Here is a 70000-nt window from a genome sequence, read left to right on the forward strand (position 1 = left end):
AGCTGACTAATTACATAGAGTGGAAATGCCTGGTGAATTATCATGGGCCATGGCAGCACAACCACAGGGCCACGACCTGCCAGATTAATAATTAAAAGCAGCTGAATAGCCTCCCCTTTCTCCCTCCTCCTGTGGCTCTGATGGAGAACAATTAGAGCTGAGAGGGATCACTGATCTTTTCTGGTTCTGGGGTGGAGGTGAGCCATACCCTTCATTTGAGGAACAATTAAAACACTGGTTAAGGAACTGGGTTTGTGCAGCAGATGAATGAATGTCAACTGGCAGCTGTCCAATGAGAATTATGAGAAATTAGCAACACCGGAGCTGTCGGCGTGACACCGACACTCTGCTGGCACTTGGTTTATCAGAGTCATCCACATTCTTTTCTTTGAGGGATATTCATTTCCTAGATTAGAAATAATTCAGCCGTGTGTATTTCTTCATTGAGGAGAGAAACAATTTCAGCCGTTGGATTAGTTTGTATTATTATATTATTACCTGTAGCTGTAAATGAAAGCAGGAGAACAAACAGAAAGTCCCAGAATGTGGACACCAGTGACGGTAACGCACGAACAGCAAAGCACTGCAGGCCCTGACCTCATGAAGCTAGCTGCCGTAACAGCGTGTTATCAGAGCAGAGGTGGTTTCTTCAAAGTGAACTTTTGTCAGTTTGTCTGCAGTATTGTGCTACAATGTAGCAAATCATTTAAAAAATGAACTCTCTGCATTATGAGACTCAAAAATTCATTTTAAAGCCAAACAAACTAGTAATATTCTGTCAGTCGACATGACAATTCTGTCTAAAATGTAACCAAACATGCTACATGTTTAAGGTTACGCTGATTTGAACTAGTGTGCATATCCTTTGTAGTAAAAAATATTTTCTGTGTGCTTGGGCCATCTTCAGATAAAGACGATGGAGGACATGCTGGGGAGCAGCGAAACTCAGAGGGAGCTTATAGCATTGAGGCACTCACTGGAGCTCCTGGAGGAGGAGAAGAAGGAGTGCAGCAATAAATGCTCCAAGGCTGAACTGGAGCTCAAGGATCTGAGGTTTACAGGTGAGGTCGAACAATATTGGAAGGGGGCATTGTGGAGAATGGAAACAGCACTAACAGTGTGGAGAGCACGCTGTGTGTGCGGCTGTTTCAACAGAAGGACACAACCGATTTAAAGTGTGACCTTGAAATTCTCTCCGTGGCTTTTGCCAGCCTGGAAGATTATTAGTTGTTTACTATAATAGTTAAAAATTTCTGTCCTTGGTGATGTGTTGGCACTGTAACTGGATGTGATTGATGGGCCAGTTGAAGAGCTCCAGAAAAAGCTTCAGGCCGCTACCAACCCACCCCCAGCTCCAACACCTCCACCTCCACCTCCTCCACCTCCTCCAGCCCTGCCTTCAACCACGAACCCACTCAGGTTTGACCACACACAGTTTACTCTTTACATCATCAATGTGTGAAAGTGTTTGAGTGTGATGGAATAATTTTACAGTAAAATGACTATAAGGAAATAAATTGTTGACTGAGCTGATCACAGCAACCACACAGTGCAGGTAATCCACAGTGTAAAGACAGGAGTGGAGTTGTTGAACATGCTGCAAAGTGATTTTGAAGTGAAGTGAATAAGTTGGAGCACAAGCCAGACCAACCATGGGACCTTTCCTCTGCAATGTATGTGTTGGACTCTTGTAGGACCACAGCCAAGAGACATGAACGCCCTGTCCAGGATAGGAGCAGTGGAGGACACTAATGAGACCCTATTGGCCAGGCTAGGGCCAGACTTTACGTGTGTGGCCTAGGATGAAGGTTTCTTCAGTGAACAAGAGGGCTTATTTAAATTGGGGAACATTTTAAAGAGCAGAGTCCTGTTTGAAATCTTTGTGTGGTGTGTTGGGCACCACACATGGGCAATGACAGTAAAGCCTGGGGGGCTTTGGTTGAGAGGAGTAGCTGGCTTGTTGTCACCTAAGCGAGAAGTAGTGACTGAAAGAAGATCACAGACACAAACAGTCCAAACAAGCTTCCTCCAAATGACATGCTGGCCACTCCTTTGCATTGAAAGGAGCCGTTTCCAGTGATTCCTGCACACCTTCCTGGTGAGATGTTTCAAGCATCTCCAGCCGAGCTGACACTGAGGGGTAGTCCCACAGCACACTGGAGGGATTATAGCTCTCAGCTATCTCAGGGATGCTTTGTTTACCTTGATTTGAAATCAATACCACTGCGTTTAATATGACCGCTTCTTTCACTCAGTTTTAGATTTGAACACTACTCTCTCGCTAAAGTGAACTTTTTCTGGAAACGTTAGCAGCCTAAATAACAGCTAACTGAACAATGTGTTTGTGTCTTTCCATATAGCACACTGGTATCACTGATTCGAAGGAGAAGAGGCATCAGAACTGACATCCCGCTGGTGGAACAGGACTCTGCCAAGACACCAGGTACACAGATACTAACACTTGCTCTCTGATCCAGTCTGTGTGTTGCTCTCTCGTCTTACTTTCTCACTAACTTAATCGCAGCTTTATTGGTGGAATGCCAAAACTACACAGAACACACAGCCGGAGGATAAGAGAGACTGCGACGCAGACATAAATACACACAAGGGCAAATGAGCGAACAAAACCACAGCTGAACATAATCACACTAACTCGAAGCAGGGCTGAACATGGAACACACAGGACAAGAGACTGTCAAACTAAAACAGGAAGTACGAGGAACACACACACACTGATACGCACAAACCCAGGGAGCAGAGTGTGGCGAAATCGATCAATGCAGAGCAGTGTCACAAACCTCGGAGGCCCCAGAAAAGTGCAATCAAACGGTGAGGTTATTAACAGCCAGGAGAAAACATCAGCATATGTCCTCTGACCAAAATACATGTTGAGAACACTTATAAAGCAGTGAGGTACACGCCCCCCCCATGGCGTAAAAATAGGTTAAAGACGTCAGTTACAGTAAATGGTACATCTTAGATGGCTATAAACAGACATAGAACTTCTCTTTTCTATAACACCTTCCAAACAAGGCAATAACTTCAAGCCTTCAGGGTCTCTGAGGGCTGGTTGTCGACTCCGGTCATCTGTTACCAAGTAGAACAAAACACAACAGGTTGCATCAAGAAGCTGAATACATTTGGGCCTCTGCTCAGGCCTATTCCTAGATTATATGTATTATATGTACTGTAAGCATGTATGCAGTCATCCTTCTATGTTCTAGTTTCCCTCAGCATGGATCACCTGGACAGTCACGCCAGTGAAGCTTAAAACCTCTAATGAACCGAACATCAACTCAAATGGACATCTTCAATAAACAACTGTAATTCAGTATCAATACTGTGAGAAATATTATTAAGTGGAATGATGCTGTAAAGAATGTTATTAATGCAGTTATAATGATGCAGGTTATACGGCAGCAATAAAAGAATTTCTGTATCTCCACAAGAGGGAGGAGAGGGAGGGGCGAGAAGGTGAGGGGACGACAGAGCAACACACAGAGACATGACCGGAGACACAAACATGAAGACCAGACAGACCTAACCACAGGAACACTGATGGAAGGACACAGGGACGAAACAAAGACATGATCAGGACCAAATAACTGCCTAAACTATAAGTGCTGCAAAAACTCAAGCTTTAGCAAACTGAACTAGGAAACACAAGACACGCAGGGAACATAGTAATGAATAAACAAGACTCCAAAACACAAAACACTGGGTCAATAACCAAGTTACCCTCACACCCACTTTAGACCGGCCTAGTCACAGTCCTGACCTGTGTCCGATTGAGATGCTGTGGCATGACCTTAAAGGTGGTTCATGCTTATAAACCCTCCACTGTGGATGAATGACAACAAGTCTGCAAAGATGAGTGGCCCAAAAATCCTCCACTGTGCTGTGAAAGACTCAAAGGCTGCATTGCAGTTGTTGCTGCTGTGGCTGCGGTGGCCCAGCACGTTATTAGATTGAGGAGCGATCACTTTTTCCACACGGGGCCGTGGAGGTTTGGGTTTTTCCCTTTAATTATAAATATCTTCATTTAGAAACTACATTTTGTGTTTACTTGGCTAATATTTAATAATATGTTTTCACACCACTGTATATATGGCCAAAGACCTAGAAAGGCCTCGTTGGTTTGCTCTATATTTTGATGCATGTCAGTTAGAACGATTATTCTCTTTATCTCCTGATTGCCCCGATTTGGGAAAATCTCTTCTGTTTTTTGTGCGATGCATGTTCATTTTGTATTTCCTTCTGTTCGAGGCGCTTTGTTTCATGTATTTCAGTTTAGGAGTTTTGAATTCTGATTTTGCATTTCAGATATTTTCAATTTTAACCCTTTTTACCACACGTCACTCACACATTAGAAGAACAAACCAATATGCCAAATGGTCCATGAGAAATTCAAACTCAGAATCTTTTAGGTCAGGAAGTTGAATTCTTTAATTTGTGCAATGAAATTGAAAGCCTTGACTTGTTGGAGCAGGTAGGACATCTGTGTTGCCTGAATAGGCTTAAACTGTGCCCTCATTTTTTAAAATAGTTTTTGAATATGTACCGGCTGAATTGAGCACTACACGCAGGGAATTGCATACAAGGCTGAATAGGTGCAACCCAAGGATCTTCTACTCTGACACCTGAATAATAGTCTCTCTTTGAGTACTGGAGAAAAATATTTTACGATTACTTTAACACAAAATAGTCTTTGTGTGATTTTTAGAGACATCTTAAGTGACAATTGCTCCATTGTGTGTGCCACTGAATGTTTGATGTTAGAAAATTAAATATTCACATTGCTTTGAGAATGGACTCCTTTATTGTAGAATTACACTTTTTGTTGTCCTTTGTAAACGTGAGGATGAAAAATAGTTGAATAGTGTGTTTTTACACAGAGAGTCAAAATTGATTCCAGAGTAATTCTGGTACTCTTACACACTACTTTGAATACTTTGAAGTTAGCAGCCTCAGTACCAATTATTCATCATTAGCCAAATCAACCTCCACAATTCTCGGTCGTGTAGAACAGACTGATGTGTGTGCAAAACAAACAAAAAATCATCAATCACTCCCGTCTGGCTCTTTAGTGTTTTTTTAAACAACCTGAATTAACTTTATTTCAGTCGCAGAGCTAATTATGACTTTACACCACGCTAACATGCTTCTGAAAACCCCAAGTGTTGGTGGTGTTCCTAATCTACTGCTGTTGAATCACTAAATATGATTCAGTTCAGTTTTATTTATAAGGCACCAAATCACAACAACGGTTGCCTGAAGGTGCTTAATACTGCACCATCTATGCAAGTGTCGCCTCTGTCCTCAGGTCCTGCTCCAGGTTCAAGCTGTGTTGCATTTCTCCACAGCTGAGACATTATTAAAAAAACGTGTGTGTGTGTGTGTGTGTGTGTGTGTGTGTGTGTGTGTGTGTGTCGGTCACTCACTGCCAGAAGTGGATGTCAGGCAGCAGGCAGTGGAGGAAATGATGCAAAGGATTAAGAAAGGTGTTCAGCTTCGACCTGTCAACCAGTCACCCAACAGCAGCAGGAAACAGGTAACCTAACCCTGACGTGGTCCGTGATTTGCTGTTTTTGATTTTTAAAGCCAAAGTCAAATTTATTTATATAGCACATTTAGAACAACAATCGTTGACCAAGCTGCTGTACAATTAAGATAATTAATTAAAAGAAATAAAAACACAGGGAGACATGATAAGAGTTAAGAAAAAGAATCATAAAATTAGAAGATTTGAGTGAGAATAAGATGAATAAATACAAACTCATTCTGATTTAAAAGCCGAGGAAGAAAAGTGTGTTTTCAGACGGTTTGAAAGTGTCCCGTGTTGGGGAGGTCCTGATGTGAAGGGCCAGTTTGTTCCACAGCTGAGGAGCAGTCACAGCAAAGGCCTGATCTCCTCTGGGCTTTAATCGGGACCACCAGGAGCATTTGATCCGCAGACCTCAGTGACCTCGCAGGACTGGATCAGTTTAAAAGATCAGAAAGGTGTGAGGGTGCTAGTTTGTGGATGCTTTTAACCTCCATTTTCTTGGTATTGAATTCCAACAGTATTTGGTAATACTGCAGCGCTGTGTTGACGGTGTTTTTCAAAAATGAAACACTATGTTTCTTATCAGTTGTTGTGTTGACTGCAACCCTCCTATAAGTCATGATAATTATTAGCTCGTGCATGACTTTGTAACAAGGTCATTCCTGCTGTGAGATTCAGTTTTTCCTTCCATAGCATCAGATCAAAGTGTTGCCCTCAGATTTGTTTGCATACAGCGTGATCACATGATCCACTCTACTAGCAGAGCAGCCACAGACCTGCTAGAACTACTGTTTAAGATCAAAACAGAGACGTGAATGTAAAGGGGGTTACAAAAGATGTATAATAAACTTAATGTGGAGGTGACACTAAGGTCTGTTACATAGAAAAACGAAAAGGACCTACGAAGACTTGATGATGCTGCTGTTTCGTGATGGAGCCATGTCGAGGTTAATGCTGCATCGTTTGAGGAGTGTGTGAGTTCATAATGTCAGCAGCTGACACACAAATGTGACCTCACTGACAACTGGTCAACTTTTTATTTGGACAAATGAAAGAGTGGCTAAAGACAGACAGAGTATACAGGACGTGGAAGCATGAAAGGGGAGCGCGGCGGACGTACAGCTGGAAGGATGACGGACACGTGTGAATGTGGCTCATCGTTGCTAAAATTGCCAAACTGCAGCGCCGGCCGCAGACGTCCGCTGTTGTCAGACCTCGCTGAGTTTTTTGTACATTGAGCATATATTGTTCAGGGCTCTCCAACCCATCAGTGTGGGGAATTATCTAAGAGCTTGTTGTTTTGATAAAACATGACACATGGCAAAGACATCTTTTCGTCTGCTTGTTCCTCCGCCTCAACAGCTCAGCCAAATTAGATAGCATTAGGACCTGCTCTACAAGGTAATTATAAATAATGAGGATGGGAAAATTGACGTGACTCAGAATGATTGTGTGTTGACATATTTGCTTCTTGTAGAAAGCATACTTCCTTGTGCTTGCCTACAGTGTCTCGTCTCTGTGGTAAGAGGTGCAGTTTAGCCTCTAAGTGCTGAATGAGGAAAAATAAGTATAATGTGTCAGACTGCTGTTTATTTACCAAACCCATCTTTTTCCTCCTATTTTCCTTTTATCAGATGGAGAAGCTGCCCTCTAATTCTGCTATTCAGGAACTTAAAGGAATCATGGTAATGGGGCTTTAAAACAATCACACGTCCTCACAAGCCGTATTTTACTAGTTGAACTTTCGCTGTGTTTTCACATCTGAAATTACTTGTTTGTTTTTCATGTCATACAAAGTTGTGCTTGGAATACAATTTAACATGAAAATACACTAAAGTCAGAGATCAGAGTGGCAGTGCCACATTTAACGAGGCTACTCTCATGCTAAAAACACAACATGAAGACTTGAAGAAACCTTAATTATACTTCCACTGCAGTGTTAACAAGACGCAGATACGTGTTTGTGATGCAGCTGCTGCTTTTCTTTGTCCTGATCTGTGTTATTGTGGTTTGAACTGGCCAGGAGAATTTTAACAGAACTGTACAACAACCAAAGGCAGCGTCTCCGACAACAACCCGAGACGACGAGCTGCAGAGGATTCTGCTGAGGCGGCGGGACGCGCTGGACGCCTGACACAAAGGTGGGGCGCTGGACGTGATCGATACTGATAAGTCATTTATCTGGATGACTCGTCTCTCCACTCTTGTTTTGAGCTAAACGAGGACAATGGACTGACGTGTGGCTCCTCCAAGAACATCTCAGATTATCTCAGTCGAGTCTGATTGTTACCAGATTTAATTCAGCATACGTGTGTTTTTATCACAGTGTCACAGGGCTGAGAGTCGGTGTGCGGTACGTGTTAACTTCAAAATCTTTATCAGGCTGTGACAAACACAATCTGTGTTCATTGTCAGCTGTCGGTGGTAATCTACTGACACCTGTGGGCTAGCATATACTTCACAGAGGTCAGGAAAGAGAACGAGCCCATGCATGTCAACAGAGTGTGGCTGCAAAGACGCTCCAGTGATGATGATGATGCAGACATGCTGTGGTACACCTTCATGTTCGTCATACTGTCCCCCCATACATACACCTACAGTCTCGCTGGCTGATCTGAGGCCTGTCTGCAGGCACCTGTGATTTTTAGCGTTCAGCCGAGAAGCATTTATCTTTGCTTTAAGGTTACTGACAAAAGCAAGAGCAGGTGCTTCATTCACTTTAGCTTTCTGTTTCCTCCTGGGAACATTTTGGATCTGCTGGACCACACTGTGACAGCAGCTTGTCTTACTGAATACCACCGAGCGCTTTAATCCTCTCCACTGTGAACAGGAGAGGAATTTCTGGCTGAATTCATCTGTGCGGCTGGACTTCTCTGAGACGTCCAGTGTAGCTGTGATTACACAAGACTAACATTCAGCCACTAAAACTATTTTTCTGTTCAGAAACTGTAGTTTGGCACCTTAATAAAAGAAATGTTAAAGTATCAGTATTTTGAAAATGAATGGCTAGCTTCAAACATTTGTTTTTAGCACTAAGAATAAATGATCCTTTTGAATAAATAGCTTGCACATCACTGTTACCTGTTGCATAAACCTTATATTTGATAAGCAGCGTGGCACACGATGAAAGAGTGGATCCTTTGTTTCTTATCTAAATGATCCCACTGTGTGCTCACGCTGGCCCCACCCACAGATTCTCAGCCTTACCTGCTGTAGCCTGACAAAGGTGACACTGCTGATTGGTTTCATGCATGTGTGTGTGTGTGCAGGTCAGCGTCCTCGTGTCTCCCCACAGTGTGGCGCCGCCTGAGGATCCACGTGTACAGAGGATGTGGGTGACTGAAGACTAATATGGAGTGTTATTACCCAGCCTTTTACATCAGTGCACACTTACAATAACCTCTGACTGTATTGATGAGATTACAGTCAGATGGATTCTTGGTCACCGTCAGAGGGAAAGACACGTTCCTGCTGCTATGAAGAAGAGTCAGAAGTGTGTCAGTAACTCCCGCTGGACTGTTTGCTTCCAGTAAAATAAAGGCATGTATCGCACACCACCTGCAGTTCATTCAGCTCCTTTTGTAAAATACCACTTCATTGTTATGCACAGTGACACACAGTCGCCTCACAGCCTCGAGCTTCTGCTTTTCTCTGAATGGTTCCATGTAGCCCAGTGTTAAACTTGTAGCCTCCCAGTAAGCAATCACAGGCGGCCGTGATAGATTTAGTTTCAATGGTTCTCTTCACTTACACGTATTTTATCTGTTTTTCTGTGTGCACCCTCACTCGACTTGTTGACCCTTAAGATCAATTTATGGTCACTTTACTTCTTTAAAACACAACTCCAGAAATATATCTGACATCATTTGAAGAGTGTGTTTGATGTCCAGTTTGTACATGATGGCCTCCTTACAGTCATAAAGGAGGATGCAGCAGATTACGCAGGTGTGACTGTGACCAGCTGCAGTGTCTCTGATTGTCACACGGTGGAGTGAAAATGCTCAGTGCGAGCCTCACGACAGGATTACAGCAACCAAAGTGTCATATCAGTGGATGCAGCCATCGTTTACTTACAGTTTGCATTTTGGGGGGATTTTCTATAAAAACAACAATCGACAGCGGTTAAGGTCATCACTTATTGAACATAATTAGGGATCAGTTTGACTGAAAGTGTTTTACAATCAGATAAAAGATAAAAATGTGTTTTTCTTCACGAAGCAGCTTTTTAATGCTCTTAGGATTAATATTCACTGATTTCCCTTTAAACTGTATTTGATCTCTTATTGTACAAACCATGTATAAGGTCACATTTACCCCCCCCCCCCCCCCCCCCCCCCCAAACAAGTTAATGTGTTATAACCTGGTTTATTTAAATGCATGTTTTGCTGTTAAAAAAGCGAACCGCGGTTTACTTTGCAGCGCTTTCACAGCCGGAGACGCTCCAGAGGAGCGAGACAAGCCTGAGTCGTACCGCCAGCCTCTGTCCTTAGTCCTGAACTGTTACGTTATGATGGCACGCAGCAGTTATTTTCTCCTCACGACTCATTTAATTAAATGTTTTACAAAGCGTCTAAATAAAGCGTGTTGAACATGAGGTTCGTTTCAGTCTCAGCTGTGCTCTACCTGCAGCCTCTCTGCAACGCCACCATTGTTTTGGACTGGCTGTAGAGACAATGGTGGCGTTTTTAATCTGCACACTGTTGTATTTATTTTTACAAGATGGAAACCATCGACCTTTTCACAGAGTCCAGAAATGCTGAACTTTTCCCCACTGGCTGCTTTGTACCATGTCTAAAATCTCCAGCAGGGCCGGGCACAGATTGATTTGACCACATGGCCGAGCCGCTTCGGTGTTTTGTTTTCCCCAACACCTGCCCACATTTCCCACACACTTTCTTCACTGAGAGAGTGAAACATGAGAGCTGTGAACTATGGCTGGTGTCCATCACCTATTGTGTGCTGCTGTTCATTAACGCTTTAGGCTTCATTTAACACTGAGGTGCAATTTCCAGCCCCCGACACAGTGTACAGGAAATGTCACTGTGGATCAAAGTCTGTGTTCTAACCAAGTTCATCAGCAGCACTGCTTCAAAGGCTTCCCTTCGTTCTTTCATCAGTCTGCTGAAGCACATGTTGCAGAGGAAGTCCTGGTTAAGTTTATTTACCAGCACGTCGTTAGGAACAGGAAACAGTCGCTCAGCAGATTCGACAAACTAATCGTTGGTGTAGACAGCTGACAAAGCAGCGTGAGGATGTGTGGGATTATCTAGTTGGAGGTTAGAGTATCAGTGTGCAGTTGACCTGCTTGAGCGAGAGTAAATGAAAAAAAGAGATTTATGTCTCTACCTCCTCATACAGTGGGGCAAAAAAGTATTTAGTCAGCCACCGATTGTGCAAGTTCCCCCACTTAAAATGATGACAGAGGTCAGTAATTTGCACCAGAGGTACACTTCAACTGTGAGAGACAGAATGTGAAAAAAAAAATCCATGAATCCACATGGTAGGATTTGTAAAGAGTTTATTGGTAAATCAGGGTGGAAAATAAGTATTTGGTCACCTCAAACAAGGAAAATCTCTGGCTCTCACAGACCTGTAACGTCTTCTGTAAGAAGCTTTTCTGTCCCCCACTCGTTACCTGTATGAATGGCACCTGTTTGAACTCATCATCTGTATAAAAGACACCTGTCCACAGCCTCAAACAGTCAGACTCCAAACTCCGCCATGGCCGAGACCAAAGAGCTTTCGAAGGACACCAGGAAAAGTATTGTAGACCTGCACCAGACTGGGAAGAGTGAATCTACAATAGGCAAGCAGCTTGGTGTGAAAAAATCAACTGTGGGAGCAATCATCAGAAAATGGAAGACATACAAGACCACTGATAATCTCCCTCGATCTGGGGCTCCACGCAAGATCTCATCCCGTGGGGTCAAAATGATCATGAGAACGGTGAGCAAAGATCCCAGAACCACACGGGGGGACCTGGTGAATGACCTGCAGAGAGCTGGGACCAAAGTAACAAAGGTCACCATCAGTAACACACTACAACGGCAGGGAATCAAATCCCGCAGTGCCAGACGTGTTCCGCTGCTGAAGCCAGTGCATGTCCAGGCCCGTCTGAAGTTTGCCAGAGAGCACATGGATGATACAGCAGAGGATTGGGAGAATGTCATGTGGTCAGATGAAACCAAAGTAGAACTTTTTGGTATAAACTCAACTCGTCGTGTTTGGAGGAAGAAGAATACTGAGTTGCATCCCAAGAACACCATACCTACTGTGAAGCATCGTGGTGGAAACATCATGCTATGGGGCTGTTTTTCTGCCAAGGGGACAGGACGACTGATCCGTGTTAAGGACAGAATGAATGGGGCCATGTATCGTGAGATTTTGAGCCAAAACCTCCTTCCATCAGTGAGAACTTTGAAGATGAAACGAGGCTGGGTCTTCCAACATGACAATGATCCAAAACACACCGCCCGGGCAACAAAGGAGTGGCTCCGTAAGAAGCATTTGAAAGTCCTGGAGTGGCCTAGCCAGTCTCCAGACCTCAACCCCATAGAAAATCTGTGGCGGGAGTTGAAAGTCCGTGTTGCTCGACGACAGCCCCAAAACATCACTGCTCTCGAGAAGATCTGCATGGAGGAATGGGCCAAAATACCAGCTACTGTGTGTGCAAACCTGGTAAAGACCTATAGTAAACGTTTGACCTCTGTTATTGCCAACAAAGGTTATGTTACAAAGTATTGAGTTGTATTTTTGTTATTGACCAAATACTTATTTTCCACCCTGATTTACCAATAAATTCTTTACAAATCCTACCATGTGGATTCATGGATTTTTTTTTCACATTCTGTCTCTCACAGTTGAAGTGTACCTCTGGTGCAAATTACTGACCTCTGTCATCATTTTAGGTGGGGGAACTTGCACAATCGGTGGCTGACTAAATACTTTTTTGCCCCACTGTATCCTCTTTATCTAATGAGGTTCTTCTAGTCGAGGCTGTGTGGGCGCAGCTGAATGCTCACATATAGTTTTGCATTCAAAGGAGGAGAGACGCTGGTGTCCCTTGGATGCACTGCCTCAGTCTTCTTTTCCTCAGCAGAAACAAAGTCAGCGCTTCGGTTTCTTTCCTCTGCCTCAGCTCGAGCTGCTGGACTCGCTGATGCCGACTGATGGACGGTGCCGACTAAGGCAAAACATGCAATTACCCAAGCCATGCTATGTCCTTTTCTTCCTTCTTCTCACCACTGTGTTCCCTCAACATCACGCCGATACAAGCTAATGTTTGGTGTTTTTGTTCCTTCAAGGACCAGCAATTAGGGAGGTCCTGTTAGCGTGTGTGGGAAACACTTAATTTGACCTATTTTGATTGTCATTTCATGTATTTTCAAAAATTGCCTGCTGGGGAGCTTCAGATGAGCGCTGCTGTGTGTCCAGCCTCGGTTTGTGTCGGCACATTTCATTGATTAGAGGCTGCCTTTACTCGCTGACATTTACAGCAACACTGGGTGTGAGCTGGCAAACAAACAACAACAGGAAGAACTTTCTTCTTTTCATTTCATTCCTTTCACACTCTCAAAATGTTTGTTTAAAATGAATACTAAATGCAAAATACATCCTTACTTAACCCTTTAAAACCTGAAGCATGAAATAACTGCCAGGAATCTTTAATTTGGTGATAATGGAGTGTTTGTTGCACCTTTATGCAAAAATATATCAAATTTTAATCTGCATATATATGAGTTTTATATATATGCAGATTACATTTGCTACATAAGCCATATTTTTGTAATTCAGTCGTTAAAAATTTGTCATGCAATTTTTATCATTTTTTGAGGATGAAGAAAAGTCACGCTGTAGAAGTCTCAAGTATCACATACGATACGCTGGGCTTTCAAAGGGTTCATTCGAGTCCATTGTGAGTTCTTTTTACTTGTTCTACTTGTTTTTGTTAGTTATTTGTACTTCTTTTTTAAAAAACTGTAGAACGTTTGTACAATTCCAGACACATTAGTGTTAGTGTTAACCTTCAGATCCTTTAGTCTAAGCAGCTTGGAAAGAACGCAGGAGGAGCTTCTTTATTTGTAGCACCAAATGGTAGGAGTCCCAGGTACTGAAACCCTAATGGGCAAAGTGTGTTAACTGGGCTTCCAAGAACACCTGAATAATATAAATACATGAAAAACCCATTAAACCGAGCCATGCAAGACTCCAGTGAGGCAGTCCAGTGTTCCAACATCATGTCAGGAGGGATATATATTCATCCACACATTCTAAGAACAACTGGTATATTAAAGGCATTGAATGCAGCTGAACTGATAAAGAACATCGCAGCTTAACTAGAAACCTGTACTGTCTGTGGCCAACTACCAAGACTACGTGAAGCATCCTCTGAAAGTCTACTGAATCCAGTATTACAGACAATCCCTACTGTGGCCATCACTGAAACCCAAAGATAGAGGCAGCACAGAGGAAAGTTAGCACAACAAAAAGGTGTGATGAAGAAAATGGTCTCTAAGAGGCACAACAGCTGTTCACACCTGAGACCTTAGAAGCTGTCATGACTCACAGATTTGGCTAACTGCTAGAAGAGGTATACCAGAGACACAGAACATAAAAGAATAAACCAGACGTTCTCCACTGAACCGTCCAAGGTGGACTCTCTGTGGCACCGTCCATTAGTCAGCATCAGCGAGTCCAGCAGCCTGACCAGATGGCACTGAGGCTGGAGAGAGAGCAATACCGGAAGTAGAAAAGTGGCTAGTGGAGCTACGATTAGATCACAGCAGCCTCCCTGAACAGGAACCATTAACTATCACAGTGTCAAACATCCAAGAAAGAGTCTCAAGCATGAAGAGTTGTACAGCACCAGGCCCTGATGCGTGTCACACCTACTGGCTAAAGAAGCTAACTGCACCCCATGAGCATCTGCAAGCAAAGCAGTTCTCACTTAGTGGTACCATTAGCTAACAGTTAATAAGCTAACTGTTAATAAGCTAACAGTTAATAAGCTAACAGTTAATAAGCTAACAGTTAATAAGCTAACAGTTAATAAGCCAATGCAGCCACTTCACTAAGTTCACTGCTGTAGCTGAACTTAGTGAGCACTCATCTCTGTGCTTGTCCTGCTAGACCTCAGTGCAGCGTTCGATACTGTCGACCATAATATCCTATTAGAGCGATTAGAACATGCTGTAGGTATTACAGGTACTGCGCTGCAGTGGTTTGTATCATATCTATCTAATAGACTCCAGTTTGTGCATGTAAATGGAGAGTCCTCTTCACACACTGAGGTTAATTATGGAGTTCCACAGGGTTCAGTGCTAGGACCAATTCTGTTTACATTATACATGCTTCCCTTAGGCAGCATCATTAGAAGACATAGCATACATTTACACTGCTATGCAGATGACACCCAGCTCTATCTGTCCATGAAGCCAGATAACACACACCAATGAGTTAAACTGCAGGAATGTCTTAAAGACATAAAGACCTGGATGCCCGCTAACTTTCTTTTCTAAGCCAATGATACATCAGTTGCCACACTCTATACCAAAGACATCAGAATGTCCTTCAGACTGAAGAAAATGTTGTGAGATGATAAAAAGGGGGAAGGAAGGTAGTCACAACTGAGGAGATCCAACGATCATGGAAGTATAAGAACAGGCACCAAGCATACAGAGGACAGAGGACAGAGGACGCCATAGCAACAGCACTCAATGTAGCATTAACACATCTGGAGAGGCAAGGAAGCTATGTGCGTATGCTCTTTGTGGATTATAGCTCGGCATTTAATACCATTCTTCCATACAAACTGGACGCCAAGCTAAAAGACCTAGGGCTTCCTCACAGCACCTGTAAGTGGATCAATAGCTTCCTCACCGACCGCAGACAGAGAGTGAGAGTGGGATGTTACACATCTCCAGCCCTAAATCTAAGCACTGGGTCGCCACAGGGCTGCGTGCTTAGTCCACTGCTCTACTCGCTTTATACACACGACTGCACCCCCGCCCACCAGAGCAACACCATTGTAAAGTTCGCAGATGACACTACTGTGGTGGGGCTCATATCTGGGGGAGATGAGTCTGCCTACAGAGATGAGGTGGAGCGGCTGTCTTCATGATGCAAGGATAACAACCTTCTCCTAAACACGAAAAAGACCAAAGAACTCATAATTGACTACAGAAGACACAAGACAGAAATCCAACCACTAATCATCAGCGACGACTGTGTGGAGAGGGTGGCAGACTTCCGCTTCTTGGGAGTCAGCATAGAGGGAAACCTATCCTGGAGTGTGAATACCTCTGAGCTACTGAAAAAGACTCAACAGAGACTGTACTTTCTGAGAGTGCTTAGGAAGAACAACATCACACAGAGACTGCTGGTGTCTTTCTACAGAGCCTCCATCGAAAGCATACTAACATACTGCATAGGCATATGGTACGCTAGCTGCACAGTGGCTCAGAGGAAAGCACTCCAGGGAGTAATCAACGCTGCCCAAAGGACAATCGGCTGCCCTCTCCTCAAACTGAAAGACCTACACAGTTCCCGCTGCCTCAAAAGAGCCCATAACATCATAAAGGACACCTCACACCCTGGACACTCCATGTTCGAACTGCTGCCTTCAGGTAAACGGTATAGAACAACATACACAAGGACTAACAGACTCAAACACAGTTTCTACCCAATTGCAATATCATGTCTCAATGCTACTAAAAGTAGATGACTTTCATTGCCCCTGTTGTCATTTGTGCCCTTGATGTTGGAATGCTTTCAGACATGTTTTGTTGGATGCGCTAACAAATTGACTGAGTGATTGATTGTTTGAGTGATATATCAACTAGGTCGTATGTTGAGTGTCTGTATGGGGCCTTAGGCCTGGATTGCTTGGGTGTATTTACTGTATGAGAACACTGTATTTTATATGTATTTCTATCTTTTATATCATATCTATTATAGTTTTTAAGTATTTATCTTTCGTGATGTTGCACTGACCGGAGACATCTTTCAATTTCATTGTACTTGTGACAATGACAATAAAGAATATTCTATACAAAGGCACACAGTCTGCACATTCACTATGTGTTTGTGCACCACTCTGCATTTAATCATTAGTTGTTATCAATCTCCCACCCTCTTCCACAGCATGTCTTTATCCTGTCTTCCTCTCCTCACCCTCAACCAGTTGCAGCCAATGACTGCTCTTCCCTGAGCCTGGTTCTGCTGGAGGTTTCTTCCTGTTAAAAGGGAGTTTTTCCTTCCCACTGTCACCAAAGTGCTGCGCATAGGGGGTCATATGATTATTGGCGTTTTCTCTGTATTATTATTATTTTCTAATTTCACTTTTATTTCTACAGGTAAATCTCAATGAGAAACAAGGTCTCATTTTCAAGAGTGATCTGTTTTAAATAACTATACAAAACTACAGCATGTTAAAACACACTATAGTCATTACAATTCATATAACCAATTAAAATAAAAGACAGTAACAATAAAAGATTAAGAAACAGCCATCCCATGCTCCATTTTGATGAAAACCCTTCAGTCCTGTTGTCCTGTTGTAATTTGTTCCAAGCAGAGATGGGCAGTAACGCATAATCTGATTACTTCTTTCAAGTAACGAGTAAATTAAGGGATTACTATTGTAAAAAAAGTAATTAGATTACCTTTCCCGTAAGCATGCTGCGTTACTGCATTACTAGACCGTGATTTTGTTTGTTTGTGTCTCATGACAATGACATACGCCCACTGACGTGACCGCTGTGGCACCGGATGAGAAGCTGGGACAGTGTACAAGAACATCTGTGCTGCATGTGGAGCAGAAGCCTCTGATTCTTGTTGAAAACAACACAGCTGAGGTCCTGTGGGAATTCAGGCTGCAGACATACAAGCAAGCTGCAGGCCAACCAATCAGACACAGCGGTGGTTTCCAAAGACAGATGTGGCCATCCCAGTGGGCAGCCACATCAGGAGCACGCGTACTTTCTTTCCCCATTCTCGTTATTCGTGCTTTGTTTTTAAATCACAAAAGCTCTGTAGTACTGTACAATAGAGGAATGGAACAGCAGTTCATCCTAGAATTCACTGTTCAAAGGTTTTCTTCACCAATAAAGTGATCCAGAGTGAGGTGTCAGGTATCCCTTTCCTTGTCTTCTTCCTCACCTGTCCTGCCTTCGTCTTTTTGTACCTCTGAGTAAACCAAACCAAACACTAGCCCGCTTTAACCCCTGACTGTGGCACTATAAACTGTGCATAAATTATAACCCCTGGTGATCAGTACTATGTTCAATGACAAAGTGATGTGACACATTGATGCAGCTTTGTGTCTGGTCCATGCAGCTCCTCTGAGCTGCACCTCTGGGTCTTTCCTCTTCTGTTGTTACACAGACACAATCACTTCCTCCGCAGGATGCGAGCCATCAGGCGCTGCCCAGTTACACAGGAGCCTTTTGCTCACGTCCCGTGCTGACAAGGGGCAGGCAGTGTTTGATAACGCTGTCAGCGCTCTGTACTTGAATATGTCTGTCTATCAGCCTTTTCTTTACCCAGCTCTTTTAAAGCTCCCACAGGCGCAGCGAACACGATGACTCAACTGTCACACTCTTAAATCAGATTGCTAACAAAATGTGTCACCGTCAGCTGTGACATTAAAATGTTTCACTGTGGTCTCGTCTTTTAGTTCTTTTAAATTAAGACTGCGATAAATGAACCTCTTTTCAGAGCTGTGAAATTAATTCCATTAATTTGATTTTCAGTTAAATCTTCTACTGCCTGGAGATATTCTGGATCGACGCACATGCAGACCTGCAGAAATGGAAGACAGCAGGAAAACATGCTTCTGGGCCACGCGTGATCATTTTCTCTTTTATTTGCTGAAAAATGCAAACACTGAAAACACTGACACTGAATCAAAATCTAATTTCATCCCATTTCCAAGATTTTCAGAAAACTTGACCTCTGACCTTGAGGTTGAGGTCACTGAGACACAAACCTGTCTGAGACTTTTAGTACACCTGACACTGATGACAACACCCCCTCATTCTTTTACTGCTGAGGAGTAAAAACATACAAACGTTTCCTTCAAACACCATCCAGCAGATTTAAGATATAAAAGCAAATCTTCCATGTGCACTTGTTTGGGGCTTGAACTGGCTTGAACTTCCGTCCCTTAAAATCGTTCTGGTTTTTATTTCAAATTAAAATGACATCATTGTACATAGCACTGTGTTTTGAGTCTGAAGCTCAAAATGTGAATATATTTGATGTTTTTCTTGACAAGAACTCATATTTCAAACTGTTAGAGACACTTTTTTCAGAGCTGTAAACATAGCAGAATGGTGCTCATACAATGGTGACCCTGGATCGATCCACAACGGTTATAATCACCTCAGCAGATTATTACAGGTGGTGTTAACTGCAAAACTGAATTGTGAAAGGTAAATATATTATATTATCATGAAGACACCTTCAAAGATCCGTCTGAATCAGATGTGAGCTGTGTTCCTCCAATCCAGACCTTGCTCCCTCGGTGCCTGAATGCTTATGTGAGTTATCAGGGAACAGTGGAGGAGGGTGCTTCTCCTTAAAGACTGGATGAGACAAAATTAAATAAAGTGAATGTACAAAAGCTGGAGCGTAGACACCTACGACAACTGGATGGAAATAGCATTTGTACTGCTGCGGCTGGGGAACGTTAACCCTTTCACTTCGTGTAGAATGAACACAAACATTAAACACAGATAAACATGCTGAATAATGCCGGCTTATGGCAGCTGATTAGACAGACGTGTACTCATCTCTCATTAACCCTCTGCTGCCCCTGCCTGCTTTTTCAGAAATGATGGATGGGAAAGTATTTGTCCTTGTGTGTAATTAGGTGGCCAATTAACAGATCCAAGGTAGGGGGTTTTCACTCTTACACTCACACACAAACACGCGTTTGTACAATTCCTCACACACCGTGTCCTTTCATATCCAGCAGTAAGAGAGAGACGTGTTCCCAAACCCAGACGCTACTACTACCGTTCTCTCTCTCGGGCTTTGTCTGGCCTTGTTTCTCTGTCCAGCCAAAGAAAAATCACAAGGAAGGCTGAAAAAAAAAACCTACCAAGGATTCCCTGTTGGGCCAGTTCTTCTTCTATAGAAATCAGCCGGTTGTATTTAGTCATCCTCTCAGCCCCACTTAGACCTCCCAGTTTGACATAGTGCAGGCCCAGACCCACAGCCTGAACGAGAAGAAAAGCACAGTCTGAGACACAAACAGCAATATTTCATCTATTTACACTGCTTGTTAATCAAAATAGATGAACAGTTCCACAGCAAACGGATGGACAGTCGGGGTTATTAGTGACCTTTGTACAGGTCCAGTTTTTTATTACTTGATATTTGATCTCGTTATCTTAATAAACAATCCTCCTTGCAATTGTTACCTGAGATACTACTCATTTCCACGAGTCTGCTTAAAATGGAGTTCAGAGCAGCATCATACAATAAACAATAAGATGCAGTGTGTAGTCCAACGGCAGTCTCTGGTCACTTTTTGTGCAGCCGACAAGGAAAGAATGGACTATCTTTTATTCTCTTATCTGCTTTTTGTCATATTGTAACCAAAGGAATTAATTGAATATCGAAAAACTCTTTTGTTCTCGTCATCATAGCAAACTGCATCTTTCTAACGTTCTCAAATACAACTGATGTTAATAATAAATTGTAACATGGTTACCTATATCCACCACTCTGAAATTAACACAACAATAACCATACTATTTTGTCATGATTAATCACTATCAGTCTCAGACATCAACACTTTGAAATAGACAACATTACCTGAATGCAAACACATAAATAGACTAAAACAAAGACAAAAAGGTAACAAGAAGCACCCAAAGAGCACAAACCTCTGCCATGGCACCTCACGCTCCAGGGAGTATTTACAAAGCCCACACTTTTATTGTTTCACCTTTCTTTCTTCACAATACACGCCACACTTATAAGTACTATAGTTTCTAAATAATTTCCAAATTAAGCTTTGTTTCAACGTTAGACCGATAAATTTGTAGCTGACCTTGAAAACAATGGTGGATATAAATCAAATATCAACTGATACACACACACATATATATATCAACCACCTGACAAAGATCCTGTGGGACACAGATACAGATGGAAAAACTGGTGATGGCTAACCAGCTGGACATAGGACATGTGGGCAAGCAGGGGAAGAAGGGCGTAGTGATAGATGTAGCTATACCCCCAAAAGGTTTATTCTGTTCATCTGGATGTTTTTCAGTGGGAGAAATGTTTCGTCACTCATCCAGGTGACTTGTTCAGTCTCAGCTGACTGCAAGGCTGAAGAAGTCACTTGGATGAGTGACGAAACAGGATCTTAGCTCGGTCATTCTCCACCACCCTGGGGGCGTTATGTTATGTGCTGGATTGTCTCTGGGGCATCTTTACACAGCCTGCACCTGGGGTCTTACCTGGTGTGATAGACCCCAGCCTCTATGGATCTTGTGCTCAGAGCTTGTTCCTGTGCGGTCATGATTAGTGCCTCTGTGCTGCCTTTCAGTCCGGCTTTGTCCAGCCAGTCGTAGGATTTCTGGATGTCACGCACCTCCTCCATCTGCCGGTGGTACATACCGTGCAGAGGCCTGTCCTTCCATGATTGGTTCTTCTCCTTGCTCTTTTTCTTTCTCAGGTTCTTGCTAGCTTAGGTATTCTCTAAGCACGCGGCCGGTTGAGGCCATCTTCCTGATGTACTCATGGATGTTCATTGTCTCATCCTGGAGTATGGTACTAACACTCACCATTTTGCTTAGCGTACAGTACAGGTGCTGGATTTGTTTTGAGGTCATTGGCTTCTATCTCCTCCTTTGGCCAGCTTATTATCCCAGCTAGGTATCTGATCTATGTATCTGACAGGCTGACAGGGACCCTTACTGGATACAGACCCCCCTGGTTGAGAGTCAAACCCCCAACCTGAAGTTCCACAGGTGTGTAGTGTTATCACTATATACATATGAAATGCCCCTGCAGTACCTGATCGGGCAGGGCATAGGTGTTGATAGCCTGGATCTTGTTCTTACCGTTCAGCTGACTCCTCAGGACTTGCCTGACCTGCTGCAGGTATTTGGTGATTGCGGCTTTCCTAGCGGCATCTTCCTGGTTTACATTTGCCTGTGGGATTCCCAGGTACTTATTATTGCCCTCAATGTCTGCAATTTTGCCTTCTGGAAGTGCGATCCCCTCAGTTCCGACTACCTTCCCTCCCTTTACTTACATCCAACTACACTTCTCCGGTCTGAATGATATTCCGATGTCATTGCGGTAGATTCTGGTGGTGTGGATCAGTAAATCGATGTCCCGTGCCTTCTTGGCATACAGCTTGATATCATCCCACATGTTGTACGCCACATCCCCATTGAATTCCTTATGAAGTCTCTTAGGGTCCTGTTGATCTTGTACAATTCTAGGCATTCCAGGATCCACCTGTGGGGCACCGAGTGATAGGCCTTCTTGTAATCAAGCCAGGCAGTGCACAGGCTGGTCAGTCTGGTCATCCAGTCTCAGGCGACTGCTCTGTTTACCAGCAGCTGATGATTTGCTCCTCTGGTATTCCTGCCAATTCCTTTCTGTGCCCCGCTCATGTATTGAGCCATGTGCCTGTTCATCTTAGCCGCTATGATAGTTGACAGGAGCGTCTGGTACTGAGGCAGGTTATTGGCCGGTAGTTGTATGGGACTGATCCCTTCTGGGGTCCTTGGGGATCAGGACTGTCCGGCCTTCAGTTAAGCATTCCAGGTGTGTCTTGTAAATTAGCAGCTGGTTCATTTGTGCCAGAGGCTCATGGATTACAGTCAACCAGTAGGCGTGAATCATTTCAGGGCCTGGTGCTGTCCAACTATTCTTGCTTGAGACTCTTTATCTGCGCTTGTGGTGGTTACTGGATCCTGTTCAGTGCAGTTGTGGTGGTCTGCCTTAGATCCACTAGCCACTGAGCATTGCCATTATGGGTTACAGCCTTCTCCCATATGCTCTTCCAGTATTGCTCTGTCTCCAGTCTTGGTGGGGCTGTTTTCATATTGTTCCCCTGTTCAAGGCATCAGGTATAGACAGCTTGCTGTATTTCTAAGGCACCTTCTTCGCACCTTTCTGCAACTCTGATAGTTGGCCAATTTCCCTCCATGCTACCTTGATCTTGGGCTTCTCCATGGAAGGTACTATTCCTTGTGGTTATTACTCTTGAAACCAAGCCTCTCACTCATCACTGCTGCTACAGTAGCTTGCAAAAGTATTCGGCCCCCTTGAACTTTCCCACATTTTGTCACATTACAGCCACAAACATGAATCAGTTTTATTGTAATTCCAGGTGAAAGACCAACACAAAGTGGTGCACACGTGAGAAGTGGAACGAAAATCAGACATGATTCCAAACATCTTTTACAAATAAATAACTGCAAAGTGGGGTGTGCGTAATTATTCAGCCCCCTTTGGTCTGAGTGCAGTCAGTTGCACATAGACGTTGCTTGATGAGTGCTAATGACTAAATAGAGTGCACCTGTGTGTGATCTAATGTCAGTACAGATACAGCTGCTCTGTGACGGCCTCAGAGGTTGTCTAAGAGAACATTGGGAGCAACAACACCATGAAGTCCAAAGAACACAGCAGACAGGTCAGGGATAAAGTTATTTAAATTTAACGCAGGCTTAGGCTACAAAAACATTTCCCAAGCCTTGAACATCCCACGGAGCACTGTTCAAGCCATCATCCAGAAATGGAAGGAGCATGGCACAACTGTAAACCTACCAAGACAAGGCCGTCCACCTAAACTCACAGGCCGAACAAGCAGAGCGCTGATCAGAAATGCAGCCAAGAGGCCCATGGTGACTCTGGACGAGCTGCAGAGATCTACAGCTCAGGTGGGGGAATCTGTCCACAGGACAACTATTAGTCGTGCACTGCACAAAGTTGGCCTTTATGGAAGAGTGGCAAGAAGAAAGCCATTGTTAACAGGAAACCATAAGAAGTCCCGTTTGCAGTTTGCCACGAGCCATGTGGGGGACACAGCAAACATGTGGAAGAAGCTGCTCTGGTCAGATGAGACCAACATGCAAAACGCTATGTGTGGAAAACTAACACTGCACATCACTCTGAACCATCCCCACTGTCAGATATGGTGGTGGCAGCATCATGCTCTGGGGGTGCTTCTCTGGACTGGGGCGGAGGTTCATCTTCCAGCAGGATAATGACCCTAAACATGAAGCCAGGGCAACAATGGGATGATTTAAAACAAAACACATCCATGTGTTAGAACGGCCCAGTCAAAGTCCAGATCTAAATCCAATCGAGAATCTGTGGCAAGATCTGAAAACTGCTGTTCACAAACGCTGCCCATCTAATCTGACTGAGCTGGAGCTGTTCTGCAAAGAAGAATGGGCAAAGATTTCAGTCTGTAGATGTGCAAAGCTGGTAGAGACAGACCCTAAAAGACTGGCAGCTGGAACTGCAGCAAAAGCTGGTTCTACAGAGTATCGACTCAGGGGGCTGAATAATTACACACACCCCACTTTGCAGTTATTTATTTGTAAAAAATGTTTGGAATCATGTCTGATTTTCGTTCCACTTCTCACGTGTGCACCACTTTGTGTTGGTCTTTCACCTGGAATTACAATAACATTGATTCATGTTTGTGGCTGTAATGTGACAAAATGTGGGAAAGTTCAAGGGGGCCCAATACTTTTGCAAGCCATTGTATTGTGTAGACCAGCTGGTTAGTACTGGTGATGGTCACAATAAGAATTGTCTGTAGACCTGCACTCCTATCATCTAGTAGATATTCAGAGGGCACGACCCTCAGGGCACTTGAGTAGGTCACTTGAGCAGTGTTGTTTAGCTCAGTGGGCAAGCAGTTGACCAAAGTCCACATGACCAGAGTACAGTGGTGTAGGTTCAAGCCTGACTGCAGAAATTGCATGGTGGTGTCAATTGTGGCCCCAGTTTCCCAACTGGTGGACTGCACATCAAGAGGCAAACAGTCCCCAGCAAAAGGAGTAGGCAGCCCTGGTGGGTTAGGGTGAGGGAATTTGTTTACTTCCTGGAGGCAAAAAGGTCAACCTCTACTCTTACAAAGTGGCACCAGATCTGGTCGAACATCTGCAGATGGAGTCTCTGCTCCCCTGGCCTGAGCCCGGGGGAGTGCCCCTGCCAGATAGGAATCTGGAAGTAGACATACTTTAGCTTGATGGTGGCAAGCTAAAGCTTTGACAGCCTGCCTCACCCCCGGATTCATCAGCATCTTGCATCTTAGGGGCTGACGATAATGGTTAAGACCTCTTGAAATCCAAAATTGAGTGAAGTCTCCTGTCCCGCTTAAGAACTAAAAAGTAGTGGGGAGAGAACCCAGCTTGTCAGTTATCGGCATCCACTTCCTGTGTTGAACCTTTTCCCAAGAGGGCCAAGTTTTTCCCACAGTATCTGGAATTGCTGGGGGTCGCGCACTGAGGAAAGGATCAAGATGGTCATTCAAGGTCTACGGAAGAACAGCAGGCATTAGTCCTCAGTCAAGGTAGACACCAACCAAAGGTCTGCCTCCAGAGCTGACCAAGTCGCCCTGCGCTGGGGAGACAGGGATGGGGATGGTTGGCCTGGTCCGAGGGTAAGTCTGGGACTTCAGAAGCTGGCTGATATGTGGAAGCCCTAGACCTTCTAGAACTGCTAGATCTCCTGGAGAGGCCCCTTGACACCTCCTTGGCACAGCAATGACTATCTTGAGCCTGCTGTAATAGTTCAGCTGCCTCCAGGCCAAACATCGCTGCAGGGTGAACAGGGAGTCAATAGTCTTGGTCATCCTGTCAGGCTGGCACTGAGACAGCCAATTTCCCCAATTCAAATCAATTTTAGTTTGAATAAAGCGATATTGATTCATTAAATCCTGAATCTATTTTTAAATATAAATGTATTTTGCCAGAATCTCAGGTTGTAGTGGATATCTTTGGACCTGCTCTCATTTGCTCTTTTAGCTGTTTGGCAAGTTGTCGAAATAGTTTCCTGAGCTTTAAGATAGATATCCCCTTATTTGCACATGACAAATAAAGGGCTAGGTATATGATCTTAATTTATAATATTTGAAAAAAAAAAGATAATAATTTGGAAATGCGAAAATATTGCCATCAAATGGAAATCATTCTAAGTGAGTCTGTGCTGATAAGCACAATACTTCTGAAACTGGTCAGTGCAATAGTGTGACTCAACTGGTTACCAGCTGGTTGCATTCTGGTTACACACAAAGCGAGGCTGCTGGGCACCTATCATTTTTCAGGTAAGGCACTGTCATGCAGAAATTCTGTCACTATTTGTAGACGAATATCTGTTTTAAATCTATGGGTTTGGCTATACTTTTAATGTAAGTAGTTCATGTAAATTTCTGTTTAATGTGAATTTCTGTATAAGCAGATGGCTGCCGTCTGCTTATACAGAACTTCACATTGACACTGTTCGCCACCATGGCAGCATCACTCAGAAACCAGGAAGAAGACTTACTATATCTGACAAAGAATCCTCACTGCATGGCTCACTGCATGTAGTTCCCATCAACACAGAACCTGTATGCCAACAAGACACAAACAGACAGTTAGCTGTTATAGTAATGCACCATTGTGGCAATAATTTCCAATATTTTTATATACCTATAGACTGTCAAACAGGTGCTGGAAAACCGTCTATTTGTTTAAGCTGAGAAATGTGAATTTCACATGGAAACAGTCTCCTTCTTGGGCTTCATTACTGAGCAGGGGAACATCAAACCAGACCCAGTGAAGGTCCGACGAGTACTCGACTGGTCCAAACCCCCAGATTGGAAGCAGCTCCAATGCTTTTTGGGTTTAACTAACTTTTATCGCAGCTTCATCTGGAATATCAGTAAGATCGTCTAATATCTCACTCACCTCTCCCAAGGTTCAGTGGGATCAGTCTTCTTAGGCTGCTTTTAATCACCTCGCAGCAGTATGAAGGTAAGCTACATCCTTTTGCTTACTTCTTTCGTGAATTCAATGTGGAGGATAGAGAACTCCTCCTCATCAAGTTAGCCCTGGCATCACTGGCTCGAGGGAACGCCCCAACCATTCATAGTCTGGACTGATCACAAGGACCTGGCGTATCGTCAAACTGCAAAATGGATGAGCGCCCATCAAGCCAGGTGGGCACTGTTTTTCACACATTTTCAGTTCTCTATCACCTACAGGCCTGGTTCACGGGATGTCAAGCCCGACGCACTGTCTCAGCAGTTTTCTTCCTCAGAGGACGTTCTGAAGGAGTCCTCAATCTTCCTCATGTTATCGGAGCTGTTACATGGGGGATAAAGTCCACAGTTTGTGAGGCACAGTACAACAAACCTGATCCCAGAACCAGGCCGCCCGAGTGGCTCTACGTTTCAACCCTAGTCCAGTCCTGAGTTCTCCAGTGGGACCACACGGCGAGGTTCACCTGGCATCCAGGCATCAATCAGACTATCTCTTTCCTGGAACGCCTGGTGGCCTACACTTGGCATACCAGGGAGCATATTTTAGCTTGCTCTACTTGAGCTCAAAATAAGCCTCAAACCTTTCCTTTTGCAGGCCTACTTCGACCTCTGCCGACCTCCAGACGACCATGGTCTCAGATCGCACTTGATTTTATGACAGGCCTCCTTCTTCTGCAGGAAATATGGTAATTCTGACTATTGTTGTCCAGTTCTCAAAACCAGCACATTTCGTGGCTTTTCCTCACAACAGAAACCACCCAAATCCTTACCAAACCTGTCTTTCAACTTCACGCGATCCCCTTGGACATCATATCAGACCCGGGACAAGTTCAACTCTAGAGTTTGGAAAGGGTTCTGTCTGGCAGTCGGAGCCAAGGTTAGTTTGTCTTCAGGATTTCACCTGTAGACTAATGGCCAAACCGAATGTACCTACCAGGAGTTGGAGGCAGCACTTCACTGCCTCACCTCCACCAAACAGAGCACCTGGAGTTCTTACCTCACTTGCATCGAATATGCCCATATTAGCCTCACGTCTGCTGTCGCATCACAGGGCTACCAACGGCGGCTGTTCCCAACAGTTGAGAGTGAGCATATGGTTCCCTCTGTTCAACATCATCTACGCAGGCACCGCCACATCTGGAGAGCCACCTGAGCTGCCCAATGGAAAACCGATGGACTGCTTTCAGCGCAGTACGTTCCAGTCTGAATCAAGTCCAGGAAACTGGCTCCCAACTTCAATGGGCAGTTTGAGATTGACTCCATGGTCAACCTTGTCTCAGTCTAGTTGAAGCGTCCTCGGAGCATGCACAGAAATACTCTTTTCCATGTGTCTCAGCTCAACCCTTACATGTCGGTGATGTTCTTCATTGGATCGTTGTACTTACCTCAACCTTCCTGGAACCCTTCTTGTTTCCTGTGGACCCTGTTGGATGAACGTGAGCGTGAGTGGATTTCAGTGTGGAGTGAGTCTGTGAGCGTGTGAGTCACAGAATGTGTGAAGAGGAGTGTAGACGTGTTACCCTTGCCCTGAACATCCCCTGGATGCCCTGAACATCCCCTGGATGCCCTGAACATCCCCTGGATGCCCTGAACATCCCCTGGATGCCCTGAACATCCCCTGGATGCCCTGGACCTCCCCTGGAGCCGTGATCCTTCATCAATGTACATATGTATATATCTTACCTGTATGACTCAGAGTCCTGCATTGAGTCCAGCCTGACCAGCTGTGACAGCAGGATTAGACCACTCTGAGATTGGTTAGTTTTACCCTTCTGATGATGTACAGGCTTTTTATTTAATCCAATCCTCATTTAGAAAGATGCAATATTGGGTCATAGCTGTGCATGTTGAATTACACCAAGAAGCATGTAGTATGTAGTATTTTACATGTATGTTAGATGTTGAAAGAGAGAATATGTTGGATCAGTTCTTTTTGCAACAAGTTACTATATATTACTCAGTTTGGAGTGTAAGAGAGTAAGGTCAGCAAATTTTTAAGAGTGAACCTGAGATGAACATCACTGTCTGCTGTGTGTAAATGCGTACCAGATGCATTGTACCATTAATTATACAGGTTGCGGAAGAAATCATTGACTGTTGAAGAGGAAGCATAAGGAATACTCCTATTGCAAACATTTCATTTTTGCAACTAACTGAGTTGTTCACTGTTACTTGGACCTGATGTAACTGGTCAATGGACTGGTTCTTACATAGTGCTTTTCTACTCTACCTGACCACTCATTGCACTTTATGCAGTTTGCTTCATTCATCCATGTGCCATCTTTCTCTTCTCCAGCTGTTACCTTGTTGCTCTGATGTCATGTGGATCAGGTCACTGACTGTTGTCTCATTGATATGTTTTAAGATATGGCCTCTGACTCCAGGAAGGGGAGGTCCCTGTGACTTGTAGGAGACATCAGAGAGCAGTGAACACGAGTTTCCAATCATACTGCTCAGCTTCTCCCACTGGTCTCCGTCCTTATGAATTAACAGACACAGGAACATGAATACACAGCAATCATGAACATTTTGTTGACAGCAAAACTATATTTAGAGAAGACACAGAACTAGTCCAAGATTTATTTGCTAGCCTTGCTTACCTCTTGCCTAAATGGGTCTATTAAAGCCACCACTGCTGGGTATTTGCTGATGAGGGTTTGGTACAGGTCGACTAACTCATCGGGCGATTTCAGAACTCCAGTAGCAACTTCATACTTCCCCTTAGACTACAAGAGATTAGAGAATCCAGCAAGAAGACGATAAATCTTGTTGTTTTTTTAAACTGATATGCTTATGATGTATTTGCTTTGAAAAAGTTCACAAGAACATGTCAACACATTATTTTCCATAAAGTGTTTGACTATTTTTGGTGAACTTACAGGGTCCAGGAGCTCATGAGCAGCACAGTTCAAAGCTAAATGGATCTGTGTGCCCAGTGGAACTCCAAGGTTGGTGCAGGCTTCAGCGATCAGATCCAGAGGCTGCTCTGCTCGCTCGTGGCTTACAGCCAGGGCCCCGCTGTCACATACAAATGCTTCGCTGGCCTTGGAACAAGCACATGGTTCACATAAGTAACTATTATATATACATAAACAACTGTGAGACACTTTATTGGGTGCACCTACTCAGTAAAGCTAATCAGTGGAACAAACTCGCTGTATTTAGGCATGTAAACATGGTGAGTAGAACTTGCTATGGTTGGAATAGAGACAAAAGCTGATTTTATTGAATTTCAACATGGCATGACTTTTGGTGCAGACAATCTGGGGAAGAAGAAAGAAGAAAAAAAAACATCCAATGCAGCTCTTCTTTGGATGAAAATGGCTTGTAGATGGCAGAGGCCAGAAAGAACAGCCAGGTTAAAGCAGGAACTATAATTAGCCACTTACTAAACAATTGTAAGCAGATAATCACTACATGTCTGACTTCAAAACGAGTCCGGCTGTGGAGCAGAGGATGAAGAGGAGAGTGAAGCTGCAGTGAGCAAGGTGCTCATCAAAATTAGACTACATCATCCTAATATAGACTAAAACCTCTGACTTGCTTTCAGCACCTTACTGAAAAATAAATGAAATAACCGTGAGGGCAGAAGGCGGTCCAACCAAACCTGGTACTTGTAAAGTGACAATGTTGGTGAAAGTATGTTTTTGTTTAGATATTTTTGCTGCAAAGTAGCTTAGCTGAAGCTACATGTGGATGACAATAGACAAGTTTATATTAATACTGTATATCTGAATGAGATAGTCCTCATTGCAAGGTTATTAGAAGCCAAGAGTGTCAAACTCCCACTCTCCACTCTTTGTTTTTTAGTTCTAGGGGTCAGTCAGCAGGGCTGAAAATGAAATGCAAACTATTCACAGGTAAATAGAGGAATCGTTTAAGAAGCATTTTAGATCTTTAGATAAGCACAGATACATTAATTTCAAATTTAACAATGAACACTTAATACAATTCTCTGTTATATTTTTCAGGAAATCTCTGAATCCTGCCTCCGCCGTGTGCATTCTCTGCCCTCATACAATCTGCTGAATTCAGCGCCTACTCTTAAAATTAATAAACAGCAATGTCCCTCACCCCGCCATTGGTTAAAGTTTTCATTATTCTCATCATCTCCTTCTGTACCTCAAGAGCCATTGTGATGATCTGTGGAAGAAGGTCAGATTTCAGTATGTTTTATAAACTGTAGAGTGAAAAATGGAGAATATAAAGAAACCAAGGTGACTTACTAATAATCTACTGCATCAAAACAGCAAAAAAGGAAACACTGAGATCTACACACTAACTGTGAGCTAGTCTATGGAGGATGACAACAGGAAGAAGTAAGCCAAAGGTTTCTGTTTTGTACTTGTTTGACTTGTTGTCCCACTTTGGGGATCAGGATCACTTCCTCCAGTAAATTCAGTTTTCCCGGCGAGGTCTTGCCACAGCTGAGCAATGTCACCAAGGAAACAGGGATGTGAAACTGTGCCGGAGGCTGAACAAAATGAATAACATTATTATATGTTGTTTCCAGCGTCGAATATCCAGTATGTGTTTTCATTATCAAACCTCCTGGTTCCTCAGAGCTGCTATGTGTTCGTACAGATGGATGCCCTGTATCTGTGCCCCAGTTTTGGCCACAGCCAGCGACACTGAGCCAACAGCCAAGCTTCCCTGTAGAACTGGCTTTTGTGGTTCCACTGCAGGAAATGGCTTTTCCACGATGCTCTTTTTACCTGTAATATAATAAAAATCCCAAAAGAGTTTGGAGCATATTTCTGGCTTGTAACAGAGAAAAAAACCTAAGATTAATCAGAGAAAGAACCTGAACCTCCACAAGAGCAAGAAACAGTGAGAGAAGCAAAACTTCCAGTCTTGTTTTGAACTCAGTTTCTTTGTTTTTAATCTGACCACAGTGGTGAGTTTACACAGTTTTTATAACACAGTGACCAAAACATTGAAAGTTTTAATTTTAGGGTAATGCTTCAAAAAACTGGACCAAATAAGACCCCAGAATTGATTCAAGATGGCTCAAAAGGTGCAGGACTACGAGAACTTTGATTTTACTGATCGCTCACAAACTCCAGTTTACACTAAAAGAAAGCTTGAGCACACAGTCGAAGTTTGAAGGAGGGCAGGAGGAGGTAATGCAAAGGGTGGATGACATGAAGATAAATGATTCCCTGTGGTGACCAAAAAAGGGAGCAGCCAAAACAAGAAGAAAAACTGTGTGTGAGATATTACGAATTATTAGTTTTGTATTAAACTGAATGCTGTGAAAGAGCAGAGAGTGAGAGCTGGAGGGAGACATCGCAGCGATTAACAGGATGAAAATAAATCCATTTCAGGTGCCTCTTTGTATCCTTTCCTAACAGCAAACACAACACGATCAAACCTTTTCACTTACTGCTTCATAAAGAGTGCCAGTCTATCTAATAATGAAAGGAAAGCTATCAGATAACAATGTCAAAATATTCAAAGTAGGAGTGGGTTTAAAAAAATCAATTTTCTGATTCCAATCAATTTTGGTTTCAATAAAGCGACATCGATTAAATCCTGAATCGATTGTTAAATATAAACGTATTTTACCAGACATGTCACAGCTGCAGGTTTCATCACTCTGACCAAAATTCACCGAACCAGCAGCAAAAGAAGCTCAAACTACGCTTCACGTTTGACAAACAGCGTCATGAACTCCCTCTGACTTTGGCTGTTTTTTGCTTCCACCACCATAAAACCTCACTTCCTGCACAGCTCTCTCTCTCACAGTATTGAGAGACCAGTTTACCATCAAACCTCTGTTTTCTGCATTATTCATTGCCATCACGCACCAGTCTGCTGCTGTGTGCAGCGCTGCTGGCCACAGTTGTGTTTTTTCAAAAATGACCTCCGACAACAAAGTCTGATTTCTGCTGTTTAACAGCAAAGACGTGTAAACTTTTACAAATGATTGCTCAGCTGTGTCTGTAATCAAACCGTAATAACTCTGCTTCACTTCAGCAGCAGCAGGTAATGTTCATTCATGGTTTGATTCATGGTTTTCTGACCTGCTATAAAAAGCCAGGCCAGGAAAATCTCCATCATGTTTGTCTGTTTCATCCTCAGTTACTTTGACACAAAGGCCTCTGCTGTGATGCTCACACCTCTGATGAAGTCTCAGTGTCAGCTTTGTTTTATACACTTTCTGACTGTCTGAGTCAAAATGGAATCGATTATAGAAATCGACGATTGACGATACCCAGCCCTAGTTAAAAGCTCTTTTTGTCGGTTATGTGTTATAAAATAAAACACCGGGCGGTTTATCCTTCAAGCTCGGGTCCTCTACCAGAGGCCTGGGCGCTTGAGGGTCCTGCACAGTATCTTAGCTGTTCCCAGGACTGCGCTCTTCTGGACAGAGATCTCCGATGTTGTTCCCGGGATCTGCTGGAGCCACTCGCCTAGTTTGGGAGTCACCGCACATTTGATGACATTTGATGACTAAAGACAGAAAGCTCAGGGCAGGACTTACCACTCACTCACCTTTATTAATGATCTTCTTGTCTTTAGTTTGTGGAGGAGATGAAGAGGGAATCACCTCAGGCCTCTCCCTGTCCCGGACCTCTTTTTCCTCCAGACAGCGGTCCTTAAAGAAAGTGCTACATCATTTCAGATGAGCAAATAAAAATGTGGTTTAATCAACGTAACAATCCCTGACAAGCCTGATTCCTAAGGAAGATTTTCAGAAGAGCAAGAGAAGTACAGCGTGAATGTCAGTAGACTGCAGTCAAATCTGTTTCTTACACCTCCCAGTTCATGTCCAGGATCCTGGCTTCAGTGGCCACTTCAGGACAGATGTGTTAAATGGTTTTTGTGACTGAACATGATATGACACGTGTTCCTTAAGGTAACACATAGCACTGAAAAATACTACTAATGAAGTACTACTAATAAGTAGTATTAGGTGCTACCTGAGTATATCGTCGATTTGTAACTGGTCACAAGGATTTCGGTCTTTCAGCATGCTGTTCAGAGGCTCATTGATCCACAGCACAGCAGCCATCACATGCTCAGTCCTCTCTTGACTCTCAGGGACCAAGTGGCTCGAAACAGCAGCTGATGACATGCTCTACACACCACAAACATGAAGGACTCCTTCAGAAGGGTGAAAAAGGTGATTTACTAGTACAAGGTAAAAGTTCTTATGTTGCAGGGTATTTACCTCTCAGTATAAAGTGCTAGGAAATGACATCATCTACCTTTTCCTGTCGTCAGGTGACATATAAAATGTAAATGAACTATATGGCTGATTAGCAAAAGGTGCTGCTGTTCTCTTGCGCGACAGATTTTTGCAACTCTCTCATCTCTTTTTTCACTTGTAAAATCTCAGACATTCACCGTCAACTTAACTCTGTAGGAGCTCCTGACTCTGAAGTAGACTTCCTGTTTCCCCCACTGTCTTCCTATTTTCAAGCTTTACTCTTCCTTCCATAACTGATGTATCTAATCTCATTAAAACATCTAAGTCATCCACCTGTCACCTTGACCCCCTCCCCACTGTGTTAGTTAAAGCCTGTCTTCCCTTGTTAGCTCCTCTCATAACCAATATTATTCATTCCTCCCTGAACACTGGGATTGTTCCTGAAGCACTGAAAATGCTTCTGTTATTCCAACTCTCAAAAAGCCTGGTGCAGACCCCAATAACTTTGATCATCTTCGCCCTATATCAAATCTCCCCTTCATTTCAAAAATTCTTGAAAAAGTTGTCGCCGCCCAGCTTCATTCACATCTCAATGACCATAATCTCTATGAACCATTTCAATCGGGTTTCCGCCCCAATCACAGCACAGAAACTGCTCTGCTAAGGATTACCAATGACCTTCTGATGGCAGCTGATTCTGGTCTCCTATCCATCCTCATCCTTCTTGATCTTAGTGCGGCGTTTGATACCATGGATAGCTTCCATTGGCATTAGTCACACCCCCCTTTCCTGGTTCACCTCCTATCTCTCAGACCGCACTCAGTTTATCCAACTTAAATCCCATTCTTCAACTCTCTGTCCTGTTTCTGCTGGTGTGCCCCAGGGTTCAGTATTAGGGCCTCTTTTATTCATTACTTACTTGCTCCCTCTTGGTCATATGTTCTGAAAATATAATATAAATTTTCACTGTTATGCCAATGACACCCGGCTCTACCTTTCTTCTAAACCCAGTTCATCCCTCCCACCTTCTTCCCTCTCAGACTGTCTTATTGAGATTAGATCCTGGTTCTCCTCCAATTTCCTCAAACTCAACAGTAATAAAACTGAAGTTTTACTTATTGGTACAGCCTCTATCTTATCCAAATCCCACAGCTTTTCCATTAACATTGAAAATTCGCCTACCCTTCCCTCCCCTCAGGTTAAGAGTTTGGGTGTCATACAGTATTTGTGTGACCTGCTCCATATCACCGCTGTTTCCTGCCCTCTCAGATCATCATCTGCTGTTCATCCTCGCACCTCATCACTGTGAGGAGCAGAGCTTTCAGTCGCTCTGCTCCTCGGCTCTGGAACTCTCTTCCTCCTGCACTAAGAAATATTGACTCTTTCTGTATTTAAGACACAGCTCAAAACACATCTGCTTAAACTGGCTTATTCGCTTTAATGCTGATTTTATCTGTTGTCACGCTCTGTTTTGTAATTTTAACTTATTTTATGTATTTTATGACTATTGTTCCTTTTATTAATTGTGTTTTTTGTAAGGTGACCTTGGGTTTCTGAAAGGCGCCCTCAAATAAAATGCATTATTATTATTATTATTACAAAATCCTCCTGACTAAGGTTATGTTAGTGCACAAGCATACAAAGCTTGATGACAGGAATAAGCCCTCAGGTCTGGGGACAGGGAGCTGAGCAGGGTGCAGCACCACCCAAGTGAAGCTGGAGGCCCACGTGGAGCAGAGAAACACCAGGTGGAATGAAGAGAATTACTGAGGTGGGCAGCACTGGCGCGAGCACGTGAGTGAAGGATTTCTTCAGTAGGACTGGTTCACAGCGCACACCCTGGCATCCAACGCACAACAGTTACTTTGTAAATTTGTTTTTATTTGACTCTGTTTTTTCTAATATGGAATGACCAAAGTGTTTCCTGTTTTATTTGTATTTATTCAGTAAAACCTAACATTTCATTAATGCTCTCCTAACATATACTTGGAGGGCAGAGTGATCATACCTATGGAGAAATTGCTGCGCCTGCACAATGACCTCTGCCTGCGCTGCCTCCAGCAGTATGGTGTTAGGGTTCATATCATTTCAATCATTTCATTTCTCCTCATTAGGAGGAAGGAGGCTGCAGGTTAGCCATGTGGGTAACATTCAGTGTGACTGTTTGGGCACCGGGTACACTGAGATGTACTGCTGTATTAACCAGTACCAGTGGAGTTTAGATGAATGTCAGACTTTCCAGCACTATCACACAATGAATTCCTCTTAGGTCAAGTCAAGTGGCTTTATTGTCATTCCAGCCATGTGCAGTGGCACACAGTGACTCCAACACCATGCTACATGTGCTACATGTGACAGACAGCCTGCACACGTGCAAGTGTGCAAAATGGCAAAAACCAAAACAAAGACAGTGCAACACCAGACAGTGCAAGAGACGTGCAAAACTCAAACCAGGTAAACTCATATGTATGAAAATGCTGGTGGCCACGAGTGCGACCCCTCAGACATTTAGTAGATTCATGTTTGAAAATCCTACGTGACTTCCTTCTTCAGTTATCGCAATTACAAGATTTTTGGAAAACTTGACCTCTGACAGTCGAGGCGACTAAAATTGAAACTTGTCTGAGATTTTTACGCGATGCCTCTGTGGTATGAATTTCAAAATTCCAAGGCGCCTTGTTATCGAGTTATCAGTGCAGGGCCACCTGGCAGGGTGACAGCCTGGCTGAGGGTAAGGTCATTTTATCTGTTCACTAAACTGAGAGCTGATTTAAGGTCGTACGTCATAGCCAAACAAACCTGCTCCTGCACTAATGAACAACATGTTCTTCAACCCTTTGGCTTGTTCTCCAAACTCATCCATATCACATTCAGCCACAGTCACATAAGAAAGCTCTGAGTTCACCAGTTAAAGGCCACAATGAGACAAATGACTTTTACCTTGTCCTTGTTGTGAACAACACAGTAGACCTCTGCCTCAACAGAAAGTCGTCCTCTGGCATCGTAAACCTGCCGTCCCGTCACTCTGCTGATTCTCGGTGGTGCCGCGAGGTTTGCAAAGTAATCCGCCTGAAGGGATGGTTATGGTTAAAAACACCTCGCAGTATCTGAGTGACGTTATTTAACCAATTCTGTTTCCTCCTTACCATCAATGATAGCATGGTTCAGTAGTTACAGAGTAAACACAACATGTGTAGAAAACATCAAAAACACATTTTATTTACATTTTAAATTCACCTGTAAAAGCAGCAGCGACGTGTGCTGACCACAATGCACCTTTCAAATTCTTTTTAAATTTTAAATATGTTCATATTGTCTATTTTGTAAAATGTTCATATTGTCTATTCTTATTTAATTCACTTAATGTACAGAATTCACCTGCTTGCTGCATACATGCTACTACTGCACATTCACCTAATGAGGCCTTTGAGATCTAACAGCACGAAAGCAGCAGAGGAAACGGGCTAACGCTGTCATTCCAAACTATATTTGTGCTCATAATGTTTGTTGTGTTTCCACTTTGGTTCTTTCAGATGTGCGATGTGGTTTCCAGCATGCTGGCCACCATGAATCAGACTCTTGTAGAGATTAATGAGTCCTTGTCATTGTTCATTTGTCGGTGCTGAAATATTAATGCACCCAACTGTGAGATATACATGTATAGTTTAAAACGGTCATGACAGGTAAAAATGAAGTGTTTTCACAATGACCGCATCAAACGTGCTCAATGAGTTGTCACGAGCTAATGGCTGTACCCAGGCTGACCGTCCTTTCTCTTACACTGAACATGATTTACAAAATCACATCATGTTCCATTCAATATACCTTGAAAGTAGTGAAAGAACAACTATAATCTCATCAGAGCAACAAAGAAGCCTTTGGACACTTGAGTACTAGTGTCTGTTTTCATGTTAACCTTACACTACAATAAACACTGAGATTTCTGCCTTTCAACACATAATGTCAATATTGCAATAAAAGAAACCAGCCAATACACACTGACATCTTCTAAGTTTGCAAAACTAAAGCTGCATACACTGCATTTAATTTAACATTAAGGGGCACTTGTTAGCCAGGAGCTAGCCAGTTAATTACTGTGTATTCAACATAATCTAGTTAGCATAACTTGTAAGTCCTAAGTTCGTCTTATAGCTCACGGGGTTTTCTTTAGAGGACTAGGTTTGTTAAGTAAAGACGAGTAAACATAATTTGCTGCAAGCTGCAGCACCTTTGCCTGTGGAAAATCTCTGAGCTTCTGCACTGATGTATCCTTTAAAAGGCAGTAAAAATACACCGACTGTACACTCGAGGCCTCACCTGGTTGCAGGAGTTGCATCACCAAGTATATTTGCAAAATTAGAAAAATTGCGTGGTGCACAACTGAGCGGCATGACACCAGAGTGTTACCAGTGGCTGTTAATATTAATGGGTAGGCTGAATCAAAAAGTGGGTCAATAGACTCCCATGTTCAAATGGCAAATTTTACAACCTGAAAAACACCTTCGTGTTATTGGTATTTGAAGCCTGGTACAAAACCAGATCGGGCCTCTATTTCTTCTTTCGTCTTAGAGGCTACTGGAGTTAAGGGCATAGCTGCTTCACCTAACCAACGAGCAGCCAGTTAACATAGCTGTGTGCTGTCTGCTTCCCAATAGTGGGAAGAGTAAGAAAGCAAGTAAACTTTATTTATTAAGCGCTTTTCACAGACAGACAGTCACAAAGCGCTGTACACAAATATTAAAATATTAAAATAAACAATACAATCAATAGACATTAGCGAGTAGTGCGGTGCTCTGAACGGATAATTGGAGGTGAGCTTCCCTCCCTCCAAGACATCTACAGGAAGCACTGCCTGAGGAAAGCGGGGAGGATCATCAAGGACTCCAGTCACCCCAGCCATAAACTGTTCAGACTGCTTCCATCAGGAAGGAGGTTCTGCAGCATCCGGTCCCGTACCAGCAGACTGAGAGACAGCTTTTTCCATCAGGCCATCAGACTGCTGAACACGTCATAGACACCTCAGCTTCACTACTGGAACTTTAACATTATGCACTCCATACTGTACAGTAACGCCACTGTTTTGCACATGTCTCACTCTGTATATTTTATTTTATTTATTTTATATATTTTATTTATTGTTTACTCTATTTAATTTGTAAAATATGTGTACACACACACACACACACACACGTAGAAAAATATTTAGTATACACATCCAGAAATGCATATACTATTATATATTGTACATATATTTATTAGTTTCAGGTTGGCCATTCTTGTATTTTGCTTGTTTACATTATTGTATTTTGCACAACTCTGTTGCTTGTGAAGCTCGCACACAAGAATTTCACTCACATGTGCTGTACCAATGTACCTGCACATGTGATGTGACAATAAAAGTGATTTGATTTGATTTGATTTGGTTTGACATTATATACAATGTAAAAGATCAAATGTAAATAATGTAAAAAAAATAAAATAAAATATGTAGATCAACAAAAGGCTTGTTTGAACAGAAAAGTTTTTAACTGTTTTTTAAAAGAATCCACAGAGTCAAGTAAACGTAGTGGTAGTGGTAAACTGTTCCACAGCCTTGGTGCAACAGACTGAAAGGCTCCGCCCCTTTTGTCTTCAGTCGTGTACGGGGAACAACTAAGAGACTCTGAGTCTGTGAGCGGAGATGGCGAGCAGCAGTGTATTTTATAAGAAGCTTGGATAAGTAATCTGGAGCCAATCTGTATGTTAAAACAAGAATTTTAAAGCGAATTCTAAACTCTATTGGGAGCCAATGTAAAGAATATAAGATGGGAGTGATGTGAACACGCTTGGTAGAGCGAGTTCGTAGAGCGAGAAAGTTGAGTACTGACTTGGATTAGTCAACATGATTCCCACCAGTGACAAAACATTTCAACATACCCAGTAAACACCAGTATGTGGGCCCCACATGGGCTATGGGGGTTCCAAGTGGGGATGGGCTTACAATGGGCATCCAATCTGGGACCCACCTGGATTAGCCAAGTAGGACCCACTTGAGCCAGCCCAGATGGGCTATGTTCTATGGGCACCATATGGGTAACATTCAGAAAGTTGGATTTTTAACACTATAGTGTTAAAAATCCAACTTTCTGAATCAGTGTGTCAAACTAAGAACTAACTGATTCGTGCATCACAGGAAGGTGATGTCTGAAACCAACAGGTGACGTCAGGTGGCTGGGGCTATCTTTTATTTACAGTCGTTTTGTTTGCTCGTTGTGATGACTGTGACACCCCGTCACGCTGCTGTGACAAACAGCACCTCATATGTGCTTACAAACAGGAAATACCTTCAACAGAAGAACAACAAATACACTTCAAACAACCTTCTGTTTGTTTGTTTTCTAACATCACAGGGACAGAAAGAGGCTCACAGTCCTACCAGGTACCCGTGCAGGTCTGCGGGCCGGTGGAGGAAGAGCTGGTGTAGAGCTCGCTCCATGTCCTGGGGGACTCTGCTCACTCGATAAAACTCCACGGCGGCGTTTTTCATTTCGTCAAAGTCGCGCTTGTCTTCGCAAACACGTTTACTAAACGCTCGGTGAGACATTTTTCGAGCCTCTCAGCTGTCTCTGCACGGTTTGTGGTTTTTGTTACCATAGAAACGTTGTGTTCACGTGACAACGGCAGGCCAGGTTTTTGCATTTCTTTCAGTTAGACGGAATAACCGGTTAGCGTGGATTAAACTTGGAGATATTTCCCCGTGACAGTGTTTATCTGTGTGAGCTCGTCGCGTTCCTGCAGACCGGGGATGGCTGTAACGACCCCTCATCAATTAGTTAATGACTGATCACTTTGTGTTCCCCACTGTAACAAAATACAGCTGTACACTAATATTGTGTTATCATGCCTTACACACCACAGTCGCACAGGTTACAGATGCTGTCCAGTCTGTGCATTTCAGCGTGAGATTTACAAATCTATGTAGTTCAATATCTGTAATCTTTCTGTGTATTTGTGGTAAAGTGACTCTGACAAATACAAACGTGATCTGGGAGATTTTCAAGTGTCAATTTAATTTTTTCAGTTTTATTGATGGAGTGCAAAATCACAACAACACTCACCTCAAGTCCTTAATTCCATGACGGGCTAATCTATTATTATTATTATTATTATTATTATTATTATTATTATTGTTGTTGTTATTATTATTGTTGTTGTTATTATTATTATTATTATTATTATTATTATTATTATTATTATTATTATTGTTGTTATTATTATTGTTGTTGTTGTTGTTGTTATTATTATTATTATTATTATTGTTATTATTGTTGTTGTTGTTATTATTATTATTGTTATTATTGTTGTTGTTGTTATTATTATTATTATTATTGTTGTTATTATTATTGTTGTTGTTATTATTATTATTATTATTGTTGTTATTGTTGTTGTTGTTGTTGTTGTTGTTGTTATTATTGGGGTTTTATTTTTACAGTGACTTGAGGTGACTGTTGTTGTTCGGTATTTGGTTGAGGGTAAGGAAAACAAACGTGTCTATTTCAGAGCAAACATGTTGAATAATTTTATTTGTGTGCGGCCTGTTTGATACACAATCGATGACAAAACATTATCACACCAAGTTTGACATGCTAACCTGTCTGCACGATACTCAAACGAATTATGTTTTGATTAATTTTTACAAAGTCTTTCAGTAAATCCAGCAACAAAAGCTGAATTTGTGTTCTGGATTTGCATGGACCTGCTGCAAAGTCTGCTCTAAAATAAATCACTTATACAAGAATGTGCAGAGTACGTGCAGGATAAGGTCACAGTAACTTCCATCGGAAAGTTGCCCTAATAAACTATTAGGATGACCAACAAAATAGTTTTGCACGTATATGTATGGATGCCATTTGTAATGCTTTTGATTATTTCGTGTTCTGAAGTACGGCCCCAGGATTTTACCAAGTAGCAACTCGGTCAATGAATCTTATTAGGAAAAATTAACATCACGGTAAGTTTCATTTTTATCAATGACATCATGCTTGCTTGGTTAGAAAATAAAATAGATTCGACATTAAATGAACAATAAGAACAGGAGCTGTTTACAGTCACATCTCACACAAAGAATATCAAACAAATGGGTTTTCATGTCGGATTGAAGGTAAAGCACCAGCATGTCATAAATGTAAAGAAAAACACACATTTGCTACAAACTGTTTTGAGCAGATATGAAACTAAACCATGAAATAACCTGGTCGTGTTGACAGGCCGTATAGCAGCTGTACCACATGAAGCACAGGCCGCTCTTTCTGCTGCTGCTGCTGCTTGTCTGAGCTGAGTTGGGGAAGTGTTAGTGAGAGTGTCACACACGCTGCATCAGCTCCGTCAGTGCAGCACAGGATGGCAGTCTGCAGCCTGCAGCCGTTCACAATGAAAGGATGAGCGTGCTGAGAAATGGTTCAGTGCAAAGTGAAAAACAAACAATATTAGTCATCAGATAGACTTGATGAAAAAAACGAATATTGGCGTTTGACGTAGGCAAAATGAATGACCCCAACAGGATCGAAGAAAGCAGCTGTTTCTGTGAAGGACGTGCGATAAAACACTTTCATGTTAGATTGGATCGTCGCTCCCTTAACCTGTAAAAAAAGTTTTCCCTTCCCATCTTCCCCGACTGTAGAGGAGGTCAGCTATGCGCCACGTTAAACAAAAATAAAAAAACAAACAACTTCATTAATTAATTTCATTTTTAATCGGAATATTGCTGAACGATAATATTCTAATATTTTCTTGCGGTCTGGGAAATGATCAGGACAATATTTGGAATGAGGCCTTAACCCCGCGCGTTTCATTACGCCCAGTGTCAAGTTATTACCGGCTGTGAATTGAACTCGCAAACATTCAATCTCACCACTGATGCCAACAAGGCCAGAGGGCCGGCAGAATTCCTGACATCAGAAATATCTGACAACAAAAATACAGGAGCAAATGAAAAAAATATTCACAATGGCCACGTTATGCTGAAATCTCCGCTGCCTCTCCCCTCGCTATTGCTTCAACTTTATATTGAAAGCGCAGGATGCAGCAATCGTCACCGTCATTACTGTGGAAGTGCTCGTCCCACACTTCCACAGTAAACTTTGGATTTGAAATCCCATTGGACAGATACTTTTCTTTGGACGAGCGCCTCGGGGGTTCGCCCGGGGCTCGTTTTCTCTTTGTATTCAACATTTTGATTCATCATTAAACAACAAATTCAGCTGTAGTCCATTTATTCTGCTAACAAACAGAATCCAGTGTGAGCCTGCCGTCAGATGCTTTTATTTTGAAAAATGTCAAATTTGGTTTAATACAGGGAGAAGACAGGGGGACTTTTGTGCATCGCAATAAACACTGGATGTGCAATAAGCAGTGACATAAGATCTGACAGGTTGTTGCTGTGTGCGCTCGTGTCGCCGCACCTCGCGGCTTTGTGAGCCAACGTGTCTGCAGCGACGGCCAAGGGTGACATTTCCAGCAAGTGGCGGGGATCACTTCCACATAAATAAGGAAGGATCAGAGAGTCAAGAGCTCCTTCATGGACACAGAATGAGGTTTACGGTTCAACTGCTGTATACATAAACACACCTGTCCCTGCCCCTTACACTATGCGCTCATAACTCGGTCCACACTCGGGTTTTCTGCATCAAATGTCGGCTTTTCAAATACCACGTCTAATGTCATCGCTATTATAGATTACAGATTACCAGCATCCTTCTAATAAACCAACAAATCACACACGGTGCATGAAAGACTATAGATACAGGTGTTGTGTGTGTGTGTGTGTGTGTGTGTGTGTGTGTGTGTGTGTGTGTGTGTGTGATTTCTTTTCTTTTTTTGTAAAAGAACAGAACAGAATAAAGACCGTGAGATCAACGATCATTTATTTAGTTTGATTTTTTCGTTTCTTTCTCACCGGACGGTCCGGGAGTCCCCTGTGGCAGCTGGGTCAGCAAAGGGCCGCCTTGGTTCCCTCACCGAGCATATCCGGTGTCCATGGTACCAGAACTGTATTTATGCCACTACAGTAATTATGGAGAGATGGCACCGTGTGGTATTCTAAAGCCACCTCTCTGCGGTTAAATCATTTGAACCTTTTACTTCTGCTCATAAAAACATTTTCGTTCAATCGAACATCAGCTCTAAATCTCTCTTTTAGATCAGGTCTGTTCTTCAACTCAAACGTACTGATTTTATTGCCCTAATTAAAAACGTGTCCTCGCTGAAAATCAGAAACTCTTCAGTTACACTGCATACTGACATGCATCTCATCTATCAGGCCTGGAGCGAAACCTTTAGAAGTAAAACAAACTAAAACTCATCCAGGACTGTCAAACTGAGACACTTTTAACACACCAGCTCCTAAAAATGTCCATCTCTGTGCCCATGAAGCCGAGCCCAGCCTCCTCCTGGACGCTCTCACATCTGAGACTGTAATGGGCCCATCATTCGTTCCTTTTTGTTCGTCCTCTCGGAGATGGTAGGCTACATCAGCAGGGTGCCTACGGGCTGATAAAAAATAGATACAACAGCAGCTGCCACGAAAATGATTCGCGTGTGATGACTAGTTTGGGCTAAGTGACACAAATGGCATATGAAATTGTGCTGCGTGAAAAGTGTCTAGCGCTCATTTGTCACTTAGAACTCTGAATGTCTTTTTTAAAGTGCTGGCGCCCATTGAAATTGTCAGCTCGCAGTTACTGAGGAGCTCTGGGAATCCTCACACGGGCTTTGTTGGCAGGATGAGGAATACATTCTTCCCCGGAGGTTTGGCCAGAGGATGGAAGTCCTACCCAAAGCTTCTTGGAAAATCACAGTTTACGCCAAATTTTGGTGTTTTAAAACGAATAAAATGCTCGGGGATCGTATCGTTTGTAAAGAAGAAACGCACGACGATCTTTCTAATGTTAAACTGTGCAAGTGTTCTGTCTTTCTCTGCTGATCATCCTTTCATACAGGCCATTCAGAGTCGCGCAGACGACTCATCCCATCGCAGTGAATGGGATGGTAACTGTTTATGTCAACAAACACGGATCATTCAAACGAATTCCCGTTTTAATTATCAGAGTGCTGACGTTAAACAGCTTACGCAGGGTCTCCACGGGTCACGCGAATAAAAGTCCGGCCTAATTAGCGTATTTTTCCCCTCCAGCCCAAAAAAAAGAAAGAAAAAAAGCAGGGGGCTCGCCCAGCTCTCCGCATGGTCGCCTTCTCTAATTGCGTCTAATTAAAATCCCATAGTCATGTTTTCAAACTTTACCAGGTGTGGCTTGAATGGGAACACTGGTGAGCTTCGACAGTCTCAGGCTGATATCTACACAAGAGTCGTTTGTGGTGGTGAAGCGCAGCGCTGATGTGATGCTACACATTTCCTCTGAATGTTGCTGTGTGTGTGTGTGTGTGTGTGTGTGTGTGTGTGTGTGTGTGTGTGTGTGTGTGTGTGGCCAGATTTCTGCTTTCTGGACATGCAGAATAAAGAACAGCAAAAACAGCTACAGTCGCAACAGGACGGCATCTCTGTAATCTCCTTTTTTAAATTAGTGATCCTCATCAGTTTGATGCCAACACACACAAACTTGTCACGGGTTCAAATATTCTGCAGCTCTCTCACACACGACTTACGAAATATTTTAAACGTGTAATAAGTCATCAGTTTTTCCATAAATGTTATAGTTCCCATGAATTATGAGGCAACTGCAGATTATCAAAAGGCTTAAGAGTCCACAGACATGTTTTAAACAACCTTGTTAAATTTAAACCACTGTAACGCACTCATATGTCGTCATTTATCAGCCGTGCTTTCTCTGCGTACACACCTATGTTTTCTCCACGCGTACTTAAGCAGCCTAAATCCCCTTAATCGAGGATATGGGATTTATGTGTGTGTGCGTGTGTGTGTGTGTGTGTGTGTATGTGTGTGTGTGTGTGTGTGTCGGCTGAAGCGAGATGCAAATAAAAATGGATTCACCCATATATATATATATATATATATATATATATATATATATATATATGGGTGTGTGTGTATGTGTGTGTCATAATGAAATACTTCTTTCAGGCCAGCAAGGTGTCTTTCTGCACGTACCGCCCTCTAGTGGCGCACACAAATACTTCATCTTCTTTACCGTCATCCCATAACATAGTGTAAAGTTTGAAGTACAAAAACAGAGAGATTTCTGTGTGTATATATATGTATATATATTTACACACAAACACACATATATGTGTGTGTGTAAATATATATACATACATACACACACACACACACACACACACACACACACACACACACAGACTAATGTATACATAGGCCTATTTGTCTCAGCAGACAAATATTAAGGCAGGAATTTACTTCGGTGGCACAGTGTAACACTTCTTTATAAGAGGAGGATTTACCTCATTTTACACACACAAAATTAGTTATTATTTCTTTTTTTCTGGTGACATTATTTTGTAAATTTTGTAAATCTAAAATCAAGTAATCTAGGCTACTTTATGAAAAGAAGTCAGGTTTGTAAAATGCACGATCCTTTTTAAACCATGTTGAATTACAGGAAGCAGAAGCAATGAAAAAGAAAATGCTGGGTTGTAAAAGAATATTTTCTATATTGTTCTCTTCTTCTTTATCAAATATAACCTACATTATAAGGTTAACACAAGTCAATGTAGGTTTAGTAAATTGTATCGTTGTGTATTTTTCAAATGTGTTTTTTTGTTTCGCTGCACTTTTTTGCACGGTGGCTTTAGTGTTTTTTATTTTATAATGATAAAGTAGAAACATGCTTGTAAATTTAAAGACCATTTTAATTAAACCACTGCTTTAGTTTTGCAACGAAGGACATCAGTTAAAGGGTCCATTTGTAAATATCGTGGTCACTGTCAGTGCTAAGTTAAAAGTGCTTTATCAGTGTGATAATACTGTACATGTGAAGTGTTGTGCATGAAGACAAAGAGAAATCTGACAAAATGTGCAGAATATTACTCGCAGATTTTTTTTTATTTTACTACACATTTTAGGACCTTGTCTATTTTTTCTCTCATGGAGAGAAAATCCAACATTCACATAATAGAAATTTATTTTTAAAGAGCTTAAGAAATTAAAATAGGCTAAATTAATTTACAAAATTAAATAAACACACACACACACACGCACAGAGAGAGAGAGAGAGACAAGACTCAGTAAAAACGGCAATAGCTCAAAAACTGCTAACAAGACATTTATGTTTTTAATATTAATTAAAAATGTAATAATTCCATAAACCTTAAACATACAATTGCAATTTCTTAATGAACTGGGTAGCTCTCTATAAATGAACACATTATGATTATACTCAAATCACGCACGTGAGCAAAACAAGTCAAACTCACTTACCCTTTGTGGAATCAATCCTGCCGACAGTTTTGGTTTTATGTGCAAGATTTTTTGGAGGATGTCGCCCTCTTAAGTTTTTTGTTGTAACCCCAATTTACTACTCAAAGCATAAGAAAATTACAGTTTTAAAAAGTGTCTCAATCTCTCTGGATAAGAAGGAAGAAAAGACAAAAAGTCATATTTTCACTGGAACTGTCCTTGGAGTGCAAAGCCAAGAAGCAACCTCTGCCCTCTCTGTTTTCAAGTGGACATCAAATGAACTAAAGTTTCTCTCATCTGTCCGCCACAACACATCAAGACATAGGCAGTGTGAAACAATACTGAAAGACACAAGTGGGGAAGGCCTAATGCTGAGCGGCCACTAGATGGAGTAAGATGCTGAGCATCCTGTGAAACAAAACTCATCCTCAAACGATGCCAACCTCAAACTTTGGATCTTCCCGAGGATAAAACACAAACAAGCACACAAAACAGAAGAAGAAATACACCAGGTCCTACTGATCTCACTTTAGTGGTGCAGTGTAGTGGAGGTCTGGCAGCTTTCTCGAGCACTTGTGACCATCACTTCATTTCTCACATTCTATTGATTTGCACTACACTCCTTGAAAACCTTTAAAAAACAAGCATCAGTGTTATCAGAGCTACAATTCAGTTTGATATATCCTGTCTTTGGTTAGGGGGTTAAGCTGTCTAAATGTGCACACATTTGGAGTTTGTGGACTGAAATGGTCGTAAGTGAATGAGGGGTTAATTTTGGCCAGGGAGGTCCACGAGGTAGACTCAGGTTTGTCTTCGTTTTTTCGTTTTTTTATGGCTTTGATTTATTTGTTAATTTAATTCAAGTATTTATCTTTAGGACGATTAGATTTACATTTTTTTATATCTGTGCACACACACTTGTGCATCATATTTATTGTTTGTTTCTATGTTTCTAAAGACTGAACCAAAACTCTTTGAAACAATGTTACACCTCGGAAGTGAGAACGTGTTGGAAAAGCGCATCGTTGTGGGGAAGCCCGAAAACACACATGGTGCAGTGAGAGGAGACACAGTTGGTCTAATATGGGCCATTGGAAGCGCGCAGCAACACTATGTAGCAGTGTGTGTGTGATTAAGTAAACTGATAATATGTTGGGCATGCTAATGTTTACATATGCCACATAATTATCTAGTAGGTTTTACATTGTTGTGTAATTTTTATGCATTTTGTTGTGTTCAAGTGACACTTTAAAATTTGTTCCATAGTGGTGTTGCATAAACACTTGTTATCTCTGGGCCATGATACAAAGAACCACATCCTCCTATTTGTGGTTGGTTTCTTCTTCTTTGTCTCTGATTCTGTTTGTTGTTTTTTGCACACTTTGCCAATTTCTGACATGTGGTGTTTGTGACTTCAGAATCATTTCTTACCAAAAAGATTTTTGTTGCAAACTTGACATCAGGAGGAAAAATTAATTCTGGTAAAGGAGATGAGACAGGACCTTATCTATATCAGAAGGCTAGGTGGGAGCATCAGGACAACGATATCAGAAATGTCTTCTTGGAGAAATATGGGTTATTATCTCTTTGTAGGGATCGTTCTGAGGATGAGTTGGACTCTGAACACAATATAGACACAATAGACATTTAATATTTTGTCCAGTCAGGACATTAGTCCATACAAATAAAATCCTTTAGATTGTTGGCAACCCAATGCCAAAATGTTACAGGAATGTTAGCCTTAACTCAGTCATTTAAGAATAGGTCCATTTATTTTCTAATTGATTTTTTTGTAATCTTTCACCAGTCATAGGCATACTGATTCCATGTTATCAATAGCATTTGCTTGTATATTAAGAATTTACCAACAGTGAGTTGTAACCACTACTAATTTACTCTTTAAATCGTTTTAATTGTCTTTATTTTTTCTAGGGAGTTCAGGGGCATTTAGGGCTTCTTCATCGTCCTCAGAAAAAGCTTGTAGATGTTCACCAACAGGCATATGTGGCAAGGACCTGACACACAAACAGCTTGAATGTCCATTTTATTCACAATAGCCACCAGGACAGCGACAACAACAATAATGGAGGCTTTTCAGTCAACGTGTCTTATGCTCAGCCCTCCTTCTCCGGTCCAAACGGGCTACTAAAAAAAAGAAAGCATGATCAGCAAATTACTCTCAGCTGCCCTGCCAGCCTTGCTGGTACTGCACCACCCCGCCTCTGCAGGGGAGCCACAAACAACACACCGCCACATACTTCCACCACCCAACTGAGGGCATGGAGCCATCTGACTGAGCCTACTCCACCTCCCGTCCCAGAGGGTGTAACAGGAAATCAGCCAAAACCATCTGTGCCTCTGGCCTATGGATCATCTTGAGCTTACAAGGCTGGGGAGCCAGATAGCACCATCTAATCCGGGTGTCGACATCATTAATTAGGTGAAACCATTTCAGTTGTCTGCACAGAGGGTGAATGGGCATGCCAGGGGGTAAGTAATGAAAAGAGTTGACCGCCCACCGGATTGCCAGACACTCCCTCTCGACTGTGTTGTATCTGGCCCCTCTCTCTTAAATAGTTTCTGGCTGATGTATACAACAGAGTGGTTGACCTCCCTTACCTCCTGGGACAAAACAGTCCCAGTTCCATGTTCGAGACATCTGCCTGCAGAATAAAAGGCAGGGAAAAGTTAGGGGTGTGGAGCAGGGACAGCAAGCCTTTTTCACCTGGTCAAACACCGCCTAGGACTGCTCCATCTACTGAACTGGATCTGAGGCACCTTTTCAGGTGAGATTGGATAAGGCGCTGCTCAGCTTCACAAAGCCCAGCATGAACCAGCCAACCCTCAAAACTCCCTCACCTCCTTTTTGGTCCTGGGACACGAGCAGAATACAATGGCGTTAGTTTTCCGGGTCTGTTGACACACCTGCCTGCTTCCCAAGTGGTAGCCCAGATACTGTACCTCTTTCTGTGCAATCGCACACTTCTTCAGGTTGGCCGTGAGCACTCAGGTACTCCAGGGCTGCGGTCACCCAGTCTACATGTTTTGCCCAAGTGCCAATATGGATGGTAACTTCATCCAGGTAAGCATTAGCATATGCAATGGCTGGAAAGTAGCTGGGGCTCCAAACAAGCCGAAGAGAAATGCAACAAATTGGTACAAACTGTACGGGTGGAGAAGGCTGTTTTTTCCCCCGGTGGAGACCAGAAAATCTGCCTGTAGCTCTTAGTTAAATCCAGTGTCATGAAAAAAACGAGCAGCGCCTCACTGCTCCAGTGAGGGTAAGCATCAAACTGTGACACTTCCTCAACTTGTGGTAGTCCACTCAGAGTTTAACAGACCCATCTTTCCTCACCACGAGAGCTCTGGGGTTGCTCCATGTGCTGTGGCATCTTTCTATTACTCTGATCTCCAGCATAACAGCCAATTCCCTCTGAATTATTTGCAAATAGGTTCAAGTAACCTGTCTGTGAAGGTTCTCAGTCATCCAGGTCATCGTAGACTGAGGAGCTTCAAAAGAAAAGCGTCTGGACTTCTTTAAGTTACTTGAAGACGTTTCACCTCTCATCTGAGAAGCTTCTTCAGTTCTAAGGTCAAATGGTGAAGAGTCCCAGATTTAAGCCCTGTGGGAATTTCCCCCCGAGAGGGACAAAAGGACCGCCTACTGATCCTCTGCCTAATGACACAAGCCAAGGTGTGAAACTGGGTGTGGGTCACAATCAGCCTTGGGTTTCGGGTGAGCTCATTGTGAAACCTGGCCCCACCTTATCATGCGAATTCCTGAGGTCAGTATGTCTGTGAAGGTTCTCAGTCATCCAGGTCATCGTAGTCAAAGGAGCTTGCAAGCGCATGGCACAAGAGCCACCTCCACAGGATAAGACTCAGCAGTCCATCTGTATCTTAAGGATAAAGGACACTCTTTCGAGGATGCCAATGTTCACATTTTGGACAGAGAGGACAGATGGTTTGAAAGAGGAGTGAAAGAAGCATCTATGTCCACCGTGAGCGACCATCTTTGAACAGAGGCGGGGGTTTACGACACCAACTCTCTGCCATCTATAATCCAGTTTTGAGATCCCTTCCCAGACACCTTAACGCCCACTCACATCCTGGGCCATCTGACCTCAGGAAATCACATGATAAGGTGGGGCCAGGTTTCACAATGAACACACCCGAAACTCTGGCTGATTGGGACCCACACCTAGTTTCACACCTTGGCTCAGGCGATTAGAGGATCATCAGGGGGTCCTTTTGTCCCTCTGTGGGGGGTCACTCCCACTAGGTTTATATCTGGGACTCTCCACCATTTGACCTTAGAACTGAAGAAGCTTCTCGGATGAGAGGTGAAACGTCTTCAAGTAACTTAAAGAAGTCCAGACGCTTTTCTTTGCAAGCTCCTTTGACTCCTGAGGTCAGATGGCCCAGGATGTGAGTGGGCGTTAAGGCATCTGGGAAGGATCTCAAAACTGGATTATAGATGGCAGAGAGTTGGTGTCGTAAACCCCCGCCTCTGTTCAAAGATGGTTGCTCACAGTGGACATAGATGGCTTCTTTCACTCCTCTTTCAAACCATCTGTCCTCTCTGTCCAAAATGTGAACATTGGCATCCTCGAAAGAGTGTCCTTTATCCTTAAGATGCAGATGGACTGCTGAGTCTTGTCCTGTGGAGGTGGCTCTTCTATGTTGTGCCATGCGCTTGTGAAGTGGCTGTTTGGTCTCTCCGATGTAGAGGTCTGAGCATTCCTCGCTGCACTGTACAGCATACACCACATTGTTAAGTTTGTGTTTTGGCGTTTTGTCTTTCGGGTGAACCAGTTTCTGTCTGAGCGTGTTGCTGGGTCTGAAATACACTGGGATGTCATGCTTGGAGAAAACTCTCCTGAGTTTCTCTGATACACCGGCTACATAGGGGATGACAATGTTGTTGCGTCTGTCCTTCTTATCCTCCCTCGCTGGTGTCTGGTCTTCTTTTCTGTGCCTCTTTGCTGACTTTAAGAACGCCCATTTAGGATAGCCGCACGTTTTGAGTGCTTCCTTTACATGTGTGTGTTCCTTCTTTTTTCCTTCAGGCTTAGAGGGAACATGTTCTGCCCGGTGGTGTAGGGTCCTAATTACTCCAAGTTTGTGTTCCAGAGGGTGATGGGATTCACAAAGGAGGTACTGGTCCGTGTGTGTGGGCTTCCGGTAAACTTCGATGTTGAGTTTGCCGTTCTCTTCAATGTGCACCGCGCAGTCCAGGAAAGGCAAACAGTCGTCCTTTGTATCTTCCTGGTCAACTTCATGTTTTTATCTACAGCGTTAATGTGCGCAGTGAAGGATTCCACTTCTTGTGTTTCGATTTTGACCCAGGTGTCGTCTACATATCTGTACCAGTGGCTGGGTGCTCTTCCTTTAAAAGAGCCAAGAGACTAACCTATAGTCGATGTCGATATGCACCAGCACACCTGGGCATGTTTCATTACAGTGCTCTATGAGTTGGTATGACCAGGCAGGGGGGAGAACATGTCTCCAAAACGCTGTTGCACTGCTCTGTGGGCCTGTGTGAGATGGTCATCGCAATGGAGGTCAGGAATGGTGTTGTTTGGCACTTCCAGCCCCAACTCATTGCTCTCCCCTTCACCAGGCCCACCAAAGAAGTGGTTTCAGTCTCTCTCCATGCTTTGAGGAGGTTAAGGTGATATACCTGTGTCTCCTTTCTTGTCTGAACACACCACCTCACAGTCAGCATCCCCCACTCGCTGTGTGACCACAAAGGGTCCTTGCTACTTGGCGAGTTTTCATTCCAACATCAGTGTCAGTAGAAAAAGTTCTCCTGGCTGTTGTGGATGCTGTAGGACATGCTAGCACGTCCCATGCTGAGCTGTTGTGAGGTGGGACCCTGCAGGACTGAAGGGTCGGGATTTACAAAGTGTAAATCTTGAGGCTTAATGACCTTTTTACAAGCACTCACACCTCTTAGGAGTGCAAAGCTACGAGCACAAACAGCAGTGTAGAAAGTTCCAGGCAGCCAGAGTGTGTCTGTCCAACCAATCAGCGAGCTCATTACATCACACTGCGTGGCTAATTTGCATTGCATCAGGGTTTCAGAAATAAAATAGCTAATTCAGTAGTTAATCCAATAGTTAATCCCAAAACTAATCTATTTGCTAATATAATAGCAAATAGATTAGCAAACAGGAAAGGGAAATGGATTTTCAAATTAGGAGTGGAATTGCTTTTTTAAATGTCAGAAATAAATCTTTGATTTTTAAATCCATTTACTTATTTCTGTTTTTTAAATTGTGTTTTAAAAATAAACGATTTTAAAAATCTATTTTTTAAATTTGAAAATTGAAAATGGTTTTTGATATGAGGTTTTATTAATTGATTTGAAGTATTTATTTATGGATTAATACTTTGTTTGGAAATATTGATTTACAAGTAGTGTTTGTATTTTAAATTAAATTATTATTATTATTGTGGTCCTCCATATCAGGACACCCAATGCCTGAGGTTGATGATCAATTTTGTAATCGTATCATTAGATCTGTGGCCATTCTTGACACTCGGGTGAATGGAGGGGTGAGCTTTCAATTGATCACCACCTGGTGGTGAGTTGGATTAGGTGGTGAGGGAGGACAATGAACAGGCCTGCTGCACCCAAAAGTATAGTGGGGTTAGACTGGGAATGCCAGCAGAAGCCCCAGTCCACTAGATGTTCAACTGTTACCTCTGGCAGAGTTTCTGCAGCTGAGGGAGATTGGGGATTGTTATGATGATTTCTGATATGAGGTTCAGTTCTACGGTAGTGATCGCAGGGTGTGCACAGGTCAAGTGCCACTATGACCCTCCAGAAAATAACGAGGACAGGGGATGATCGTTCGGCTCTTTAATGGCAGATTTAGCGTGGGTGTGGGTATGTGTGTATGTGTGTGTGGTTCTACAAACTGAATGGAAAAACAGAACACAAATTACAATCAAATTATAGACAACAATAATCACCATATAACATATTACAGCCACATATTTGTCTTATAGGCCCTGCTACTAAGCTGGCGGCCTTTACTTATAGTCTGAACTCTTGTGCCTCACTAACTTATGATGCCAACTAAAGAAGGCAAATACACATAACAAATCACCAACTCAAACCGAACTCAGTTTGGCCTAGGCAAACTTAGCTTAGCTTAGCTTATAGAAAATGTCAGAGGATGTCCAGAGCGATAAAACATACAGGCTATCCTTCTTACACAAGAAATGTCCTGTAACTCACCAGTCTTATGGACGCACACTCTCATTGAACCCACATAAAACTGCTCCCGAGCATAACTTGTGATTCACACTGCCTCCATGAACACCATTTTTCATCCCAGTCAAAACATTACTCACAAAACGGCAGCGCCCCCTAGTGCCGAGGCAGAAAACTGCATCACAGTCCCGCCTTTAGAACAGGGATATTGAGTCTGAATGGACCATGTTCACCACCTCCATTGATGAGGCTGCTGCACTGAACTGTGGCTACAAAGTGGTTGATGCCTAAACTGTATGTTTCCCTATGATTACCTATGTTAACTTTTTGTCTAAATTCAAGATGGTGTTAAATAAAGGTTCCAGCATTGAAGCCCCTGCACTCCGCCTGCTCAATTTCAAACAAGCTAAGCATGTCTGATTACTCCATAGATTTTTGGATTTTGGCTGAAGTAACCTGCTGGGGGCCGGAGGCATTTCGGAGCGCGTTGGAACTGAATGATGAATTAATCGTGCGTGACGTCCCTGCCTCTTTTGATGAATTAATGTCACTGTGCATCAAGGTGGATGGGCAGCTGCATGCTTGCCAGACGCCATGGAACGACAGCTCCCATGAGGCCGTGGGGCAACTCGGTGCGGGCTCATCGGCTGAACATGGACCCTTTCGGGCACCAGAGGGCGCTGACAGGGGGGAACCGATGCAGACTGGCAGCTCACATCTTGCAGCTGCGGAGCGCCAGCATCGCATCTCAGCCGGGGAGTTGCGTAAAAGGTCATGCCCGCCAGTGAGGGTAGGAGTACTGGTGGGCGAACTCAGCCATAATAAATCTCCTCCACACCTGACATTACCAGCCAAGATTTCTGTCCACACTGAATGTCATTCTTTCTCTGTTTTGATTGATTCCAGAACAGAACAGAATTTCATTGATTAAGATTTAGGTCAGCAACTCTGTTTGAATACGGAAAACCCTTAGCTCATGCCCTGCGTGCCACTGCTCTATCAGGGCAGCGTCTTCCTGACATCACACACATCAGCCATTAGTCCTCAACCTTTCCGGCAACCATTTTGATGGAGATTTGTTTCTTTATATTCAAAGTCACTCAGACACCGTTAGTTCTAGGGAACCCCTGGCTTCAGCAACACAACCCTCACGTTAATTGGCAGAAGGGATGCATTACTGGATGGGGGGGGCTGTCACATGACCTGCCTTAAGGTTGCGTCACCTCCCAGCGCATTGATCTCCTCTGAGCTGCCTGTGTCCTCCAATCTGTCGAACATTATCACGACCTTGTGGAGGTTTTTCGTGCATAGACTATATAACATTACAATTATGAACAAATTACCCGCTGCCGCTCCTCACATCTGCCTTTGAGCTCCTCCAGGGGGCCACAATTTTCAGTAAGCTGGATCAGAGAAATGCCTACCATTTGGTCCATATTCGCGAGGGCGACAAATGGAAAACTGCATTCAATACTGACCTGGGACACTTCGAGTATTTGGTCATGCCATTCTGTTTCACTAACGCCCCAGCAGTTTTCCAGGCACTGGTGAATGACGTTCTAAGGGATTTCATCAAGCGGTTTATGTTTGTGTACCTTGATGACATTCTGATCTTCTCCAAATCCCAGTCCAAGCACGAGGTCCAGGTCAGACAGGTCCTGCAACATCTTCTGGAGAACCGATTATTCGTCAAGAGTGAAAAGTGTGAGTTATATGTCTCCACAGTTGCCTTTTTGGGCTACATAATAGAGAAGGGGGACCTTCGTCCAGATCCGGCCAAAGTCAAAGTGGTGGTGGAATGGCCTGAACCACCCAATCGGTGCCAGTTACATACGATTCCTCAGGTTCGCGAACTTCCACAGAAGGTTCATTCGGGATTCCATTAAGGTTGCCTCACCTCTCACCCAATTAACCTCTTCTAAGATTCTCTTCCAGTGGAATGATGCCGCCCAGTCAGCTTTTCAAGAACTCAAGAGGCAATTTGCCTCTGCGCTCATCCTCGTCCAGCCTGACCTCACACTGCAGTTTGTGGTGGAGGTCGATGCCTCTGACTCCAGAGTTGGAGCAGTTCTATCTCTCACCGTCTCATCCCTGCAGAACGAAACTACGATGTCGGAGACCAGGAGATACTGGCAATCAAACTCGCTTTGCAGGAGTGGTGGCATTGGCTAGAGGGTGCAGCTCAACCCTTCGTTGTCTTCAGACCATAAGAACCTAGCCAACCTACAAACTGCCAAAACACTCAACGCTGGACAAGCAAGGTGGGCCCTGTTTTTCACCCGTTTCCAGTTTTCGATCTCTTACAGACCCGGATCTCACAACTTCAAGCCCGACGCCCTATCCCGTCAATACTCTGGTTCAGAGGACAAGACCGACCTCGTTCCCATTTTACCTGCCACCTGCACCGTGGCAGTCATTCCCTGGGAGAAGAGGCGGCAATTCAGGAGGCTCAGAAAATGGAACCCAACACTGGAGGAGGGCCAGCCCGGCGGCTATTTGTTCCCCATACTGTTAGGTCTCAAGTTCTGCATTGGGCCCATATTGCTCGTTTCACCTGCCACCCAAGAGTACACAGAACTATTAGGTTTCTGCAACGCTACTTCCGGTGGCCATCTCTCACTCGGGATGCTCAAGAATAGGTCTCCGCCTATCCAGTCTGCACCCGGAATAAACCCTCAAGTCAGCCGCCTGCAGGACAACTCTATCCTCTGTCTACACTCTCCAGACCGTGGTCCCATATCGCACTTGATTTTGTGACTGGGTGTTATGCCACAGTCTAGGGGTACAGGAACTAAACATAAGGGTTAGAAAGGAAGTGACCCCGCCCTGGTCTCCGAAACCATACCCAGAAGCCAAATTTTTGAAGAGAAGTGTAGTTTAGTTGTGACTACACTGAAAACTTAACCCCTGGGTGAACAAAGCCCAAAATAACAAACAAAACACGCTAAGCCAGGAAAGGAAGTGCTATCTAAAACCGTAGGTGAAGCAAAAAACAAACAAAAGACAAATGCTACACCTAAAACCCTAACTGAAATAAACAGAAGAAAACAATACAAGAAAAATTACCGCAGCTCACCCCTTCTGTTTCAGCGCCTATTTACAAGTGAAAACTAATTTACACACTATATACAACCTCTGTAAATCTCAGGAATAACACACACAAAACACAGGGTTTGGAAGCCAGGGTCAGATCTGCTCCTGCTGCCAGTTGCTGCCGCTGACAACTGCTGGTGAGGGACCTTTCAAAACAGTCACATGATTAGGGGACCAATCAGCCGCCACCAGCTCTCCAATCAGGAAGGACCTGTAGATTCTTAAAGACATAGCACGGAAGAAAACAACAGCAGCTACGCTAGCAGCATTCCATGGTTGCCGCTATGCTCACACACCCAGTACCCACATAGCAAAATTGGTATGGCCCGGATCTGGCCCACACAATGTGCTTACCCGTGACCCACATACCTCAAAGAATGACGGCCCTTTGGTGGCCCAGATCTGATTTGCCAGAGGTGGCCCACACATGGGCCAGTACAAGGCCAGATGCAGACTCTTACTCTGGATGGCATTACCTTGGCCTCCAGTAACACTGTGAGGAACCTTGGAGTCATTTTTGACCAGGACATGTCCTTCAATGCACATATTAAACAAATATGTAAGACTGCTTTCTTCCATTTGTGCAACATCTCTAAAGTTAGAAATATCCTGTCTCAGAGTGACGCTGAAGAACTAGTTCATGCATTTATTACTTCCAGGCTGGACGACTGTAATTCATTATTATCAGGAAGTCCTAAAAACTCCCTGAAAAGCCTTCAGCTAATCCAAAATGCTGCAGCAAGAGTCCTGACAGGGACTAGAAAGAGAGCAGATTTCTCCTGTTTTGGCTTCCTGTTAAATCCAGAATTCAAAATCCTGCTCCTCACATACAAGGTCTTAAATAATCAGGCCCCATCTTATCTTAATGACCTTGTAGTACCATATCACCCTATTAGAGCACTTCGCTCTCGCTCTGCAGGCCTACTTGTTGTTCCTAGAGTATTTAAAAGTAGAATGGGAGGCAGAGCCTTCAGTTTTCAGGCCCCTCTTCTGTGGAACCAGCTTCCAGTTTGGATTCAGGAGACAGACACTATCTCTACTTTCAAGATCAGGCTTCAAACTTTCCTTTTTGCTAAAGCATATAGTTAGGGCTGGACCAGGTGACCCTGAATCCTCCCTTAGTTATGCTGCAATAGACATAGGCTGCCGGGGATTCCCATGATGCATTGAGTTTTTCCTTTCCAGTCACCTTTCTCACTCACTATGTGTTAATAGACCTCTCTGCATTGAATCATAAATGTTATTAACCTCTGTCTCTCTTCCACAGCATGTCTTTATCCTGTCTTCCTTCTCTCACCCCAACCAATCACAGCAGATGGCCCCGCCCCTCCCTGAGCCTGGTTCTGCTGGAGGTTTCTTCCTGTTAAAAGGGAGTTTTTCCTTCCCACTGTCGCCAAAGTGCTGCTCATAGGGGGTCATATGATTGTTGGGTTTTTCTCTGTATCTATGAAGCGCCTTGAGGCAACTTTTGTTGTGATTTGGCGCTATATAAATAAATATAAATAAAATTGAATTGAATTGAACTTTCTCTAAACTGAGTGGTTCCTTTTTTTTTCTTTTTGCCTGTCCTGTTTGCTTCTTTTGCATCAGAATTATTGTCTAAAGGCGAAGAAAGATGCCCAACGGATTTACTTTACCAAATGGACCATCCCAGCCTTGCCGTAATGGTCTATTTGATTCACCTTTTATTGTTTATTTTATTTTTTATTTTCACTTGCTAGATACGGGACAGACTTGAATGAGGAAAAGAAAAGGGAGAAAGAAAGAGGGGAAAAAACAGCGGAGAAGAGGGACGGGGGAGAAGGGCAAAAAACAAAAACCAACAGAATGGGCAGAAAAGAAAAAAAGAAAAAGAAAATGCATATATCAATCACCTGGATCACCTGCTGAGAAAGAAAAAAGAAAACAAGCAGAAGAGAACAAGAGTAATACAATAAACAACATCACAATGATATATGGGAATATGACAGTAAATACTAAATATTAAACATTATTGTGCAGCACATAAGATCAACAGAACACAGTGTGCTTTGAGGTAGGAGCCAAAAAGGGTGTAGTTTGTGGGTGTGATCACCCGTGTGTACACCTGTGAGCATGGACGCGCTTGTTTTTAAAAGGTTCCTTCATGTAATGATCTGTTAGAGGGTGTGGGGGGGCCACAGCCCCGTCCTCCAGGGCATGAAGCAGGTATGGAGGAGATCAAGACTCCAGACATCCAGAGGCCCCCAGAACACAAGAGACCAAGGAAGACCAACAGAGGGGCAGCCGCGCCACTGTCCCAGAAAGAGCTGAGGAGAGTCCCAGATGAGGGCTCACTCAGCAGCCGCGGAGCAGAAGCCAGGGGGAGTTGCAGTGACGCGCCCGTGAGCTCACCCAACGTGGAGACAGACATAGAGAGACACTGTACACACAATCACACTCCTCAAGCGTACTCTATACCACAGATCTAGGTACCCTTGCCCCTAGAGGGGGAAACTGCACTCAGACCCAGGTAGTGTTACCCTCTTCCCTGGGGTGGAGAGAAGCAAGTGGCCACTCCCTGGGGCCAGCTCACCCGCTGACCCCAGTAGACACCCCCATACTCTGGACGCCACCAGGGCAAGGGGGTCCAGACCCATCCGGACCGGGGCCCAGTTCAGCAGCGCTGCCCGGCCCCCCAGAGCCCAGGATAGCCCACCCGACCCCACCACAGAGAAAACTGCACCCACCCCATCATCCACTCATCTCCCAGACTACACAATATAATAGACACCAAGGTTGAGTTCATCCTTCACCTCTCCTATATCTCTCCCCCACCTGCAGAGTGAGTTCCTGGTGTAACAGCCTCCCCCACCAGTTGAAGAGCCCCTCAGGTGGCTCGATGCACCGGCGGCACCAGGCACCTGGGCTGAGCCCCCATACACCCACCCGCCCACAACCCCGGCGACACACTAACCAGGACCCAAGCCCCCAAGGCCCAGCCAGGGCCCCAGCCCGGAGACAGAGCACCCCCAGAAAATGATAAGTCTTCACATATCTCGCGCCAAATCAGGGTGGAAAATAAGTATTTGGTCAATAACAAAAATACAACTCAATACTTTGTAACATAACCTTTGTTGGCAATAACAGAGGTCAAACGTTTACTATAGGTCTTTACCAGGTTTGCACACACAGTAGCTGGTATTTTGGCCCATTCCTCCATGCAGATCTTCTCGAGAGCAGTGATGTTTTGGGGCTGTCGCCGAGCAACACGGACTTTCAACTCCCGCCACAGATTTTCTATGGGGTTGAGGTCTGGAGACTGGCTAGGCCACTCCAGGACTTTCAAATGCTTCTTACGGAGCCACTCCTTTGTTGCCCGGGCGGTGTGTTTTGGATCATTGTCATGTTGGAAGACCCAGCCTCGTTTCATCTTCAAAGTTCTCACTGATGGAAGGAGGTTTTGGCTCAAAATCTCACGATACATGGCCCCATTCATTCTGTCCTTAACACGGATCAGTCGTCCTGTCCCCTTGGCAGAAAAACAGCCCCATAGCATGATGTTTCCACCCCCATGCTTCACAGTAGGTATGGTGTTCTTGGGATGCAACTCAGTATTCGTCTTCCTCCAAACACGACGAGTTGAGTTTATACCAAAAAGTTCTACTTTGGTTTCATCTGACCACATGACATTCTCCCAATCCTCTGCTGTATCATCCATGTGCTCTCTGGCAAACTTCAGACGGGCCTGGACATGCACTGGCTTCAGCAGCGGAACACGTCTGGCACTGCGGGATTTGATTCCCTGCCGTTGTAGTGTGTTACTGATGGTGACCTTTGTTACTTTGGTCCCAGCTCTCTGCAGGTCATTCACCAGGTCCCCCCGTGTGGTTCTGGGATCTTTGCTCACCGTTCTCATGATCATTTTGACCCCACGGGATGAGATCTTGCGTGGAGCCCCAGATCGAGGGAGATTATCAGTGGTCTTGTATGTCTTCCATTTTCTGATGATTGCTCCCACAGTTGATTTTTTCACACCAAGCTGCTTGCCTATTGTAGATTCACTCTTCCCAGTCTGGTGCAGGTCTACAATACTTTTCCTGGTGTCCTTCGAAAGCTCTTTGGTCTCGGCCATGGCGGAGTTTGGAGTCTGACTGTTTGAGGCTGTGGACAGGTGTCTTTTATACAGATGATGAGTTCAAACAGGTGCCATTCATACAGGTAACGAGTGGGGGACAGAAAAGCTTCTTACAGAAGACGTTACAGGTCTGTGAGAGCCAGAGATTTTCCTTGTTTGAGGTGACCAAATACTTATTTTCCACCCTGATTTACCAATAAATTCTTTACAAATCCTACCATGTGAATTCATGGATTTTTTTTTCACATTCTGTCTCTCACAGTTGAAGTGTACCTCTGGTGCAAATTACTGACCTCTGTCATCATTTTAAGTGGGGGAACTTGCACAATCGGTGGCTGACTAAATACTTTTTTGCCCCACTGTAGCAATGGCAATAAAACTGAGAATGGTACTGCTGGACTAATATTTTTGTTACTAATTTGTCTCTCATTCATTTTCCCCTTATAATCCAACCAAAACTGATTATCTGTACACTTCCTTTTTCTTGACTAGGTTTAATTATACTCTGTGCTATATATGCTATGTCCTTTTAACTTTACTAAGTAATTTAAAGCAGTTTGGTGTCTTCTGATTTCTAGCAGTTGTTTACCCATTTTAAACTCACAGTGTGGACACTGGTGTAGTTTGAATGGCCCCACATCACAGCCTCAGCGCCTGATACAGAATTTTAATTTAAAGCTATTTAACAATGTTTTAGCTGCTGAACCACAAACCAGAACTGATCTAATGAGACCTTTATATAAAGCCTTTAATGCTGTCCACTCTGCACCCCACTCGCTGCCTTTTAAATATCTTAAAATATTCAAAACCTTTTTACATTTCAGTTATTTCCCCAATATGTGTTTTCCATGTAAGCCTTTTATTACACCAGATACCTAAATATAAAATAAATCAACCTTTTCTGTTTCATTTCCATAGAATTTGAGATTAAACTGCTAATCTACTCTCTTTTATGTCAAAATAATCCACTTTGTGTTTGTAACAGAGAACATAAATCCCCATCCCAGAGCCCAATCCTCCTCTTTTGTAGTTCTTGCTGTACTTCAGTCATGATGAACCTTATATTTCTTCCTCTCTTCCAAATGACTCCATCATCTGGAAACAATGAAACTCCCATTGATTATATTATTAAATACCTCATTAATCAATATGGAACATATTATTGGACTAACAATACTTGTGGATTACCATTCTGTACCTCATAACCTGTACTGAACTCTTTTCCTACTCGTTCAAACATTCCTGATCCATTTCTACATTTTTCCTGTCGATCTGATGCAGCTTGACCAGGAGTCTTTCTTTCACATCCTATCATATGTCTTCTCAGTATCTACAAACACAGCTGTACTCTCTCCTTGGGTCGTCTTACTACATGTTGTAGACACAGAGCTGGATCCATCTTGCTTCTTCTTTCCTAAAACCACTATGAGAATATTTGATCTTACCATTAGTTTCTAAGAAATAATCTTTCATTCACTATTTTTTCCATTATTTTCTCCAAATGAGATGTTAAAGTTATCGGCCTGTAACTCTCAGCTCAGCTTGGATCCTTTCCTGGTTTACAGATGGAACAACAACAGCCTTTTCCCACTGATTTTTTTACTTTCACCCCATATTTTGTTAGATAATTTTACTATTCTACTCTTACCAAACTTACCAAGGTTTTCAATCATGCAGTAACTAATTAGATCTGGTGCTGGAGCTGTATTACTTTCTTTAACGCATTATGTAACTCTGCTATTGAAAACATGACAGTTATCAGTCCTTCATGTTCACCTCTTTCTTGTAGGGCCTCCTTTCCTTTGTGTTTCTGCATTATTTAAACTTTCTATGCTGTGAACTTTGCAAATGTTCCTGCCAATAGTTCGGCTTTACTTTTGTTATCAACTATTTATCTTTCATTATTGGATAACCATACTCTTTCCCGTAGACAGACATATATTTATTAGTTGTCCGGACTCTCTCCAAAGTGTTACAGTATTTCATGCAATATTCCCTCTTACTCCCATTTTAATTATTCTTCTAACTTCTGCCTGTTTCCTTTTAGAGCCTTACATTTTTAACACACATTATTATTATTTTCAGTGTTTTAAATGCTTTATTCCTGGCTTTAATTATGCTTTACATTCTTGTGTCCAACACACAAGAATGTAACACACTAACTTTTCCTTTTTGTTACCTCTTTTCTTTGGGATAGACTTTAAAGTTTAACTGATTAATTGGCTGATCAAAATCAACATCTTTATCATCAAGAGCTAACTCTAGAAATCTAGATTTGGTTTAAACCAATGTTTCTTGTGTACACATGATATCTGGATTTAAATTTAATGAACACATCTGTGCCCTGAAGCGCCTGTCCATTTGCAGCTAAGTTCCTGGCATTCCATTGAAGGATTAACATTAAGGTACAACGTGTGAGTCTGATGAACCTTCTCCATGACTAAGATGCCAGGACAGATCCTTCATATTGGAGAACTGATCTTTTTTGTTTTGGCTTGTTCTGAACCGTTAATGACAAGTTGGACTATTTGGATTCCAGCCTGCTAAGTGCTTTTTCCATCTGGTCCTTGTTCTTTGTACCTCTACATCCTTCCTTCTCGCTGACTATTTTCCTTTCCTTCCTTTTTACAACCCGTTTGTAGTTTTGTAGTCATTTACCAAAACAACAGATGGTGAGTATTTGGCGCTTTTCCCCCCAGTAAATAAACAACACAACAACACAACAAATAAAACAAACAAACAACACACCCACTGTAACCATATTAATTTATTTCCTTGTAAATCCATAATCTAATAAGACATAGTACTTTCCTCAAATGACACAGTGTGTAGTGTCTTATAATCCTTATTAGACTGTCTTTGGTAGCATAAATAAGCAGGTCAACTAGTAGTTACAGTATGTAAAAGCTGTTAAAATACGGGTAATATATAATAAATACTGCGCAGTAAGGATCTGTAAGACTCCCACATGTCTAAAACCATAACTGTGAATCATTTAACCAATAAAACTCTTAAAAGTCAAAACATAAATCAGCTATGATCATGTAGCTTAATAATAAAACGTTAGAATTATTGGGCAGTCAAGAACGTAGTGTGATTGTTAGTGTGCAGTAAATGTTTATACACAAATGCATATAGTCATCTTAATAATAAATGTAAGTTAATTTCCATCAGTTATAGTCTTCTGTTCATGCATGAGTCACTCAAACGCACCACTTCCAGTACAAGATACAGATTACGGAGAATGCCCCAGTTCACCTGAAAAGTTTGGTGCCAGTGCTACAGAAAGTGCTGGAACTGGGAATAACTAAAGTTTCCAGTAGCTAGTGGTGCATCCCCACTGTTCTGACAAACAGAAAGATTTTTGTATTGATTTCTGGTAAATAAATGCCATTTCTAACTTTCATCCTAGAACTGGTGACGTTTGGATAAAGGATATGTGGACACCACCCAATCATTTCCTGTTCCCACCACTGAGAGGAAGGTGAGAGGTTTTGTAGGCCTGGCTGGATGGTATCCGGTTGTTCAGTGATGACGCGACGGATCCTACTTCCGGGTCTAAAGTAGTCTGCGTTTAATATGGCTTTTGTGTTGTTAACATGTTTAATGTTATGTATTTTCTTCTATTTGATCTCAAAAAGCTCCTAAAACAGTCAGTGATCACTGTTGATCTCCCTCGGCTTTTATTACCGCTAATCATTTATTTAAGCTCAGTTTTTAAAACCTTAGGATGTAACTACAGCCCAGCCCATGCAGCAGTATATGAATGACTAACCTCGTATTGTGGATGGATTATCTCAGTTGTTCTCCTGGCTGAAGTTTGGTCCTTTTACAGCATCCTGCCATGCGATTACATTTGTTCCTGACCACCGAGAACACTCACGGTAACTTTTATCGAGTGGAAAAAAAGTTAGCTTGTTTATATTATGCTAACGTAGCTGTGTCGCTAGCGGTCACGTAGCACATCATTATATACCAGCTAGCCCAACTTCAGTAACCCTACAAACGTCACTGCTGTTTAGTTTTCTGTCTTCATTTATGTTGGAAGTGATAACAGAGCTGTACGTTTTAATTTGTTTCCAAAACCCCGCAGTCAGGACATGCTATATTGTATTTAGATAGAAGCTAGCGAGCTAACTCCCTGCTAACTTCTAACTCCTTTAAATGTCATAAATTCCGTTTTCATGGATGCCTGGATGTTAAACTCAATTGTTACACCTGAGCAGAACGCTGATCATTTTATTAAAGATGAAAGACTTTAGACAGTTTTTCAACTCTCAGTAATGCCATATGATCGTTTGATATATGGACCTGCAGCGGAGTTTAGACCCAGACACGGCTAGTGACGTCAGACTGAACAACCGGATAGAAACATTTGTGTCCCGATTTGCAGAGAGAGTAAGTTGTGTTGAATGACCTCAGCAAGAAATTGGGTCCTAACAAGGTACACTGAACAGAGGAATGTGAGAGAAGCCATAATCCCCCAGCCTGTTCTCCACAGCCTTGACTTTGACAACAATCATCCTGCAAACAGATGCAGAAGGCGTTTTTTGTTTGCTGCTCAAAGAGGCCACTGGTGCTCTCAGAGCTGCCATGTTTGCTGGTAAACTGAAACTTTGATCAATAAAAATTAACTTGGGCTGTACTGAATTGAGTCTTTGCGACGGGGCGCCGTGGCAAAGACGCCTCTCACAGATACATTGTCCAATCTCGATCAAACTTCTCACGCATTGTAACTTCCTGAACACAATTCAATTGTAATATTTGACAATGGCCACAGCGCCACGTAGCGGGGGCAGGAAATGTCACGTATTGCATGTTGGGGTACAGTTTGAAGGTGCGTGCCCCCAGCAACCACAAATTTGTCCAGAAAAACATTAAGAAGTTGGACTTGTGTTACACTGTAAACTGTGAGCTTTCATACAAAAGATACACCCCTGGCAGCATGGAGAGCTTTGATGTTTTGCCACGATGAGCCATATTTCTATAACACATAGAAATCTAGTCCAAACTCCACAGGATGACGGTCCTGCCCTGAACACACTGATATGCCCACTCTCAGCAAAATTTAGAGCGCCCCCTACTGGAAACAAGAAATGTCAAGTCAACATGTTGCCACTTAAGAAGCATTACTCCTCCTTCTCTTCTGTAGGGCTAGCTAGATGCTGAAGTACTGCGACTAGAACTTTTAGACATCTGCACTGTTCCGGTATCGTGCCCCCCCAAAAACAACACTGGCCCACGTTAACACCCGGCAGCAGCAGCGCTCTCTTCAAATGTTTGAAACCCAAAGTATTACGCCTGGTTTGAAAATGTAAAAAGTACAAAGTACAGATACTTTTGTTAAAATCTAGGATCTAGAAAAACATCAGAAAAATAAATACTCAAGTAGAGACAGCTACCTGAAAATAACGTACCTGCAGTAACGACGTATTTGCACTTCCTTACCTCTCACCTGTATTATAATGCCGTGTATACCACTTCACACAGACTGTCACAATCTGTATGGGGTATGCAGATTGTGTTTGTGAACTGGACCAAAGAGAATCACACACATGTAGAATAATAACCAAACCTAAAGACAGTTAAACAGAAGTATCCATCCATCTTATCCGGACTGGGTCGCGGGGGCAGCAGCCTAAGCACAGAAGCCCAGACCTCCCCAGCCACCCCCTCCAGCCTGTCCGGGGAACACTGAGGCGTTCACCGGCCAGCCGAGAGATAGAATCTCTCCAGCGGGTCCTGGGTCTACCCCGGGCCTCCTGAAAAACCCAAAACACAATAATAATCAGAAGACTCGGGACCATGCAACAAACATGCAAACGTTTGTTTGTTTTTTAATTAAAGTAATTAAAGTGGAGGGGGGAAACGATCGACTTGTATGAATCTAACCTGAATGTCTTTCACGTATTCACTCGTTTGGTAATTTTTTCATGGGGTTTTCGTTACACTAGTCTGAATGCTGGTACAGTAGTGGGGGGTACAGCGGTAGTGGGGTACAGTGGGTAGTACTGCATCTTTTGCGGCTGCACCGAGCAAAGCTGCCTCAGACCGGACAGGGGCAGCATTCCTGGTCAGGACAGCCATGAATGTGATGGGAGGGGCGGACAGAGCAGCAGCAGCAAATCTGGGGTCCAACATCCTCTGTGCTGAAGCTTTTCTGCACCTCTCCTGCTTCTAGACCCTCACGAACCTCAACCCTGTCCACGAATATCTCCAGGTCTTATGCACACAACGACAGGCGGTAAAGCGAAGCTCGGGGGGGGCACCGCGTTAGTGACGAAAACCACATTTTGTTTGATTTTTCCCCACTTTGGCCCGGTGCGCCTCAGCAACCAGGAAAATTGCTTGGTGTAGCTGTATCGGAGAGAAGGCTCGAGAGGAGGTGAAACTGCGGGACACGATGACCGAGAAAGACGCATCGTCAGAGAAGATAATCTCAGGTGAGTTAGCTTATCCCGTAGCCTCTACAAACACCTCTGTCGGTACAAGCCGCGGTGCTCTGATAGCAGTTGCGCAGCTGCTTTTCGGTGCAGGCGCCTGTCAGACGCGGAACTCTCTGATATTTGTCCGACGGTGGCACTCCGCGCTTCGGTCTAGTTCTGGCCAAAACGCGTATGCGACACTTTGCTGCAGTGCAGAGAGGCTGTGTGCGCTTTGAAACCCTGCCTGGGATTTCCAAGGGCACTCGTGTTGTGCAGGACCTCGCCCGCGGACTTGCCCCGAGCAGGGACATGTACGAACATGGCGATGTTATAAGTTCTCGCTTTCTCTGGCTCGTGTTTTCCGACTGAGCTCGGTGTGGCAGGTCGTTACCGCAGACACAGACCAGGTCTGTCCTCCATAACGGTGCGGGGTTTGGTCACGTGGCCCATCCCACCGGAGCTGTGACTCAATGCAGCAAAAAAAGAAGTCTGCACCACATCCTCAGGTACTGCTCATCCCCGCCCAGTCGGCGCTGGCACGGCGTGTGATGGAGCTGGAGTCCTGAGCTGTGGTTCACATCAGCGGCGTGCATAGAGCCTGCTGTGTTAAAGTTGGTATCAGTGGCTTGAAGTCGGTCATTTTATTATTGCTTGCTGAACTAACACAATTGTCAGCAGTTCTGTGTGTCGCACTCCAGATGTACATTTAAGCATACCAAGCAACATTTATCAGAATCAGCGCACTTTATTAATCCCTAAGGACATTATGTGGGTTACAGTTGCTCCACTATAGTAACAGAAATATTTAACAATACAATATGTTACAGATTTACAGACATAAGAAAGACCTTTATTTTGACAGTTTCAACCTGTGGGGTCATCCGGCACCATTTTATGCGATGTACCCCCCACCAGCACTTCTCTACCTATAGCATTTTAATGATTTCTTGTATTATATATGAGCTGAAGTTGTGCTGTTTGTGTTGTGACGAGTTTAAATTAGGCAGAAATTCCAGAGCCTGGCTGGTTAGAGTGTGCAGAAGCTCTTTCCTCACAAAAACAAAAGAAAATGAAAAAGCCTGGGCCGGAGACTTGGCAGCTCTCCAGACTTATGTAACGTCACTGAATGAAAGCCATAGAGACTCCACCCTGATGATGTCTCGCAGGAATCAGAGCTTCATAGAACACTTTGTTTGGCTTGGACTCAGCTAAAAACGACTTCTTGTGAGAGTTAATCTCCTAACTTGTGAGGTAATAAAGTCATATGACCATGTGTTTATCTTCCATCTTCACAGCAACACTTTGGTTGCTGGATGAACTTTCGTAGGAGTTCACACAGTTCCCAAAAAATGGAAAGGTTGCCAAAGATACAAACACTTCTTCATGACTCACTCAGCCATGATAGTCTGCAGCTGAATGATGCCTGATTTGCTGCTCTAGAAGATAGAAGGAAGAAAACAACACTTTGTGGCTGAATCAAAAAGACAACATTAGCCTGCTAAGAACAAAGAGTTTTGGCGTTTCAGTCAGTAGTTTACAGATTGACCTAAAAAGGAAAAGATACTTGGATCAGTCCTGGGAGAAGGCACAAATCCCTTTGGGCTATGATTCAAGGAATATGGCATAAAAAACCTTAAACATGTGGCACTACCTGCTGTGGTGGGCCACATGTTTAAGGTTTATTATATTATTAGGTTTATTTATGATGTTCCCGCTGTTTGTAGCACTTTCAGTTTCAGGAGCTAAATTAGGCACAAATCGGAGCTTCTATCTGTTGGTAATGTTCTCGTGACATCACACCCAGGCACGTCTGGCATACTAACTACAATTTTACTTCCCTAAACAGTATAGACCGTGTACTTTAAAGACAGAGTTGAACATTTTCAGAAATATGTTTTTGCATATGAAGGTAAGTCTGGATTATCTGCCTTCATATCACCCTAGCGGCAATTCCAGGCCTCGAGGGCCGGTGTCCTGCAGGTTTTAGATCTCACCTTGGGTCAGCACACCTGAATCACATGATTAGTTCGTTACCAGGCCTCTGGAGAACTGTAGGACATGTTGGCTGTATCCCAATT

The 70000-nt window shown here is 43.2% G+C and overlaps 3 protein-coding genes across 12 annotated transcripts in view; 2 read left to right on the forward strand and 1 right to left on the reverse strand.

Moving 5' to 3' along the window:
* shtn1 (shootin 1) overlaps positions 1-9102 on the forward strand; it is a 42429-nt gene extending 33327 nt beyond the window's left edge. For 4 of the 5 annotated variants that reach the window (XM_082558401.1, XM_082558404.1, XM_082558403.1 and 1 more), the window contains 7 exons: positions 908-1061; positions 1305-1419; positions 2361-2443; positions 5448-5551; positions 7180-7230; positions 7569-7686; positions 8815-9102. In XM_082558401.1, coding sequence (XP_082414527.1) covers positions 908-1061; positions 1305-1419; positions 2361-2443; positions 5448-5551; positions 7180-7230; positions 7569-7679 — 618 coding nt within the window. In that variant the 3' untranslated portion in view covers positions 7680-7686; positions 8815-9102. The remainder of the gene's footprint in view (positions 1-907; positions 1062-1304; positions 1420-2360; positions 2444-5447; positions 5552-7179; positions 7231-7568; positions 7687-8814) is intronic. The other variant, XM_082558402.1, reaches the window with a different exon arrangement.
* Positions 9103-18543: 9441 nt separating this feature from the next.
* eno4 (enolase 4) lies at positions 18544-40316 on the reverse strand. 2 transcript variants are annotated; one of them, XM_082558444.1, is made up of 13 exons: positions 40130-40316; positions 36655-36783; positions 33485-33642; positions 33057-33172; positions 31107-31273; positions 30904-31032; positions 30633-30701; positions 29438-29602; positions 29159-29284; positions 28862-29036; positions 26081-26142; positions 19650-19767; positions 18544-19131 (listed from the first exon to the last, which is right to left on the reverse strand). In XM_082558444.1, the coding sequence occupies exons 1-13, from the start codon at positions 40295-40297 to the stop codon at positions 19010-19012; spliced, it is 1704 nt and encodes a 567-aa protein (XP_082414570.1). In that variant the 5' UTR covers positions 40298-40316; the 3' UTR covers positions 18544-19009. The 2 variants fall into 2 exon arrangements, with proteins under 2 accessions (XP_082414570.1, XP_082414571.1); XM_082558445.1 differs by lacking the exon at positions 40130-40316 and having other exon boundaries at positions 33485-33668; positions 36655-36703.
* Positions 40317-67542: 27226 nt separating this feature from the next.
* hspa12a (heat shock protein 12A) overlaps positions 67543-70000 on the forward strand; it is a 73624-nt gene continuing 71166 nt past the window's right edge. For 4 of the 5 annotated variants that reach the window (XM_082558394.1, XM_082558398.1, XM_082558396.1 and 1 more), the window contains exon 1: positions 67543-67940. In XM_082558394.1, coding sequence (XP_082414520.1) covers positions 67901-67940 — 40 coding nt within the window. In that variant the 5' untranslated portion in view covers positions 67543-67900. The remainder of the gene's footprint in view (positions 67941-70000) is intronic. The other variant, XM_082558395.1, reaches the window with a different exon arrangement.

The sequence above is a fragment of the Aulonocara stuartgranti genome (assembly GCF_965226115.1).
Source record: "Aulonocara stuartgranti genome assembly, chromosome: 13".
NCBI classification, from domain to species: Eukaryota; Metazoa; Chordata; class Actinopteri; order Cichliformes; family Cichlidae; genus Aulonocara; species Aulonocara stuartgranti.

Coding starts and splice junctions, on each gene's coding strand:
- eno4 (XM_082558444.1), bottom strand. CDS start 40,297: ATGTCTCACCGAGCGTTTAGTAAACGTGTTTGCGAAGACAAGCGCGAC. Junction 36,784..40,129: donor CAGACCTGCACGGGTACCTG/GTAGGACTGTGA, acceptor CCATCCCTTCAG/GCGGATTACTTTGCAAACCT. Junction 33,173..33,484: donor CAAATCGACGATATACTCAG/GTAGCACCTAAT, acceptor GAAATGATGTAG/CACTTTCTTTAAGGACCGCT.